Source organism: Ixodes scapularis, unplaced genomic scaffold, assembly GCF_016920785.2.
Source record: "Ixodes scapularis isolate PalLabHiFi unplaced genomic scaffold, ASM1692078v2 PGA_scaffold0__279_contigs__length_252992795, whole genome shotgun sequence".
In the NCBI taxonomy this organism is placed as follows: domain Eukaryota; kingdom Metazoa; phylum Arthropoda; class Arachnida; order Ixodida; family Ixodidae; genus Ixodes; species Ixodes scapularis.
The window spans coordinates 120855802-120917482 of NW_024609835.1; the positions used below are offsets into that span (position 1 = coordinate 120855802).

The following is a 61681-nucleotide window of genomic DNA, read 5'->3' on the forward strand; positions in this document are numbered from 1 at the left end:
CGTTCCAAAGTAATTTGCCTTCTGATCTTTTAAGATTAACTTTGGTATCTATGTAAACACCAGATAACATTACTATGACTGCGACTTAAGCAGAAGGAAAACGGAGAATTCATAAAAAGTGTAACATGACCATATCATGGATAAATCATTCAGATTAAAGAATCTTTGAGAGGTTATTACTAACGAAGCACGTACTTTCTCTTCTGTTTGCTTCAATGTCAAGAACAAATGAAAAGGTAGAGATTTGAGAGTCTGCAAAAGTCCTGGCAAAAAGGTTGCATAATATAAATGACACCGAAATAAATACATATTACTAGATGTTCTTTGTATGTTGAAGTCGTGCTAATTTCTCACGTAGTCAATCACAGTTCAGCTGATATAAAAAAAAATATTGTTAGGCAGGCCGAACAACTTCTTCTTTACCGCCGGAGTCAAGGATGGTCTGGAGAAAGACACTGCATAGGTGGTTGAAAAAATATATGGAAGTTGTTTGCCTATATCGACAGGCCCGTGTTGTTTTAATGGTTCAAACCTGATTATAAAAAAGCATGCTTGCAGTGTATGCGAAAACTTGATTTCGTTAGATTTCTAATTTCTAATATTTTTGTTATTTTTTCAGGAGACCCATCGACCAAAGTGATATGGACCTACAAGAATTCGACCTATCCAAATGACTGAGTTTAAAAAATAAAAAAAACTTGATAATTCAAAACATTTTGCTCATTTTATACTCCAAAACTAATTCATCAAGTCAAAAAGGTCCCAATAGAGGACCGACTGCTTTTGATATTTACTATCTCTTAATGATAGCTTAGTAGGGCGGTGCTGGGGGTAGTTCTTTCACCTCATATACTAATATTGCTACTACTTATTATGGAATATTTTTTATAACTTCACACTGCATTAAGGATTGTTAGATGCGAATTCATGTATCTACAGTCCAACATGTTTGAACAAGGACCCGATTGCTGAGTTTGTAAACTTTCTAACAAAACAATATATTTCATAAATATTAGTGGGTGTCTCAAATAGCGACCAGACTGTTTAAATCGACCGCAAAAATCGGTTTCTTAACCTATTTCGCTATGATTCTGTGCAGCTTTGCCCACAAGTGGTGCATTTTTACTGTGAAATTTTCAAACCGAAGTCATTCTCGCCCCAGCGCTCGATCTTGCTGTTAGGCCGCAATCGACGCCTGCGTCTCTCGCCTTCTTCCATTTTGCTTTGGGCAGAAGTTCGCCATATGATGCGTTTAGATTCTTCAGTTATATGCTGCCTCATCATTTGTCCTTCGTGACAATATTGAGTATTATCTGTCAGCAGTGCTAAAATATTATGCAAAGCTACTTACCGGTCTTGCAACTCCTACAAAGCGAACACATTTTTTAAGAAGTGAGCATATTGAAGTAAGTGATGAAGTTTTGTTTGGCAAAGAGAATTATTTTCACAGATTTTTTTTTCATTGTGTGGCGGCTTTAAATATCCATTAAGAGGCAAACATAAGAGTAATTTTATTCACAACCATGATATCTTGACTTGAATGTATTAAGTAAGATACGAGTTGTTTTAAGCAAATCTTTTATACAGGGTGTTTTGTCATCGACATAGAATAACAAAGAATCCAGAAACCATTAGTTTGCATTTTTTTGTCATCTGCGGCGCACATGGAAATGTGTACCACAGTGCCGCAAATGCCACAAATATCGCAAATAAGGAGCTCGTCCTGTCAATTCCCCCATTGGTCCATGTATTTTTTGCGTGCTGTTACTAGTGGCACACCAGAGTGCAAATTAATAATAATATTACGCAAACTATATACCTAAAATGTTTGTATAACTTTCCTTTTAATATCTGCTTTGTACTTCATATTTAAATTCAAAACAAAATTCCACGCTTTATACCAGAGATGGCCAAACCACTGTTCGCGAGCCGCATGCGACTCCTTGCTGGTCCATGTGCGGCTGGCGGATCACTCGTAAAAGAACCCCCCCCCCCCCTTTCCTCCCCCCCCCCCCACCCTTCCTGCGTTTCCCCAGGAAAGAAGGAAATGATTTCAGAATAAAGTACAGCTTGTAGTTTAGCAGCCTTGTACGCCATGCGTACAATCGAACCGCTTTTCACTCGTAGGTTTCCAGATATCCTGTTTCTTTCATTTTTCGAGAGAGTTTACCGGACCCTAGGGGGATAGGCATCAAGAACAAAGACTGTCAAACCATGCTTGCATTTTGGTTTGGGGTCGAGGGAATGTTCGGTCTCACGGCTTCTGTCACTCGCCGGTGATACTTGTCCCCTTTACATAACGGACGTTCCCTCCTTATCGTTTCTTGTTGAAGCTCCCGGTGGCCCGAGTTGACCGCATTCAAAGCTTCCAGGAGTCACAGTTGTTATGTTTAAGTTCCCAAAGGACCGGGAACACTCTCATTGTTATTTTTACCGGCTTACAGTTGTGACCCTCAAACTGCTTTTTCATGTTTGCGGGGGGAGGGGGGGGGGGGGGTAGCTAGGCAACGGTTATAGTTGGTGACAGGTTAAGAGTGAAGTGGAAGCTCCCCTCACCTGTCTCCGTTTTGGCATAGCGGACGCTGGAGAGGAGGCGACCCCCTCTCCAGCGTTCGCTCTGCTAAAGTGGAAGGAGGTTTTAAGAGCTTCCACTTTACTCTTAACCAGTCACCAACTTATGAAGGCGCTTCTGGAGCGCTTGAAAGGAAGGGCAAAAGGTTTGCTGTACCAAGGTCGTGTTTGGATTGGAAAAGGGGACATGTGCACACGGAATAAAAAAGTACTAAATGACTGTCAGCATTCCTTGAGAGGAGGAGCTGGAGTACCGTCATCACTTCGTCAGCTGCCTCTAGGTATTCTACTTGCCCTGTCGATATAAGAAGTTAATTTTTGCCTACGTCTAACCACCTTCGGCGAAGTTCTGACGAGGTTTTGCGGCCGTCGTCGCATTGAAATCTAACAAGACACGTAGGCACGAAGATGAACATCGGATATTCCTCCCTGCGAGGGAGGAAAAATTCGCTTTCACAGAGAAAAGCGGTCAGCTCCTTTGCCTTATCTGTTATGCCGCAATATCGCTCCACAAGGCAAGTAATGTTCGATGGCATCATGAGACCAATCATAAAACATTTTTTTCGAGACTTCCCAGTTTCATTTAAGTTTAGAAAAGCCAAACTTGGCCAGCTCAAATCGCAACTTCAGAATCAGCAGGCCTTGATGAATGCCTTCAGAAATGAATCTGACGTAGCAGCCGAAGCAAGATTTGCAATCCACTGGAACATTGCTCGTACCAAGCGAGCTTACTCAGAAGGAGAATTTGCGAAGACCACCATCCCCGACGTCGACGCTTTGTTAGATTCAAACAATCAGAATCTTCAAAGCCTAGTCAACCAGTCCCAGTTTCACGACCTTCCGCCGAAAGGCGCATTTCACAGCTAAGCGCCGAAGTTGTCGACAAGCTTCAGGAGGGCCTAAACAGCTGTAAAGCATCCCACTTAGCCCTTGATGAATCTACGGATATACAAGACAAGCCCCAGCTCGCAATCTTCGTTATGTTTCATCCGACGAAAGTGTGAGAGAACAGCTTCTGGAGTGCCCTCAAGGAAACATGGGTGTGAGGACCATGAGTGCCGTGAGGGCCATGAGTGCGTGAGAGGGCCATGAGTGCGTGAGCGCGGTGAGTGCGTGAGGCCCCCTTCAGACGGAGCAACTTTTTCAGTAATATTGTTGTTGATGGCGGGTTGTTCCCTAGCTTTCCCTAGATGGACACGAATTGCTGAGATCGGGTCCGGCTCGAAACAAGCGATGAGCTCGGAGCGATTCGAAGACGCTTGAAGCGGCTGCATCCAACCAGGGACGCGATATTTTCACGTGATACCTCGTGCCGGTGATTATAACAACAAGACTTGATTCTGGTTTGAAATTGGTCGTTTTTGGAAATAAACTGTTTCAGAAAGATGCATTTCATTCTCAACGAGATTTAAATGCATAAAAACACGTTTATAGCGCGTAATTGTGTGTCTAAATAGTGCAAGCAGAATAAAATTTCATGATGATGATTGCAAATTGCAGTAATTGGTTGCTGCGTGTGAACACGGGCGGCCCATGTTGCTGGTGTTGCGACGTCAAGTTTCTGGGCGAAATTGCCCATCTGAAGCGGGCGTGAGGGCCATGAGAGCGTGAGGGCCGTTAGTGCGTGAGGGCCATGAGTAAGTGAGGGCGGTGAGTGGCGTGACGGCCATGAGCGCGTGAGGGCCGTGAGGTTCAGTGATGTTGAGTGAAGGGCTGAAGGTGAGTGTGACTGTGAAGATGAGGGGCTGAAGGCGAGTGCAGCTGTGAGGGTGAGTGAGGGGCTGAAGGTGAGTGTAGCTCTGAGGGTGAGGGTGAGTGAGGGGCTTAGGTGAGTGTGGCTGTGAGGGTGAGTAAGGGCGACCTAAAATGCCGACCTCTGGGACTTGCTCATGCTTTTAGGAGCAGCGAGTACCCTAATAAGACCACGACCAACCCCATTATGGTGCATTCGCGCTGCTAGCGAATGGGGGCTCCCGCAGGGAGATCTCACTGGCTCGGTGACGCGGTTGGGGAAAATGTTCCCCAACACGCCTTGCGGTTGCGCAGATCTGCTTTGCGGTTGCTGCTCCAGCCCTGGCATAAACGCGCCGTTAGTCCTGTCATGGTGAAGCCTGGCACCATGATGGGTCTCCTTTTAGAGAGCAGCTCTTAGGGGCCCGTTTCCGGCTTGAGCGGCGTCGACGTAACCGCGAGGTCACCTGACCCCCGAGGTCACGTGACCCCCTGACGTCACACGACCCCCCGAGGTCACGTGACCCACCCCGAGGTCACGTGACCCCCCTGAGGTCACGTGACCCACTGACGTGACACGACCACCCGAGGTCATGTGACCCACCCTGAGGTCACGTCGCCCACCCTGAGTTCACGTGACCCTACCCCGAGGTGACCCCCCCTGAGGTCACGTGACCTCAAGGAGTTGCCTATCCCTCAGTACCCTTCGATCCTCCTCCTCAAGAGGTGCGCTCTAATCCGGCGTTACAGGGAATTGTAAACGGCTTTCATTTTTTTTTATCCCACTGACATCAATTACGTTTTTTGTTACAACTAATTATGATTTTTTTCGCTTTTTCTTTTAAAAAGAGCAGTTTACAACTAGACTCAAGACGTGAAAATAATTTTTCTTGCAGATCGTTGCAGAGTTTGTTCGTATTAGTACTGGCGTCAATGCAAGGGAGCGATTTATGGATGTTGCCTCAGAAAACCTGCCAACTGTTCTCATGGTAACTGATGGAAAACCAAGACCGGCCATGTTCTGCGAGATCATCGTAAGGCTTCATTGTGCGGAAGATACAGAAAAAAAGATGCACTTTGCCCTTTGTTGTATTACACTTATCTTTTTCAGCACATTTGCAGTAAATGAAGCCGTTGTTTGTATTTTGGTATTATGTTTCTTTGAAAGGCTTAGCTGATGAATTAGCAGAAACTATGGGCTCTCTTAACAAGTATTTCATTACCTGACCCTGCCCTCATGCGCATGAGTATATGCAGAAAGCATGGTCACCAGCAGTATTGCGGAATGGGCACCCCCATTCCATTCCAATTCCATTCCGGGGAATTAGAGTTTTCGATAATTCGATTCCTTTCAATTCCTAGGAATGGAGACACTGGGCCCATTCCCACTCCTGGAATGGCTGAATCGTTCCATTCCATTCCTCTAATTCATAAACGTGAAAATTGGCACTTTACAGCTACATTGTGTTGCCGGATTAAGCAGCATAAAGCTGACATAATCAAATGCAAAGACAGTTGCAAAAAAGAAAAAAAAAGCTAAATTCCTTGAAAAAAGCACTGATTTTAATAAGCGGGCCGCCGGTGGCACAAAGTGTTTATTTACAATGCCCTGCAAGCACCGAGAAAGCCCCTTGATATGTCGATGCTTGTTGAAGACATCGGTCTCGCGACCCACCGTGGCTCGCAACAGCAAAACCTAAAACCACTCATTTTCTTTTCCTTTTTTAACTTTTTTGCATTTGACATTTAGGACATACGCGGCCAGCGTGTTTGTTTGATAAGACCATAAAAATATACGGTTCGTGCGTGGCGCAGGAATAAGCTATATTACTGTATTCTTCAAATACTGCAACACGGCTAGTACACTGCTGAAAGCGACTCCATGCACAGCGGCAAGAACACATCCACTGACAAAATGCAACCTCTGCGGCTCAGCACAAGGGACCGTATACCGTATAGTAGTGGTGTAAAACTATCGATAGCACTATCGATAGTCGACTATAAAAAAACTCTCGATAGCACTATCGATAGTCGACTACCGAAAAATTATAGATAGTCCGCTACTAAAAAACTATAAATAGTACTATCGATAATGGACTATCGAAAAAGTATTGATAGTTGACTATCGATAGTTCTGCGACGCTATTGATAGTTTCGGAAAAACTATCGATAGTTTTGCATCACTACCGTATAGGTCACGAAACCTGTTTTAAAACGCATAAGTTCACGCTTGCTTTACGTATCACATTCAATTCAATTTTTGGCTGGTTCGCCTGCCCTTTTCCACCCTTTGCATACTCATTCTCGTGTTTCCTCTTCAGATGGCGAATAAAGTTCGATGATATACGCCGACTGCATCGTGTATAGTTTCGTTGCACAACTTTCAGCGTGCAGCTTGTTTATTTTCTTCGCGACTAATGTCGAAAAATGTCTTCCACGATGCCCAGACTCGATCTGTCCTCCTCGCGCTGATCGAGAGGCGGCTTTAACCAGCAGGCGGTACCAACCAATTCATTCTTCTACCTCGGTGTCGGTTGTTCGCGTTGTGGCGACGGGTCGCGCAGTCAGCGTCGACAAAGCTAGCTTAACATCAAGATACAATTAACAGGCAGTAATACCGCACCGTTCGAATTGACATTCCCCGTGTTTCCTCATCAACACCGTCCAACTGACTTCTCACCATCTGAAACAGGCTCCAGGACAAGGAGCACGAATGCAGACCGGACAGCCGAGACGCGCGAAAACCTCAGTGGCAGCTAGCACCCAGCTCTCCTTCTCAGTTGCCCTCACAACAACGGTCCCGCCTTCTCTGGCGCGGGACGGTCTTTCGGCATGTAGGTCTAGTCAGTTTGGTTACGCCTAAAGCGGTGACGATAGTCTACTTCACCTTACGATGGACCACCACAGACAGCACGAGAGCCATCGAAACCAATCCAGTACTTTCTGAGTGTCGCGTGACCCTGTAGTCCCGCTCACGGTGCTGGATTGCCGGGGGTGACTCGTAGCGTCCGCAGCGGTCCATCGCAAGGTGAAACGAAGTATGCAGAGACTAAAGTCAAAGGAGAAGAGCGGGAATCCGCTAGCTTGCCTTGTAACTCCAACCCACTAAAACATATAACACAGAAAACAAGCATCGGAACAAAGAACAAGTAATAGGCGGACTTATGCTACAAATGCAGTATAAAAAAACAAGCCCCGGAGCAAAGCGCAAGAGGAGAAGAGGGAAGTGAATCTCGCTTTGTTTTAATGCCGAAGCAAACCCAGATTTCGCACTTCAAAGGAGTGCGCACGAATTAACGTGGAAGGCAGCAGGGTTGGCTGCCTGCTAAACAACGCTCCTCGAACTATAAGAAAACAATACCTGATCATCTTTCGGCGGCGCCCGAGTCAACGAGTTATCAGAGCTCTGCGAGTTAGGAGTCGCTTCCGCTCCCAGATCTCAGTCTGTGCGCGCGCGTGCATTCTAGAAACCGTCGCAACAACAACAACAACAACAACAACAACAACAAAAGCATGACAAGAAGGACGATGAGGAGCTGTGCATGGCGGTTTCTTTGTTTGCCGCTCCCTTTTCTTTTGCTTGGTGCTTGGTTTCTTGTTTCGCTCTCGTGCAACGCCATCGATATATGACGCCTGCGCCATCTTCCCCCTTCCCCCTTTCCCCTTTGGCCTTTGCTTCGACGCTTGTTTTTTGTATTGCATTTCTTTTTTGCGTGTAAGTCTGTTATGTCTCCACGCGGGCTAGCAGTTTCCCGCTCATTTTATTTTTGAACAACCGACTCGCTGATTGGCTCAATTTAGCTAACCGTAAACCCTAAAAAAGAAAAAAAAAAGAATTGTGCCCATTACATTTCCATTCCGTTCCGGGCAAAAGGCACCTAAATCCATTCCCATTCCATTCTTCTCAACGTTGCCGCCATTCCATTCCCATTCCATTCCGGGGTCGTGAAAATGCGGAATGATTACGGAATCATTCCAACTCCGGAGTGGCAACTCCACAACACTGGTCACCAGTTTTATGATCGACAGCTTGCTGGATCTGAGAGCCAGTGTTGCGGAATGGGCACCCCCATTCCATTCCAATTCCATTCCGGGGAATTAGAGTTTTCGATAATTCCATTCCTTTCAACTCCTAGGAATCGGGACACTGGACCCATTCCCACTCCTGGAATGGCTGAATCGTTCCATTCCATTCCTCTAATTCCTAAACATTAAAAGTGTCACTTGACAGCTGCATTACGTTGCAGGGTTGGGCAGAAATATTCAAAAATGTATTTGGAAATACAAATACTGGGATAGATGAAAATAGCTGCCAAGATACTGATACTCAAGTCCCAAATATATCTGTAAAAATGTATCGCGATACATATCGGAAATACATTTTAAAAATAGGCAAAAAGTCTTTGGAAATACACATACAATAATACATTTTAGGGATGGCAGAAATATAAATACTGATAATGCAATACACTTTTCAAATTTCTTTGAGACGCCAACTGAGATGAGGCTTTAAATTCGAAGTGGAAGTTTTTTTTTTTTTTTTTTTTTTTTGTCCCGAAATTACTTTCTCGCAGGCTTGGCACTTCGCCTTGAAGGTAGTGGTTCCGGACGAAGAGTCCTCAATGGGTTTAAAAAACGTTCCATCAAGGATTGACCGCGGTCCCTTCCCTGGCATCCTGTCTGACTGACCAGTGATGCGAAAAGACTTCGACCTCTAAATAAATTCCATCAAAACATCACCACTTCCCTGTCCAATAAGGGCATCCCCTGTCAGCACTGATCACATGACGTCACGGTGGGATGAACTAGTATTCTTGAATCTGTAGGTGTTGCCTTGAACATGAAACTTTACCCACGCTGCTGTATGAAGGACAATACGTATGTTCGTTGTACGTGACCTCGTTGAAGACCATGCAGGTAGTTGCATTTGGAATTTTCGAGAAAAGTAGACCACCTGAAGCATCCTGAAGCACATGTCTCATCTTCTGTTACGGTTGTTGAAAAATCGATACGGTGGCATCCCTGTTGTGACGGTCCTTCCTGCCGACTCTCCGCCTCCAACGCATGAATGGCAGTCTTCAAGTTTCGCCTAGGATCATTCAAACAAAGACCTCGCGGATTGCGACCTGAGATGGCCGGCACAGGTGCGAGCTCTCCGAGAAACAGCGCGCTCAAGATGAGTCGCAGGTGCACAATCTGGGTCCGCACAGCGAGGCCACGTCTGGCCTCCTTCCTGGGTATCGGATCACCAGAGCAGCGGGTCACGTTCACGTCGGCTGATGACGTACCCTTGAGCCGTGTAATATTACAGGCGCAGACGCATTCGGATACGTGTTGAACTTCACTGGTCAAAGGCGCCACCACCGCCCCCCCCCCCCCCCTCCCCCCTGCATTGACCCGTTTTTTGTATTGCATTTTTTTTTGCGTATAAGTTTGTTAGGGCCTTACGCGGGTTCGCAGTTTCCCGCTCATTTTATTTCTGAACAACCAACTCCCTGACAGGCTCGGTATCACTGAACGTAAAAAAAAAATATATATATATATATATATATATATATATAAAATATCTGCCCCATTCCATTCCCATTCCATTCCGGGCAAAAGGCATCGAATTCCATTCCCATTCCATTCCCCTGAACGTTGCCGCCATTCCATTCCCGTTCCATTCCAGGGTCGCGAAAATGCGGAATGATTCCGGAATCATTCCAACTCCGGAGTGGCAACTCCGCAACACTGCTGAGAGCATACCCAATGTGATAACAAGGTTTAAAATGGCACTGCCCTGTCAAACTGTTGGAAGTTTTCAACGGAACAAGAGAGCAAGCACACTGATCTTTGCCCTGTTGCTCAATTCAGCGGGAATTATTCAAGTTCAACATGCTTTAAAAAAAAAATCTCTTCATAGGACAGTTCTTGCTTGCCTTTTTTATACCAGCATTATAAGAAAATACTTGCGTAGAGGGCTAGAAAACCGAGCAAAAAGCTTTATATTTTGAGAGGTTCCTCCTGCTGAGCGAGATTTGGTGCAGCTGAGATGCACCTGATCGAAACTTACCAACCAAAAACACTATGCATTCTGCATTAGTTGGCTTATGTGGAGAATTGGGGTACTTCATAAGTGTTTTTATTTCTTTGTTTATTTGAAAGTAAGCATTAACAGCATTTGTCGAAGCACGGGCAAAAATAAATGTGATCACAAACATAATGAATTGTGCTTGGAACAAATGACTTTCAGAAAACTGATAACAGTACCATAGCCTTATTAGCTGACAAAAGCAAGCACCACGAGTCTTTTTTTTTTATCCCACTGGCATCTTAGCAATTATGATTCTGTCTCTCACAATACAATGGGAATCTTTTTTTCTTGCCTCCTGCTTTTCTACAGGGTAGTTTACAATTTATAGCTTGACTAAAGATAAAATATTTTTATTTCAGATTTTCGCTGAGTTTTATCGCATCAGAAGCATTGATGCCAAGCAACGTTTTTTTGTTTTGTTTTTTTAAATTGCCTCAAAAAACCTGGCAACCGTCCTTTAACTGACAGAGGGCTAGCCAAAGCCGGACATTTTGTACCAGACTGTTGAAAGAATTAATGATGTTAAAGAATCGGAGAACCAAGGTATACTTGCTTTAGAATTTAGCCTTCTTTGACTGCTAGCGGAAGTCCCAATCCAGCCACCTTTTTATTGCAACCAAATTGGTGCTGACTCAGTACATGTGATAGGTGGGTGCAAACTATGAAAATCAAATTTGAGATAGCTAACAGTGAGCTGTAGGACATCTGAAATTACAATTGCTTTTACACATTAATTTTAAATTGTGAGTTACCATCTGGTGATGAGTGACATTAAAAAAATTGGTGAGTGGCTGCAGTTAAAAAGAAATATATAAATTTGCATTACTGATGTGATGCTTAAATACAGCCATCATATTTCGTGTTGAATCCATGACACTTGGCACTGAGCACAATCGGATGGATTAGTCAAAAAGAAATCTACTAACATGGGGGATTAATCTGTTCATTAATTGAGTGCATACGAGAAAACATAATCAGGCCCTTATTTCTCACTTGGTAGGATTTGGCTGCATGGTACTAATGCTTCGCCCTCTGTCCGGATGCAGCGGATGCTAAGAGCAATGCTAGCCAATCGTGCTCTTTGAACATAGGACATAACACGTGTCGCTGCGCGCGCTCTCTAAGGACACATGACACTCGCACGGCTTTCGAATTGCTTTGATGGCTCGTAGCATCCGCTGCGTCCTTAGTAAGGTGAAACGGAGACGGTCGTTGGACATAAAAATCCTGAAGTGTTTCTGCTATGTGGTATGGAAATATTTTAAAGGGATACTTCAACAAAACTTGAAATATACACGTCGTGTTCAGAAATAGGCTGAATATGATCAACAATATCCGTAAATGACAATCTCATGTTTGTATTTCAAGCCTGAAGGCTTAATTTTTTTTTATAAACGAAATACCTTTCCGGCTTCAATGCAAGGCATTAGATGCATCCGTGTTAAGAGCCGTTGCACATACAGCAACCGCATCTAGGAGTTTAAGATATTGCAGTGCTCTCGAAACTTACTGTTGCCCGGAGATGGTCCATCTTTTGCATTGTTTCTACTACTCCTTGGATTACCAGTCCAATTACCTGGTGAAGTTTGGGTACCCGATGATGATCTAGCCTGGAGAATATATTCCAGCCGCTCCAATGACCGATTTAGTTTTGATTTACCAGGAACAATATTTGGGTAACTGGTTTGGGGTGTTAGGCTCAGGGAGTATTACTGTACCTGTTTCAGCTAGTCTATAACCAGTTACCTGCATCTGCTCTAACGGTAGGCCTTTTTTTTTTTAGAAAGACTTCGATTTTATGATTTGTCTTAACTCCCAACCTTTGTCTCTGACGTGCCCCGCAGTCTATTCCATCTCAGTGTGTCCCAGGACATCAACAGAGCACTGCAGTGTGCTTTTTGTAAATCAGGCTTATGAGACAGAGGGCCCTCTGGAAGCTGTGGTGCTTTGTTTCTGTCTGGATGGGTTTTCGAGCTTCAGTACTTAGATAAATATCGTCGCACATTTGCTTGTTTTAAGAGACGTGAAGGTCTCAAACATTCAAAGCTGGGCACAAAGCTGCTGACCAGCTTAAATAAAAAAACCAAAAGAAAAAAAAGTTTTTTTCTCGCATATGTTGTTAAAAGAAACTTTTTCTGTGCTTGTGTAATGCATTGAAGGAATGCATTCGAATTTACGTGAACATCATTTTTTCCTTTTTTGAGCACATATATTCCTGAAGCTCAAAAACCTATGCCAGGTTTTTTGTTCTGTTTTTTTTAAATTTATAAATATAGGGTGACCCAAGTCACCAGGCTCGATCAAAAATTGACCGTAAAAATCGTCGCCTTCACGTCGTAGACCGTGGCAAGCTTTTTGGTCCTATTTTTTACAGAAAGGGAGATACGCTTTGTAATTTAACAAAAAAAAAAACGACCTGTGAAATACACCTTTGACGAAAAGATTAGATCGCTATGTAAAGCGTCAATTTTCACGGTTCATTATAGATCGAGCCTGGTGACTTGAGTCATCCTTTATACTAGTAATTTCTTGAGCACATATATTCATGAAGGTCAAAAACCCATGTCAGGTTTTTCTTCGTTTTTAATGTATAAATATACTAGTAATTTTACTGCCTCATATTCTAACATTGGTAGCTTTTTTACTAGGGTGTTTGATTTTTTATAATCATTTCCATTACAAAAGGAAACAAAGGACATTAAAAAGATCTTGGTAGCCTTTTTTTCCCCCCAAGTTTTCTTATTTTTGAATTGATACATAGGGTGTCTACAATATGTTTTAGGGCTGTGAAATGAGCCGGAAAAATTAGATCCTGCATGTAGAAACCTCAATTAAGATTTAATTAAATGTAAATTTTACTGCAGAACTTTCAAAGCTTAGCTCCCTTCACATGAAAAATAAGACCAACAAACGGGCCAGTGTCAATAGCAGTCATGTCTGCAGATGATGGAGTTAGCGATGGTTGTAACTCCCAATTGGCACAACGAGCAGATGAAAGATCGCCTTTTGCTTGCTGTGCTTAGAACAAAATGACGTCACAGTTTACAAGCATTGCTAACTCTGCAAGCATGTCCAACGTAGGCCCTGGCAAGTTGGTCTCATTTTTTCACAGAAAGGAGGCGAAATGCCTTACAATTTCAACAGGTAACGTGCACATTAAGTGAATGCTTAAACTTTTAATGTGCGGGCACCAATCTTTCGGGCTCGTTCCCCAGCACTGAGAACCCATTGTAGATACCCATATATATGCTAGTCATGTTAAATTTCGGCAAGTCCCGCAGTGCCAAGATAGCAGTATTTTCTTGTATACTTTCTTGTGATGTGCAATTGTTTTTATTTTCCGTGTTGTGTAGTTCTAGAATGAATATATTTCCACAATGAAAGTGCTAATTTTTTTCTACAGATACCTGGTGCAACGTGTTTCGTAAAACGATGTTGGCTGTTAAAGCCTACCTGAAAGTTCTACGAGTGTAGTCCGCAAATCCAGTCTTCGTAGCTTGTTTAACAACAAAGGCTTGCTTTTTCCAAATAAAGGTGTGGGACTTTTCAGATGTTCTGCAATATTTAGCTGTGAATGGGAGTGAAAGGTCTGCGGTATTGAATACCTCCTTGTTCTGAAAAGACACCTTGTGTGACTTTTCAGGAGAGATACTTTTTTAAACAAGTTGCACAATCTGCCTTTTCTGAATTGGAAGCTGTTCAATGCCGCAAACCTTTCACTCCTATTCACAGCTGAATGGTCTCATTAGTAGTAAATTTGTCTCTAAAAGTGTAAAAATTCGTCCACAAAAGAACGAAAGTTGCTCCCTTATTACTATTATAACATTCATCTCTAAAAGGGTCAAAATTGATCCTCAAAGAGACCAAAGTTACTCCCCGTCACTACAAATATCATCCCTTTGAGTGGTCCCTTGAGATCAAAGTTACTCCCCCAATTATGAACACGACGGCGCTCAGCGGATCATAATTAATCCCCTGAAGAATTAAACTTAGTCCCCCATGCCCTGCTGTAGGGATCAAAACACTCCTTTTAACGGATCAAAACTTTGACCTCAGGGGATCAATGAAAAAGGACTAAAAGATAAAGAAGGGACTAAACGGGGGTTTTGTCGTTTTTGACGGATCATTCTCAGTGACACCGATTCAGTCCCCAAAAATGACGAAGTACTACTTCTTTTTTTTAAGAGTGTAATAGGCAACAAGACACAGACGTAGAACAACCTGCAGAAAGTTCAGCTCCTTCTTACGCTGCTTCTCCTCAAGGGCCTCCATCTCGGAAGCAAGCATCTGCTCAAAAGCATCCGTGCGGCCTCCAGTCGTCCTCACTCAAACAGCCACACTTGGCGGCTGAGGAGGCAGAGGCGATCGGGAACCGGTTGGTGGCGCAGCAACCGCAATCTTCGTGATGTTGCACCAGTCCAGCGGCGTTCAGTCACGCGAATCTGGGCAAGCACAACACATGATGCCGGGCGTTACAGGCACGGCGTGTAGACACGGGAGAACTGGTAGAAATTGTCCCAACGACCCCATTACAGGAATGTTAAATGCCAATTGTTGGCAAAAATGGAAGTCTGTTTGAGGGTCCCTGTTCTGCACCACTCTTACTGCTGTGGCAGGTTTACAGTCGCATTACTGCATTATTTTTGTCGTGGAACGCTCGGCCACAATTATGTTTTTCTCAATTAAACGACAAAAAGCCTCGCCACAGTGAATGACACGAACTGAATCAAACAGGTGTAAGAGATTTGAACGCAATCTGGATTCTGTCTTGCGCCTATTGAAATTTGTTTTCACCCATAGCCATGTTTACATGAACGCGACTTAAGCGCATCCACTCAAATTGTTACATTCAATGCAGTCATGTAAACAGCATGATGTGCTAGGGAAGCGCATCGCGTTCAAGCTGGTAGAGGATGTGGATCTTGACGGCGAATGCGCATTCATACAGGCCTCCGTTTACATCCCATGTAAACGGAGGTCGCATCGCATCTCCAAACGAGGAGGATTTTGGGAAGGAGCTTGTAGTAGGCGTGGGGTGAACAGCTAAGAACACAGTGGTTGAAGAAAACGGGCACGGTAGTATATGTTCACCCGCGTTTACTGAACTGCTTGGTGAGGGTGGCCCTTGCCTTGGCCTTGACAATTACGACTTGTGCATCAGAGAGGGTCCCTGGAGACTGGCGCAAGCAGGAACGATGTCGAGATCTCCGAGCAGTGGTACCGCAGAACGAGGAGCTCCTGCGTCAGTGCTGTTCCTGCTTGCGGGAGAACCTCTCGGCCTCACGTTTCAGCTGTGGCTGGCAAAAAGGCGGTGTCCAGCGACCGGTTCTAAACGGTCTTGTTTGCCAGGGCGTGCGAACCTGCGTCGTCTCTGCTCCAGAATGGCCCAGTCCGGAGCCTAAAGCACGGGTGTTTTCATGTTTTTTTGCGTTTTGTAATTTCTCACCGAGCGTCGAGGCAAGCGGGCAGAATCGTTACACTCATTCAAAGGACCTCCGAGCATGGAACACCGACCAGAAAACGTGGTCATTTGGTGAGGCACGTGACGGAAACGCAACTTTAATTTTGAGATCTACAGAGTTGTGATACAGGATCGTGCCACCTTTGAATAGGGCTTGATGTGCGTCCATGTAATTGTTCGCGCGTCAGCTTCATTCCAGGAACAATGGGATTCGATGCTCTCAAGTCTGTGGGAATCACTCGTACTCCGCATCCCTATCTAGGCCTAGCTCAGGCAGGCCGTGGGAGCGTCCCGGATGCGAGGCGAGGCCGGATTCCCTTTTGAACGGCACCCCCTTGCCCCTCTCGCGTCATCTGCCACAGGCACACCTTTTGTGATCTTCATACTTGGACGCGTCCGCCCCTCCGGGGAGCCAACCTACAATCGACCACCATGTGCGCATCTATACCCGCAGGCTATACAAGTCGGCAAAAGTAACAGCCAAGCAGCGACTCTCGCTGGGTGGGGGGGGGGGGGGGGGGGGGGGGGGCTCTGCTCGACAAAGTCTTCCTTCCTTCCTCCCTTCCCTTCCAAGATACTTTCAGTAGCGACAGTAAAAGTCAAAAGCGTAGTCAAAAAAGACAGTGCTGTTATCTCGGACCTTGCTGGCTCTCGGGCAAACGTGTGCGTATTCGTCAATAAACACGAAATTATCCAGACCCAAGGAATTTACTTTGTTTGTACGTGGTACCCCTAAAGGGAAACCCACAAGTCGTATTTAGGAAAACGCGGCTCACTGTCACAGCTGTTAGCGTTCCTACGAGACAGTGTGCCCAAATGGAAATAAAAAATAAGCTGTTTGAGCAAGGACAGGTGTTTTTTTTTTTTTTGTAAATAAGCATTGGAAGCCGTTTGGTCTAGTAGCAACTAACCTTCATGTGAACGTAGCAAATGCAATCTAAAGCCTTTACCTGGCATCATGTCAGTCGCCATGCTTGTTCACTGTGGCTTCGGGAAGGACAGCTGGCAGCATTAAGAGCACCGGCCACACAGCGCGGGCGCTGCCACTGTTGTGCGGGCTCGGCAGCCGCATTGTCATGTGGCACACCAGTGCCCCCCCCCCCCCCCGCCCCCAAGCTGGAGGTACGGGCTCATTGGTTAGCGGGTGCAACACCAGTGCCCCCTCCTGCAACGAGAGGCCGAAGAATATCCTGTGACAGCATCCACGAGTTGAGATGTACAGAGCACAACGCAGAGAAAAAAACAAATATTACTGCAACCGAAGCGATACAATTTGTTGTTCGACACCTGACTGCAAGTATGAAATGCGAAACAAGTGAGGATGTCATACCTGTGCTGTTTTTTATGTGTGTGGAAAACGCTGGAGTAGCCCAATGTGCTCATCGATAAGAGTCATATTGCAAACACATAATTTTTCAAATTAATAACATACTTCAACCCAAATTAAATTTGTGCCGGCTTAATCATGCCGGTACAATGCGCTGGTTAAACTCGCAAATAAATGACAATCGTTGCACAATAACACGCACACTTGAAAAAAGACAGCGGTTAACAACTGTACTCAAGCACGTCTCATGATCACAAAATGGCGTTTCTTATAATGTCAGAATTAAGAAATGAGAGGCTGTAGTCAATTAAACCAGCACACGATTTTTTGTTTCTTCAAAAGATGAGCACGCAAGGAGATGAGTTGCTAGGTCTAACATACATTTTAAACTCCTACTAAGCGTAACTTCTACGTGCACTAGTGTCAGTTTCATGCGTCGCGCTTTACTGATACGCCCAGGTTGCCTCTCTAACCTCCTCAAGAAAGGGACCGCAGCCCCCGGCTAGGGTTGTGTGGCGCAACCAGAATGTTAGCTGCGTAATTTTCATTTGGATAAAGCACAAGAAGCACCAAAGATGTCGGCACAAGAAGCACCAAAGATAGCGTCCATTCACTGTCACTGCTCAGCTACAGACTCGACAGTAGCGTGCCTGACTAGCTCCTGCAGGCGCTGCAGGTGGCCCCAGCGAACTCGCCTGCAGAATTATTTAGTACACACGTCCTGTCATGTAATTTTTCGAACGCATTCCGTTATTCTGCCGGAATATAGAAACTGATTAGACATCTGTTGCGTGGATGTCCCGCTTCTTATCGGAGTCTGTTTTCTCCTACCTAGACTTACCGTTGTCCCAACACTCGTGGGTCAACATTCGGCTGGCGGTTATACTCGGTGCAGTCTCTTCAAGACGTCAGTATTAGCTTCTTTCGGGAAGTTTACTAGTAGTAGCACGAAGAAGCACCACTCCTTCGTGTAAACCACTCACCCCTTCTTTTCACCTTCATTGAACGACATCGCAGTAGGGCAAGGCACTCTAGTAGGACTGTGGAGAAAGAGGAAGGGTGTAGAAGATGCTAGTTCTAGGCGGTGACAGCGATGCATATAGGCGGTGAGACCAGTTGTGACGGCGAAGAACAGGCGGGACGGCGAGACGCAGAGACGACCGCCCGAGACGAAGAAGCGGAGAAGCAGCCGCCACCGTTGCCGGACTGGACAACGCTTGTGGCTGTTTCAATGAAAACCGGCTACTACGCATAAAACTTGCGCGCTGCGAAGCAGAAATCTCGAAGACTCCCAATTCTATGTTAGTCAAATGTGTCCCTTTAAATAAAATGAACTAATATGTTCATAATTCACACCACAATAGTCTTCTTTACTTAACAATTTACGACAACCTCGTAACCAGACGTCTGTCACCTCTTTTCGAGCTTTCTCAAGTGGAGGTAGTTTTCTCGACGAGTTCCTCATCCAAAGGAACGCCGAGGCGCCTCTATAAAGCCCGATGGCTCCTCGAGTGGAGGCGAGCTTCTACTCTCCACTCCAGTGAGGCGAGATGAGATGTCAAGTCAAGGCCCGTTTACGAATACGGCCGTAAGAACATGCATTTTCTATGACCTGAGCGCTTTGCAAATGATTGAGAATATTCTCTCAAAAAGGCTTCATTGTAACATTCAAGATAATATTCCGAACCGCGACGCACGTCGGGTGACGTCTGTAAAGAATAATTAGCAAATCAATTACCTAAACTTTACTTCTTGATTTTCGAAATCTTCGGCTTAATTTCCAGAGTCTGACAGATTTGTGGCCCTCCGACTATATATTCCCTAGGTGCCCCTGAGTGCCAGATAACTGAGTTATGCTTCTTGAAAATCGTTGGAAAGTTCAAACTGTAAGAATAAACAGATACCAACAACAAATGCTGGTTCTGGTATTTACTTTTTAGTGTGACTGACCGTGTCACGACATTGATGGAAGCGCTTGTATTCTAGTTGTGAAAATATTGAACACGGTCTGTGTTTCTATATGCAGAGCACCTTCATCCAATGCTGCAGAGATTATCCGAATACTGGATGATGCATTCGATTTTTTATCAACGTCTACGTCACAGTCATTCCTCAAGATATACTGTATATATATATAGAGAGAGAGTATTTCCAGTCATTGACAAGAAAGGGAATTAAGGCACTTAATTACTGCGAATGCTTTAACAGTGCAATATCGCTGCTAAGCAGCGTTACCTTGAGCGCTGCGAGGTCTTTCAGCATCTGCATAACAATATTGGACGAAAAAGAAAAAAACAACAAAAAACGGCTGTCTCATTAGTTTTGAAGGCGTTTTTACGTTTCTTGTATGAAGGACATATGCGACTCATTAATTGCGACGAACCTCGTTCCCTCCCTCAGCTCTGAGTCCTGGCAGAACCAGACCACATTGCTCCTCTGTCCCTTGACAAGCACTGTTTGTTTTCCGGCGTTTCATTGGCCCACGATCAGTGGGCCAATCAAACACCAGAAAACAGCCGTAGCAGGCCACCGCTCATGGTCAGCGATGTCCTTTTCATATCCTCATGAGCCGCGATGCGGAATTGTTGTACAGAATGTGTGCCTTAGTTTGATGTCTTTTCGAGCACGGAACTTTTATCAGTTCTTTTTGGCACCCTCGTGTAATTTAGACAGCCTATCTTTTTGATTGAATAGAGCGGAGAATGAATCAGTTTTCACAATTGAAATATGAAAATAGGACAAGTGATAATAAAAGCTAGAAATAATGTTAAGTTAACTAGGTTGCGTAATATTGCTTTCAATGTTTACTCTCATGTGCACCATAGTTGAAAAGAGCGTACCAAGAAGTGGTTCTTTTATTTTGTCTTTTTTATTCTTCCCAGTCGATGGTGATACCCGCTATACATTTGATTTGCTTAAAAGAAGTCATGACGACAATACTTTTAGTTAATATAATTTATCTGTCAATACAAATATTTTTGTTTCTCTTTTAATTGTCACTTCATTCAACCTCACAATGAATGCAATATATCAGTGAAACCAATCCAAAGGAAACCAGGAGAAACGTGAGGAATCGTCGCGTACGGCGATCCCCCCCCCCCCCCCAAAAACAAAAATATCAGCGCTTATTTAAATATGCTCACATTAAAATGCATTCCTTTGGTAAAAGTTGAGGAAGCGGTCTTGCCTAATATTTGGGAAATGCTGAAGGTACTACTGAACACCACAAAAGTGATGCTATCAAAAATTGTAACTTTTTGTTAGAAAAACATGTGTTATCCTTTGAGAAAATCGACAAATTTCCAAAGGATGGCTGCTCCAGCTGGTCATACGGAAGACACGTAATTTTGGGCACGCTCAAGTTCAAGAAACACATTGCTCCTTTAGGAAGTTCACGAAATCAGCGATCAAGCACTCGTTCAAACATATGTTGGACAGTGCATCAAACGCAACTGTGCATGAAAAAAAACTTGTTGCAGTTTGCAGATATGAAACAACATTGGATATTAAATTCGAAGTATGATCATATAAGTGCCGAATAGACTGTCCCTAGAACTTCCCGAAAAAGCTACATCGTTACAGAATAGTGTATGTGAAAAAAAGCAGTCGGACCGTCTTTAGGTTTTCATTTAACTTGATAAATTATTTAGGAGTATTGAAGGAGCAAGACGCTTTTGCATGCTTAAGACAACTTTTTTTTTATTCTTGAAACTCATTTGTGTGGATAGGTCGAAGTCTTGTAGGTTTATATTCTGGCTGATGGGTCCCCTGAAAGAGTCACGAAAATATTATGAATTTGAAATGTAACAACACCATGAATTGGCATACGCTGCAAGACTTGATTTTTTAAATATGGCTTTAATCTTTAAATGAACATGGGCCGGCCGAAATAAGCAAACTACTTGTAAATATTCTTTTTAGCCTCTTATGAGTGTCTTTCTCAAGAAGATACTTGACCTCAACGGTAAAGAAGAAATGCGTTAACTTTCATCACAATATTCTTAATGTCATGTGAAAGTGACACACAAACTCTCTCAACTTGAACTTAAAAAAAGTGTAGAAATATTTTTGTTGACATAGTGACGTAGATCTTATACTACGTTTTTGTGTCAACTGCTTTTTGCAGACTCTGCTATCTCATCCTTTTCATCTGTTCTTGGTACGGAACAGACGGCTTCGTTGGTAAAACCATGTCAGACTTATTATTACACTGATTTATTCATGACAAGGCCATGCTACCCTTTCTACGATTTCTTGCATTTCTTGCAAATTTATGTCTCATTCATAATGATGACGAAGAAGCTAACGTCCCCCTTAAATTATCAAAATGCAAATTACTTTTGAACGAGTTATATGACAACATTTTTCCTTAGTCTTCCTCTACGAACGCTGACGTAGACAAAATGTGCATGCATTCATTAGCCGGTTCGTGTAATATTGTAGGCATTGTAGACATGGTTAGGATAAAGCAATGATTTGTTTCTTTCAGACAAGTGAAAAACTTAGTTAGCAACATCTAGTGTAGCATATTAGAAATTGTGCGTGCGGTGATTCGGCATTCTTTGTCGAACTAAATTGATTAATAAAAACTTCAACGGAGATGAAGGCATCATTATGAGTAATCTTTCAATTAAGAAAGGTAAACAGTTGAGATTTATTTATATTTTCGTGAAAACTTCACCAATTTCTCACTGAATAAAGTTAGTGTAGAGGTCCTCCATTGAGAGCGTCATACGAATATTTTATGAAAAGAATTATTTATACCTGTGCAAAAAGCAGTACGGCTCAGAGGAAGAGGTTAGCCGTGAAATCCACCACCGAGTCCTCCGTACTGTCCACCATAGTTTCCGCCGTAGGAACCGCCGTAGTTTCCACCGTAGCTTCCTCCGTAGTTGCCGCCGTATCCATGTCCAAAACCACCACCGAGGCCACCAAGGCCGTAACCGCTACCAAGACCGCCATGTCCAAGGCCACCGTATCCGAAGCCACCGTGACCTCCACCCAGACCGTATCCTCCACCAAAGCCTCCCTGACCCAGGCCGAGACCGCCGTGGTGTAGGCCAGCCGACGCCAGGGCAATGGCGACGCAGAACAAGGCCAGGGAAAACTGTAAGGCAATATAACAAAGCCATCTTAAGACAATGGTTTACAGTAAAGATATGGAAGCACCAAGTTTATTATGGGATTTTTAGTACCATTGATTTGATCAAGGAATATACGTTGCGCGTCGTTGCCCTGTCGGCTTTGGTGGTTCTTTAGTTTTGACTATTCTACAGTTTTTGAAGTATAGCACTTGGATGCGCATTATTATACTAGTCGTGTAAGATGTGAGCTACATTATTCTTGACTGCGATAATTTTGCCCGTTCTTAACTTTTCGCAATTAGTGCTTAACCATAGAACTACTTAAAAACAAACCTAAAATGGCGGAGTGTGATAACTTGATATAACCATAAATAATGGTGTTAAAATTCACATGTCTAACAAACGTTCACCTGTTTTCTACAATTTCACTGCCGGTTTTGTAATTAAGAATACAATTTTTGCTGCATGCTAAAACTGATTTCTGTGAATTGTAGAGATCTTCACCATTAGAACACCAGTAACACGAGTAACATATATAAAATGGAAGATTAGGTGGTTTAAATTATATTGAAAACAACCTTAATTGAAGTTAATTTTGGTAACAAGTACCTCATTTTAGTGTATATTACTTCTTTGAAGAGCTCCGGTGTTGCGGTACTTTTGTTCACGTAATTTGACTTGGTCATTGAGCAAGTATTTGTTTAATACCTCCAAGGATTTACATGATAGTAGCGCAGAAAATGTTGCAGCATTAGACTGATTCACTCTGACGCCTTTGACAGTGATTGATGCACAGCTTACCACAGCCTTCATGGTGATGTGCGTCGGTGAATGCTGCAAACAGTCCTGTTGCACTCTATGATAATCTCAATCAGAACTCCAGTCCTTTTATAGGTATAGATTTCCTTATACGACGTGCGGATTCTTTGGCGTTTGTTAATAAAGCCCTAACTCGTTTCTAAGCGCGTTCAACCACTATTTTTTTGTCTTTGATGATAGGGAATCTCACGGCTCCTGAGAACTATAAAATATATATCGTCTCGCCAAGTTTTATTATTTATTTTTCTACTTCAAAGTTCACTGCTCTACAAACCAGAGTGCGAGTGAGATAATATATGCAAACGTATTTCTAGCGATTCTTTTTTTGTCTAGTTTCAATTGGCAGCTTCGTTAAGCTTACCTACAGAGTTCACATTTGAGCCAGTCGTCAAAGTATCAACGTAAGCTGTAATAGCATACGTATTCAGAATTAGTATGGTACTATAGCATACTAAATGGCTCATGTTATCAACGAAGTCTGGCGCTCTAAGTTGTTGTGAAATACGCAAAGGGGTGGAAGACGAGACAGAGGTCAGGTAGAAAAATTACTAAGGCACAATTTAATATATGTATGTATGTTTTTTGTAACTCCCTCAGTATGCTCAGTTAATGAGGCAATTTACCATGGTATGTTGACCTTTAGATGGACACGAAAGGAGCAATAATATGGTCCATAAGATGAAGAAGTCAGGGCAATATTTTTTTCTGTTAACGGTATACGAGTGAAATTACAGATAAAGGTTGAGTATTTAAGAGAAAAATATATCCCTATATTATGTTTGTACCGATTAGGAAACAAAATATGTTAATATGAAATTAAAAGTTTATGTTAGAAGAACTCAGGTTGTATAGTACCTGCAGTTGGCAGTATTTCTGGTACAAGTACCTGAAAAGTAGCATTGCAATTATCTCAAGTGTACAAGGTATAAAAAATACTATTGCCAGAACTTCCAAGGGGAAAAAAGGCCTGGGATAAACTCTGTGCAACCATGAAGTTGTTCAGTGCAACACGTGCAGGACACTTCCCCAATTGAGCACATCGCAGCCTGAGAAGATGTTCACGTTAAAGATTATGAACTACGTTTAAGTGTATTTCACACGTTAGTTTGCATTTAAATTTTTTATTTAGATATTTTTTAATACATTCGCTGGTGGTTTTGCCTTTTGAACCTTTCGAATGCGAAACCTGTAATTTGGCCATCAGAAACAGGTTTCCCCCAGGGCGGTTGTTCATGGAAAACTAATTCATTATATAACATCAATCAGTCGGGACTCATAAAGCAATACCTAAATAATGGGACATAGCTATTAAAGCTATGGGACGTTTTCGCAGTCTGGATGCAACGTAGAGCAAAAATAACTAACAATGACGCTTAGTAGTTGGGTATGATATTCATTTAGGATACCTTTATTGCAATGTGCAGATATTAAAAGCCGAGGATTCGAATTTTGTTGCCCTGACATTTTCTTTAGAAGGTCATTAGGTTTCTTTTAGGGTTTTAATTTGGACCGTGCTGGCCGTTTTTGAGATTAGTGCAGCCACGCCTAAATATATCAAACCGGCAAATTGCTGTTGCATATGACAGTTGTGGAGATTGTATGTTTCCAACAAATTGCCTCCAAATAAATTGATATTGTAGGCGAGTTCTCGTCTAACTGTATATTCGCTCACGTCATGGTCATGTCCGGTACCGTGGTAGTTCAGCCGGGGTCCGGTTTCGCAGGACTATTTCCTCGTCCCCGTGGTTGGGTGGCTTGGAGCGATCACGGCCAACGGTCGACAGCGCCAGCAACCACGGAGGCGGCACAGTGGCGACAAATCCGTGGGTCCGATTGAGCAGCCAGGTACACTCGTCCTCGTTATCACATCGCTACCCTTGTTCGCAGCGCCTTCCTTGCACAAGTGATTCTTTTCTTTGGAGATAAACCAGCCCAATCTCGGGAACTAGGTTATGTGACGTCGGGCGGCGCGGAGAGAAGAAACCACGGGGGAGGAGTAATACGGGACGCGACTGGGAACACCGCAAAATGTCCCCACACAGTGCCATTTCCCAAGAAGTACGCGATAACCACGCTGGTGATTTCACCTGATTCAAACGGCCTTTCAACTCGAAAAGCATAATTGCTTGATGCCTTTCGATGATGCATGATGATGCAAAAAGGATCATCATGAAATACATCGGCTTTAGGAGATAATCTAGTAGACAAGAGAGGGCGAGTTTTTCTAGTGAAAGATAAAGTTTCGTTGCGCCCCACTCTATTTCTCCTTTGACCTTTCCTCTTTGCTACTACATACAACTTTTCCCGTGACCATCGCAGAGGAAACAGCACATTCAAAATCAGACTTTAGGCGTCCTTATACAACACCGGTTTCTGTCGTGTGTCGAATTCCACTTCCGGACGCAATAGCGAACGGACGTGTCATCCTGTACTCCGTCGGAGCGGTATCAGCGGCCCAAGGCCGCGGTAACAGGAACACGGAATTTGATGCCCAGGAGTATCAAGCAATTTTTCCGCAACTTCCTACAGGTACGAAAGTTTTGAATACCGTTTTCTTTTTTTCTTTTTTTACACGCCGACGTGAGAGGAATGTCCTATCGCCTGGAACATTTCCGGGACGCCCTGGTTGGTTTGGGGGTATTCTCCGGGGTGATTGCCTTGGGGGCGTAGCAATACAACCATGTGTGGGCGGTAACCTTCAAGAGTGTGGAAGGGAAAAAGAAGCCGCTCGCCGCGAGCGAGCTCCGGGTCAAGGGGGGCCGGTGCATCGTTGTCGACCCGAGCAACCAAGATAGACGACTGAAGCTCCACGTGCTGCTTCACTTCGTTCCTGAGGACGAAGTGCATTTATTTGGCTCTGGCGTCCTATGGAAAGGTCAAAGATGTCGCCATGGACCGGTGGCGCGCCCAAGGGTGTGCCGGCGGGTCGTCGACGACACGGTAGGTGTCTCTAAGGCTCAAGGCAGAAGTCACGGCGGACGCCCTCCCTCACCAAATGCGGGTCGCTGGGGACCTGACTCTTGTGGTTGTTCCGGGCCTGGCACCGTTTTCTCTACGGTGCCGTGGGAAAGGCCATATACGGCGTGAGTGTCGCGTGCCGCGCTGAGCACTTTGTCTCGGCTTCGGCGACGAGGAAAGCCAGCACGTCAATAGTTACGCGACCGTTGTGGGGCCCGTGGAGAATGAGGACGCGTCCAAGCACCTGATGAACGCGACCGAGCCCGAAGGCGCTGCTGACGGAGCAGGGGGACCGCCACTCTCAAAGGCAATGCCGCCTCAGGGCGCCGAAGACAGGAATGGCAGCCGGGGCGAGGACGAGAACAGTCTGCTATCCGAAGCACAGGCTGCGGGTGACGTGTCTGCAGCGGAAGGCGTTTTTAAGACCCACAGCTCGGTGCTGTGGCGACGCCCAACAAGGAGCCGGAGGACTGGAGCGTTGACGAGGCACGATCCAGCGGCGCAGTCGCCAAGCGGGCCCGCGAGGAAGCCGTTTTCGAAGGACTGAATGCCAGCACGGCTCTCCACGAGGAGCCGCCTCCAAAAGCGGCTTCGGTGCTACGAGTAAGCTTCAAGTCCAAACCCAACATTCCAACAGAGCGACGTCAAATGGCGACATCAGCATAATAGCTGTGATGGCCCGTGCTCCGTTCGGCAACTCTTTCCGAGCTGAAGACGGACGTTACTACGAGAGGGCGAGGGCCCCGCGTTTGTTCGTCGATGACCTGGCAGACGCGGTCGATGGGTTCTTTCGGCTAACCTGACTGCCGGCGAGGCATCCGGTTTATTAGTACATCGTCTTTGCAGTGAAACCGAGGTAGGTACCATGCGGCCCGTTTGATCTAACGATTACATTGCAGCAAGTTTTGAAACCGCTCTTCGTGTAGCCACGCCCAACGTGCGAGGTCTGTCAGCAAGGCGCCGACAGTATCAACTCAGCCGCCTTCTCCTGGAAGACAACCTGGGCGTAGTTGATATTCAAGAAACAAAGATGGAAAGCCAAGCAAGAGCAAACGAACCGAATGGGGCAACATTTCGAAGCTCGCTACAATCTATATGTATGCCACGCGGTTGATCTGGGGGTTACGCTCTTTTTCTCTATAATTCTTTAGATATTGTAGTAGAAACCGTAGTTGTTTGCGATACTGGAGGTTTGTTTGTGATTTTTTTTTTTGGCTACCAGTAGCGGGTAGACTGCGTGTACGCGCCAAATTTAAAAGGGTGATAGAAGAGTTTTTTTTTTTTTTTTTTTATCGCGTTGCTTCTTACTTACATTGTGAAAGAATTGTTACATTGTTGGGGGATTTGTATCTGTTTCCTCTGCAGCGCATACACGGTTAAAATATTTAACCGTGTATGCGCTGCAGAAGATACAGTACGTAATTTGCTTGAGCGGGATCAAAGCACCCTTTTATTGAACTTTTTAGTGCAAGAGTATAATATGGAGGACTTTGGCTGTTTTTTGTGTAATTCTTTAGTTCCACAATTTACGCATTTTCAACGAGAGATTCACGCGCGATTAGATAGATCGTATGTTTCAGCGGGCCTGGTTCCGCTGTGTCAGAACTACGAGGTTAAACACGTATCTTTTAGTGACCACAGTTTAGTCACTTTCACAATTGGAAGAAAAGAAACAAAATCGCGGTTTAACTAGGAACTGTGGAAATTCAATGACAAGTTGCTGAAAGATGAAACTTTTGTTGGCGGAGTAGAGGAGAGCCTTAGAAACCAGCTTTCTGTGGAGTCGAGAAGTTTTGTCAAACTTTGGAAGCATTTATAGGCTGAAGTCAAAATGAAGGAGATTGAAAGATTATGTACATTACGTCGTCTAGAAAAAGAAAATGATATTGAACTGTTGTGTCAGCTGGATTTTCTGGTAAGCGATGAAAGTGCGCGACCCCGTGCGTTTATTAACGAAATAAAATAAGTAAACAGTAAAATAGAGCTTATCGATATCAAAAGATACAGAGGGGCTGCGATAAGGGCCCGCGCTGAATGCCTCTTTCTAGGTGAAGCGCCGTCCAAGCCCTCGCTTGGGGAAGAAATGAGGTTTGCGACGCAAAACGCAATAAACGAGATAAAGTACGGGACCACGGGTACTCGGGGCCGAAAGATAACCGAGCGTGTTTCGGTAGATTACTATTGGAACCTCGTGGGGCGTCGGAGGCACAGAGACAGAATTTGATGACGTTTTCTTAAACCTCATGCCAAAGTTAGATGGCGACATTAAAGATCGCCTGGAGGCACCGACCAGTGTTAGGGAAATGGAAAGGGCAATTGACGAGCTAGGTTCGGGGAAATCACCTGGTCCTGATGGCTTAGGTGCAGCATTCTACAAAGCTTTCAAAGGCGATGTGGCCGAGGTCCTGCACCGCGTGATAATGAAAGCATACGAAAGAAAAGTAATGCCCCCATCTTTTCGCCAAACGCATATCGTATTCATTCCAAACAGAGATGACCCCGCCAAACTGCTATCCGTTAAGTCCTATCGACCAATAAGCCTCACGAATGTAGACTATAAAATCTTTATGAAAGTCTTAGCGAGAATAGTGCAAGGCGTAATAACCGCCATCGTTGGGAGTCATCAAACATGTGGCATTAAAAGGAGAACGATTGTCATAAACAGGCACGTTGCAAGAAGCTTCTTAGAAGGTTGCGACATCTTTGAAAGACACGTGGCTATTATGCAGCTTGACTTTGACAAAGCATTTGATAGGGTTGTACACGATGTTCTTTTTCGTATTTTAGCACATGTGAACGTTGGTTGTGTATTCTTGCAAAGAGTTAAAATGTCCTACGCGGGGTGTTTCGCGAGCATTATTGTCAACAAGCGCGTTAGTAAAAGCTTTCAAGTTATCTCCTCTCTCAGGCAAGGGTGTCCTTTATCACCCTTGTTGTTCGCTCTTTATCTGGAACCCTGGCGCTTAAAGCTTTTATTCAACGAGAAAATCCGCGGTTTTCGGCTGTTGAATAGCGAGGTGAAGGTCCTTTCCTACGCAGATGATATCGCTGCTTTCTGCGACGATAAAGAAAGCATAAATGAGCTGGTGAAGGGTAAGTTTTCCGGGAGTCTCATCAATTGGGACAAATGTGCGGGCTTCTGCCACGGTAGTTGGGATAGCACACCTGCTAGTTTCGAAGGAATGCAGCGGACTTGTTTGCCGGTTAAGTACCTCAAAGTACCTCTTCAGCATTACAGAGATACCGCTGAGTATTGGAGAGAAGAAGTTGAGTAGGTTCGCGATAAAACTCTTAGGGGGGAGGATTGAATCTCTCAAAGTTTGCCCGTTGCTGTGTGTAACTTGTTCATTGTGGCTAAAGTGTGGTATGTTCTCCATGCACTGCGGGCCAATATTCAAATGTTGCATAGAGTTTTCGCGACTTTTGCGTGGGGTTAGGGATGGGAGTCAACCTGTCGCACAATCTTATTTCGCTCCGTGAAAAGAGCGGGTCTGCGTTTAGTTCACTTGTTTCTTAGGCAGGTTGTGTCTCGATTTATTTTTCTACGGGACCAGAGCAATGAAAATTTTTTTGCGAAATACGTTACAAGTTGATTGCGTGATAAGTTTTCTGAAATCGTTATCTCAGCGAGCAACATTAGGTGCCGGATGGCACGAGGTTTTTTGCTCGAAGTTATTAGATCTTTTCAGCTTCTGAAGTTGCGCTTCTCGCTTGAGTATCTGAGCAAGGTCACAAAGAAGCGCTTGTATAAAGATCTTGTCTATAGTGTTTTGCCTGTGCCCTAGTACCGTTCAACCTACTGTGAGGGCTACGGCCAAGATGTACTCGAAAGGGTTAAAAAGATGCCGTACGTCCAGCCGGTGAAATCCTTCTTTTTTCAACTTCATAGTGGGACACTACCCGCTAAGACCTGACTTCAAGGAAGAGGTATATTTGTGCCGTGGTCGGTCGATTTTCTTTTGTGCAGGGAGCCCGAAAGTGAAGAATATATTTATTTTCCTAGACTGCTGGGATGCAGTGTTTCACTGGGATATCACGCCGCGTACTTTAAAATAGGAGCCTCCCAGTGTCGGCGTATGGCATCCGGTTTCTTTGTGTTGAATGGGACGAGGACGTGCCTTATGACATGCTAATGGTCTTGGCCCTGCATAGTATGTGAAAATCGAGGATGGCCGTTCGCCATGCTGAAGTGGACGCTCGTCCAGTTCGAGATTACTTTATTGAGACAAATGTTAATTTGCGGGAAGTGTACAGAGCGCAGGGCGAGCAGCCTGACTGGTTGCCGGTTCTGGACGGATTGGTCGCACTGAGGGCTTTTTAACCTTATCACGCCGGACAGTGCCTGCCGGACGCTTTTAATCATTAATCCGTGTCCACTATTGTATATTTTTCTGCCAAGCCGGTAATAAAGAAAAAAAAAGTTTTTGTTTTATCGCGGTTATCACGTGCGCCTCACACGTGAAAGGTCCCCGGTTTGATCCCGGACGCAAATATCACTTGTTTTAGCACTCTAGTTGAAAGGCTTGGCTGTAGCTTTGCCGAACACGACTTTATAATCTAAAGTCTAAAACAAGACATGTAGCGTTTTGGGGTTTTAAAAACAATTTTGTAATATGTTTTTTTCTTTATATACTAAGAATATTTTCCCCAGGCGGACTATGAACACCTTGTATGCAGTACAGGCATTTCCTATGTACTGTGCGTTTTACCAACGATTGAGACCATTGTTTAACAAAAAGGCTTCGACGCCAAATCCAAGATAAGATTGCGAAACGCGGCGCACGAAAGAGGATGTGTGTGAGGGAATAATTCGCCGATCAATTACCCATATTATACTTCTTGATATTGGAAAGATTCAACTTGATGGCCACAATCTCATCGATTTGTTGCCTTCCGTCTATATATTCTCTAGGTTCCCCAGGGTGTCTTTAAACTGAGTTCTGCTCCTTGAAAATTTTGTGAAAGTTCAACCTGTAGGGATAAAGAGATACAGTACTAACTAGAAATGCTGGTTCTGGTATAGTTTTTAATGTGGTTGACTGTGTCGCGACATCATTGAAAGCGCTTGTATTCTAGTTTTAAAAATATTGAACACGGTAGTTGCTGCTCTATGCAGAGCAGCTTCATCCAATCCTGCTGAGATTATCCAAGTACTTTATGATATATTAGGTTTTCTTGGATCACCCCCTACATCATAATTATTTTTTAAGATATACTATATATTTATATACAGAGCATTTCCAATCATTCACAAGAAATAAAATTAGGAACTCGATGGAAAGATGGTGGCATTTCTTTTACCTCGTATGCTTCTAGTAGCACACGGTGTAGAACCTTAGCCATAGGTTCTTTAAAAGCCTTGTAAAAAGCTGCCCCCAAGCCATCGGGTCCGGGAGTATTTCCTATGCTTACATCATCGATTGCTTTTTTTTTATTTCTTTTTTTTTTTTTTTTTTTGTAGTACACTTGCCGGCATTTCGAGGACTGACGTAATTTAATTTTGGCATTAATGGTGAAAATTCTTTTTCGAAACCTTCCTCAACACGTATCTTGTGCCCCAAAAGATCTCGATAATATTCAAAAAAACACGTTCCATAATTTTTTTTTTATCAAGGGTGATTTTGTTGCCGTATATTTTTTTTATTTCGTTTTTATTGCATTTTTTTTTCGTCACTCTGTGAGCGCTTAGTCGGCGTTTCTCCTGCCCACAATCGTTCGGCTCGAGCTCTTATGACCGCTCCTCGGTATTTATCTGTATTGATAAGCTCGACTTTGCTCTTGACTTCTCTGATCTATTTCGTAAACTGTCCCGGTTGAGCGCTCTCCATATATAGAAAAACTAAAGCTGACATTGCAGTTTTTTTCCCTCTCTCGCCTTTTAAAAATCTCGCCCTTTCTATCGCATTAATTTTTACTTCTTCCTTAATTCGCTCCCATACTGCGCCAAAACTTCCAGTCTCAGCCTTCAGCAGCTTCTTTATGCTTTCTTTCACTCCGCTCATGAAAGCCCCATCTTTCAAAGCTTATTATTAAATTTCCATAGATCCCAGTTAAAGGCAGTTTTATTTTGTTCAGTTCCTAGCGTGAAAATTACCAAGCTGTGATCACTGAAAAATACATCTTAAACGTGATAGTTTTGGCAGAGTGGGGCAAGTTCTGCTGATATATAAGCCCTATCAAGCCTGGCGTGGCTTGCGCGTTGGTGATGAGTGAACTGGTGTACATTACATTTCGACAAAACCCAAACAACGTCCTCTAAGTTACATTCTTGCACTAAAGTATTCACTGACATCGCACTCTTATCACGTACCGGCAGCTGTTGTATTCTATCTTCTGCAATGCCCACGCAGTTAAAATCTCCCAGGAAGATAATAAGTTTGAGAGACTCCGAACGACTGACTGCCCCATGGGCTGGCCGGCCATTTTCGCCAGCCGAAAGGTCCAAGGCGCTACCAAAGGTCTCCTTCTCGGCCAAGTCGTGTTTACGTCCCTCTAACATTCCGAGTGCCTTGCAGAACGCGAGCCATCACCACTGCGAGGCCCTCGTCACTGTCGGAATTCGGTCCGGTGGTATGTTGGGCTTGGGTCTCAGGCTTGACCGACGCGTCAGAGGCGCCTTTTTTTGGCGGCTCATAGGGGGCAGCAGCTCCGGAGTTCTGACTGGCTTGTTCACTAAGCTCATGGGACCGCTTGGAAACCGGGGCCGTGGTGACCTCGGTCTCTACGTCCTTAGATTCAGCCTCGTCAGCATGCGGCGTCTCGATAACTGAAAAATACGCCGTGCCGGCGATTTCCGCACTCGGTGCACCACCTGCCGACGTCCCCGCAGGTAGCCTACCGCGGTCACCGTCGCTTTGTCTTTCGTCCCTGCTCCTCAAAGGTCCAAGGGGTGCCTCTGCCTGCTCTGGTAGCTGACTCGCTCCTCCGCTGGCAGCTTCATCGGCGTAAGCCACGTCCATGAGGTGCTCCGAAGTGTCGTCGCTCCTCGCGGGCCCGGCGACGCTCGCGTAAGTGCGAACGCACTGGCTGTCACTGTGGCCGAAGCGTCTGCAGTGCGCGCAACGTGGTACTCTGCACTCCCGGCGTATATGTTCCTTGCCCTTGCACCGAAGGCAAAGCGGCGCCCTGCCTGGCACCACCATTAACACTAGGTCACCAGCGATGTGCACCTGGTGGGGGATGTTCTCCACCGTGACGCCTGCTGCCAGCTTCAGGGTTACAAAGCGCGTCGTCGACCCCATGTCCATGCAGCCTGGGACGTGCCGCTTGTCTCTGGTAACCCCTGTCCCCCAACCCGATGGGTGCCAGGGCCACACGCACCTCTTTATCTTGGACGTGGGGAAGCAGCCAGTGGAGCTTGAGCCGCGTGTCCTGGTTGTTCGGGTCCTCCACAACGCAGAGGCCTTCCTTAACTGTGAAACCGTCGGCGGCAAGCAACGTTTTCTTGCCCTCGGCACTCCTGAAGGCAACAGCACACACGTGGTTGTATTGGTACGCCCACAAGGCGAGCACCTCTGGGAGAAGTGAACGCACGGGCCAAAGCGTTTCGAAAATGTTCCAGGCGGTTGGGCCGGGCTCGCACGTCGGCAGGTAAAAAAAACTGGGCTCTGGACAGACGAACCAGACGGCAGCGTAGGAAGTATCACTTCGTAGTCCTGCGATGCGGAGTCAGCATTCCGGTTTCCGCGGCCAGAAAGGGCCGCTGATACCGCTCCAATGAAGCTCATGATAAGCACGTCCGATCTGCTCGACAGCCGGAAGTCCTACACCACGGAAACCGGTGTTGTATGAGGGCATGTAAAGCCGGATTTTCAATGTGGTGTTTCCTCTGCAACGATAGTCACGGGGAAAAGTTGTATGTAGTGGCAAACAGGAAATGCCAAAGGAGGAATAAAGTGGGGTGCAACGAAACCTTTTCTATCACTTGAAAAACTCGCACACTATTTTCTACTAAATAACCGCTCAATGCGATGGATTTCGTGATGATTCTTTTCTCATCATAATGCATCATCGAAAGGCATAAAGCAATTATGGTTTTCTAGTTGAAAGGCGGTTAAAATCAGTTGCACTCCCCACGGCGGTTGTCGCGTGCTTCTTGGGACATGTCATTGTGACGCTTTGCGGTGTTCCCAGTCGCGTCACGTATTCCTAATGTGGCGATGCAGGCGAGTTGGTTATGCATGTTGAAAGTAGTGAAAGCGCACAATAAAGACGAATACGAAGACGGAGAGGCAAACAGGACGAGCGCTGACTATCAACTGAATTTTTTATTGGAAAAAATAGAAACAGCAAAATAAAACCAGAAAAAGCCACAAATACTACAAATGTGACTTGTCATCAATGACTCGGCCACCACACGTGTCAATAAAGTCCACTTCCTTTTTGTGAAGGAAAAGTGAGGGTTGACTGATACACTTATCAGGACATTCCTTCTTTATCATATAAGCCTCCAGTACCTCCCTCGCCACCTTTTCTTTACCTCTCCCAACGATTGTAGTGCCTTGGAAGTTGGGAATGCAGCGGCAATCTCTGCAATGTATGTGTAAATGGGCTCCTGTTGTTGAACGCAGTGATAAACCATGTTCACGCAACCGTTCATTCAAGCACCTTCCGGTCTGGCCTGTATAAACCTTGCCGCAGCCCAATGAAATTTTATAGACCACGCCCACCGCACATTCCACGTATTTGTTTACGTGCTTCACTGTGCATTGCCGTTTATCTTTGCCTTTTTCTTTTATCCTCGGACATAGTTGAGCCAGTTTACGTGGTGCTCAGAATGCCAGAGGTAGTACCTCTGGCATTCTTTAGGAAAGAGCGGAACGAAGGCGACACTTACGCCTTCTCCACCTTTCTCCTCAATGGCCAGCGACTCGAGGATGTCCCTTCTTAGCTGTTTCTGGTGTCGTGCGACGACAGTGATGTTTGTGAAGTCTGAAGCACATTTGCAGTCCCGACAATGTGCCGAAAGCTGGCCAGCCGACGTTAGTGCGGCCACATAGCTGCATGTTCTCTGGTGCGGTCTTTTATCCACCTCCCTGTTTGCCCTATGTAGTATTTGCCACACGACATCATACCTTGGCGTTCTCACTTATGACTGCGATCACTCACGATCACTCACGCTCACCGTCAGATTTGAGGCGATCGTGAGTGAGACTGCTAGTCTCGAAAAATTGTGAGTGTGAGTGTGATCGTGAGTTATGTAAACTCATGAGTGTGAGTGTGAGTGTGATCGTGAGTTATGTGAACTCATGAGTGTGAGTGTGAGTGTGAGTCCTGAGAACTCATGAGCGTGAGTTTGATCGTGAGTGTGATCGTGAGTTCTGAAAACCATTCAGTGTGAGCTTGAGTCCTGAGAACTCATGAGTTTGACTGTGAGTTCTGAAAACTGATGAGCGTGAGTTCTTAGGGCTCATGAGTGTGAGTGTGAGCTTGAGCCCTAAGTGAAGTACTCATGAGCGTGAGTTTTGAGATCTCTTGAGTGTGATTGTGAGTTTCAAGGCTCATGAGCATGAGCCTGGATCAAGACGTGATTCTTAGTGTAGATATGAGTCCGGTGATTGCACTAGTCTGCCTGATGACGTGAGTGTGAGGGCCATGGCCATGATGGGTCGCCGTGAGCGCTGGTATTAGCTGGGTTGGTCACGTGAGCTTCCCGGTCATCTTAGCGGGCGAGGAGACTCCGGCTTCGCAACTATTGCGTGGGGCTCAAGGTTGGTTTCGGTGTCGGTTCGCCAGCTCCTCCGCCATGTAGGCGCGCTGGGTCCTGTGGAGGGTGGAGGAGGAAGGGGGGGGTGCTTGCTCTTCCGGGCTCCTCCACGCCACCGCCCTCTCCAATGTCTCAACCAGCTGTGGAGGGCAGAGGGAGTTTGGGGAGGGGGGGGTAGCTTTCGTCTCTCCTCGGCGTTCGCTCTTCGCTTCCCGGCAGACGGCGAGACGCCAACGGACTGATGGCGCGTCGAGGCGGCGCGGTAACGTCGGAGTTGGGGAAGCGCTCCAAACGGTTAGCGCTCATCTCTCTGTGGCATAGAAAGGCTCGTGTGGATTTCGGCTCCTGTTGCCAAGTTGGTGCCGGTGGGTATAGAATATTATGATTGCGTCAACTATAACGTTCGCACGGCTGCGACAAAATTATGTGACTCGCATGACCCTCATCAGCACCCAGTCGAACCAACAAATTTATCTTTTCGCGCACCCCACCGTACCTTTCGCATATAAGTCATCACTCAAAAGGTGCAACGAAGGCGGTGTCATGATAAATCGAAGCTTCGAGTGAGATGCTTTTATGTGTCGTTCGGGGCAAGATAGCGCAAGCTCATGATAGCAAGCCGGCAATGGCCAGGCAGAGCCACGGGAGTGCTGCATTCAGCTCCAAGAACGGAAATCTCTCTGTTAACGGGGCAGCCAGTCTGCCCGTCGGGCCGAAGCGAGCGGCGGCGACTCCAATTTCATCAGTCCCCATGTGCACGTGCGCACCATGTCTCCGTTATTTTATGCGTTTTTTTTTCAGACCATCGGAGCCTTGATAAATCGAAGTGTTCAGAGCATATTCTAGAGTTTTCATTGGAACACAAGTTTAAGTTGTCTTCACCACTTATGGGGTCGCTCTCTAATAATCGCCGCCCGATCGGCCTGTCTTCGCTCGCCTCCCAGGAAGTGATACAACATAATGAGAAGGCAGCGAATGGGTTTACTGCACTTCCCGGTTGCCCGTCTTCGAGAGCCGGCAGTCCGGACCCGCCGACCCTAGTTGCTGCCCGTCGTTCATAGCTCACAGTCGGAGTCCGTGTCAAGGCCTGCGGATCGTCCTTCCCACGCCAGCGCTGCGTAGGCTAGCTGTTCCGGGCTATCACAGTCAGAGTCTCTCTGCGGAACCACTCCTGGATCGTCATGGCCTAGGACGGTATGGCCAGGGCTCGCCGTTTCCGCCAGTCCTGACCCGAACCTCGCTGGTGGAATGCACCGGGGACCGACATGGGCCGGACCAGCCAGAACGGCTCTATCGTTCCTGCCCGGCCCCAGCCTCGTGCAGCACGCTCTTCCTCTTTCCTCGCCGGCTGGCCCCCGCTCACGCCTCGCTCGACCATCCTCTTCTTCTCCATACGTCCCCACGAAACTAGAATAAAATGTGGGCAATTAGAACCAAACTCTGCATGCTAGAGAACAGTGCACAAGCCTGGTTTAAAAAGGTGACAGGCAACAAAGTGCACGAGTGAGAAGGATGTTTACGCTTCGCATGAGCTTTTATCAAGAAAAAAACTTTTGCATCCTATTTTTCGCACGCCCTCACATTGGTTACCAGACTGAGGATTAAATTTGGTAGCCGAAACGAACAAAACGTTTTTTGTACGAAAAGCTACTGTATGAATACTCGCAGCTTTCAAAGGTTTTGGTTGCGACCGCGCGTGCCGAACGGCTCGCGCGATCGCAAGCAAATGCACGCCTCCAACCAGGAGTACCGGAACGGGGCGACGGGCATATCGCTTAAATACCTAATCGCCTGATCCTCGATGTCACAGCGAAGCAACAATCGGCCCGATTTTTCCTATCGTATTTCTTTATGTGGCTGTCTCAGAGACTCGTAAAAGAACTTGTATAAATATGTTATTTTGCCCGGTAGTCTGCAAAACGAGTTTGTCAGACACTTTCCAAACCTGCACATGTATTTTCGTTCACTTCAACAATTAATGTAAAATTCACTTACTTGATGCACCGCACTCCAGTAATCCACTTTGTCGCCGTGTCGCTTCCTAAGATCTCAAAGGGAAGCGGTGAAGCCTGACGCTTGAGTCACCTTCGCGACTGTGGCAGTCTTTCACGCAGCAGTAGCGACGTTTAGTTTTTGCGGAAACTCTAGGAGTAGGGCAAGATGTCACAGGAACCCGGTGAGGTCAGAGCGACGTGAAGTTGATGCTTACTTTTACGAAAGATAGTTCCAAAAAGGCTCACGCCGATGCGAAATGCCACGTTCACACGTGGTTTCTAAATGCGTCCGCCTGCAGTCCCCGCGCCACCCGGGTCGCACTGGCCTACCCACGTGTCTCACTCTAATGAATTTCCTGGCTCCACAGGATTCGTAGAATTCGCTGTGTGCCGTGTGCCTGCTTACACTGGGAAGTAGATGACGGCGGCGCGCGGCGTCGTAACGTCGCGGCGCCTGCCCCACGGCCACGGCTGGGTTGCCGGCGCTCCCGCTGGACGCGACACCGAGGCGCCACTTGCCCGGGCTTCTCGGGCTTCGTGCATGACGCTGTGCTTCCCTTGCCCGTTCTTTACTCATGTTGCGTTTTTACGTTATTATGGTTGAAGTACATGGGTACTCAGAGGGTGGTAAGAATTTCTTGTAAAACAAAAAGAATATATTTGAAAATCAACTTTTTACAGTTAAATTCTAAAACACTTCTTATCGCTTGAAGGCCTATGACACATATCGCGAAGATTCAAGTCCGCAATGAATTTTTACAATGGTGTAGCACCGGGCAAGATTGATCAGCGGGTTGTTTATGTAGGCTACTGCGTTGAAGGAAGGCTTGTTAACCGAGCGACAGAGAACCTGTCTGGAACCGATGGTTACAGAAACGACGTGGGTTTGATAATTATGTAACATAAATTATAATATTTCTTGTAAATGTGCAACTAAATTACTAGAGAAACCGTTGGTCATGGTTTCTGCCAGGTATGAAAAAAAATGCCATTCAACTTCAACTTCCCGAATGGGCTGCTAAATTCCGGAAACTAAATGCGCGAAATAATGCTAAATATTGTATTTCAAAACACCGCCCAGTTCAATTTTGATATGGGCGGACATTGTGCCCGCGTAAGGTGTTGTGGTCACAAAGTTGTGACACTTCATGTCATGCAAGCACGCACACGGAAGACACCTTCGATATTTGATTTTCAAATTGGAATAGACTTCAGGAAATGTTGACGAAGTCATAACTAGGGATGCCGCGAACCACCCTAGGTTCGAAATCGAAAGGTTCGACATTTTCGAACCGAATTGAGGTTCGAATTGAAAATATTTCGATATTTTCGATCGTACCAAGGTTCGAATACGAAAAGTTCGCAACTTTCAAACACCTTGGAGTTTCGAAATCGGAAAGGTCGAAGCTTTTACGGTTTCTAAAAATTCGGAATCGTTTATTTCCAATATTTATTCACTTGAGGTTCGAGGAATTCGAAGATTTCGGACTTTCCTAACTTGAAATTCGAGAGATCTGAAAATTTGAAGCATCTTGGGATCTAAAGTTCGAAAGTTTCGAACCTTTCGACTTTCTTCGAATCTAAAGTTCGAAATGCGAAGATTTCGAATTTCTTTGGATCTGAATTTCAAAATTTCGAACGTTTCGAATTGTTATTAACATAAAGTTTGATCAATTCGAAGATTTTGAATTCATTTCTACATAAAGTTCGAAAAGTTCGAAGGTTTCGATTTTCTTTTAGGGCTAAACTCGAGAAAAAACTTGGAAGGTTTCGAATTTCTTTAATGTCCAAGTGCGCAAAGTTCGAAGTCCGGTTTTCATGTTCCTTCACAGTTTCAGTTTCTAATAACGTTTTCACGTTTTCACGAAATCAGGTTTAGAAAAGTTCGGGTGTGATATTTAGACTGCGCGAAGTTGGTCAGGCAATGTAATGAGACGACGAGTGTCCCGGAGGTACTGGAATATTTGCCAGTGCAGAGTGACATGTGACCATAGATCAGGAATTGTGACCGCCAGGCCGGGGAGGTCATTAACCTGCATTACGAAGTAGTGATCAGACGAATATACTGTTTAACGAGATACTTATCCAGTTCGAAACGGCAAGGGGTAGGCAGGTGGTTGAGGCTCAAAAAAACCTTGAAGCGATCTGGCAAACTGCCTCCCCCCTTACAAAAATTTTTAATTAATTTCTTTTGAAGGTTTATGGAGTCTACTCATTGTGTCTTTTCGAGCCTCAATAGAAATGCAAATGAGTTTTGTAACGAATCCGTAAGGAGTTTACGAAAACTATTGGCCACCGCGTTCCAATTGATGTTTCGACAAAGCTACCGCATAAAGTTTCTAATGTATTTCATATGAATATAATTTGAAAGTCTATTGACACCGTTTCGAGTCTGTGTGGAAAAACAATTAATTTTTTGTAACGAGTCCCTAAGGAGTTTACGAAAACTATTGGCCACCGCGTTTCAATTGAGGTTCAGCCGTGCCACCTCATAAGAATTTCTAATAGATTTCAATTGAAAGTCTAGATACACTGCTTTGAGCCTCTGTTGAAAATAAATGTTTTTTTCTACCACGTTGTACTTGAGGTTTTGACGTGCCATCTCATTAGGTATATTCCGACGAGTCGGAATATACTTAATGAGATGGCCCATCAAAACCTGAATCGAACGCAGTAGAAAATAACATTTGATTTTCAACAGAGACTCAAAGCAGTGTATCTAGACTTTAAAATGAAATGTATTAGAATCTATACTCCTAACGTGGGTTTCTAGATAGACGGCTCTGAGAGGGAAGACGGCAATAGGTTGCATGACATGTGGTCCGGATCTAACCGTTGTTTTGAGGGAAGGGGAAAGTGAGTGCAAGTGTCACTTTTATGTATGCCTATATACGCATGCAGTGTTCGGAAAATGCCTGCATAAAACCGTGTGAAGGAGTAATAACTGGTTTATTAAAAATGCAAAATTCGAGTATACGGTACACTGCTTCGTGTCCATGGGGGACCTTGTACAGCCTTCGTATCCATGGGAGACCTTGTACTGCCTTCATGTCCATGGGAGACCCTGTACTGGTAGCCTATAAAGAAAAAAGATGCACAGTTACACGTTGATCTGCTTATCCAAACTTCAATGTCCGCGCAAGGCATCCTGTTCACAGCGCAGCACTACCTCAGCGCTGAATCAGTATTACAAATCGGGACATCAGTCCTTTAGGAAAGGAGGACCCTCAGAACACACGATACAAGCCATGGAAGTAGCAGTGACTCGTTGCCTTAACAGGACTGAGTTAGCGCTGCACTGTACGTGTGAACCAGCACTAAATGCGGAAAGTCACATTCGAAATTCCTACATTTTTGCTCACCCAGGCACTTAATTTACAAACTACCTTGATAGTTTAATGAGTGGCACTAATAGCATTGTCAGGGGCACCATAATGCAAAAGTATATTTTGCCCCCGAGTCTGCGAGAATCAATCGCTCACTGTTTTTGCCGCTGCATTGCACTCTTTTACTTCGGCTTTTGAAAAGGTCTACCAAAGATAAGCGAGCAGATGTTATCGCTTATGAAGTTTACCAAATTTGAACATAGAGAAGCTAAGGCTTATAGGCATCTCGCAGAATTAACATGGCAATTTGGGCCAACTGATCCATGATCGTAGACAAGCGCCGCAAAAAACACATGGACAATAAGTGGTGGTAAACACTGGCGCCTGTGTTTTATGTCTACTTGTTGTCCCTGTGTATTTTTATTTAATTTTTTTGTTTGTTTACTATCTTGAACAAGTATTTTTAATCACAACGGACAGGAAGGAAACGGTAATAGGGTTCTATGCGGATCATAAAGCCATGCTCCGAATGGGTGAGTATCAACTGCAGGTTTCACAACAGTGGCGGATCCAGGGGGGGGGGGGGGACCCCCCTCCCTCCCCCCCTTCTCGGAGGGCAATGGGACATGAGTGGACCCCCCTTGCACAAGAAAGAATGGGAGAATAGTATCCTTTAAAGTTTTCCGCCCACCCCAAAACAAACAAAGGTCTGGATCCGCCACACTAAGTTTCAATTATTGGGAGGATCGAGACATCAGAGGCCGAGTTCAAAAAGCTAACTTACGATACCCGAGAAGAAATCCGTATTAACAAAACAAAATTTGTCGCACCTTTTGAGTGACTTACAACGAAATATTACGACATTATCCAAAATGTCTCACAAACTTTTTAGGGCAAACATGGCCGCACATCACTTGGCTGTTTCGCCGCGACCAGCAATGAATATAGAAGCGTGGGCAAGAGGCATGTGTTTTGCGCACTGTTCAAACGCATCCCTACTTGAAGCAGTATAAGGGCAACGCTAAACTACACACGGAGGATTCAGCCGACGAGTCTGCCGAGCTGTCCATCCTGCCCGTTAGAGCTAACAAGGTGCAGGACTGCGATCAACGGCGAGATGCGCCAATGAATCAACGAAAGCAAATGCCACACAAATCTTCAGTGCATGCAAAAGGATCCTTCACCTATGAATGGCGTGAACCTGATTTGGTGATCATTAGCGCCCCCTCGTACTTCAGTAGTGATTTTCAAAGTGGTGAGCAGCTGTACGACCCTACCACACGAAAAGGCACATTCCTGACTGGATGTGCCTTTTTAATGCCAAAGCATTATATGTCCATGGAGCGAAAAATCCGAGTTGTACCAAACGTTAACAGAGGAATAAAATAAAAAAATAAAATGTGCTTTCACGGCTGAGATTTGAACCCGTAGCTGCTGTGTGAGAGCCGGGCATGCTAGCTGCTGTGCTATCTCAGCCGCTTCGGAATGCGACATTACTCTCCCCTCAAAAAGAAGCTTGTCCCATTACAGCAAAAGATGGCATGTCTTTACCCGTTTTTTGTCCCTGTTTATCTGAGGCTGTTTTTTCATCATGTTTGACGGCATCGGCGTTGATGTGCCCGAAAGATGGTCATAAAAATATGTCCTCGGTTCGATGACATCACACTTCACGTGACGACATGACGTACTATCGGGGAAAAATGAAATGCGAACAGAGGAGCGCGTGGCTCGCGGTACAGGCTGCGCCGCCTGGAAGTGAACCTAGGGGCGAGGGTGCGTGGCCTACTTCGATGTGTTCACGCCCCTCTATTGGCGCTCCCGCAGCTTCGGCAGTGCGCCTCTCAGTGCGCTGAAAGCTGCCACCGCTATCTTTGCCTACTCGGCGAGTGCGGCGAGCTTCTTTGCACCGCACGCGCTGAGCCAGCAAAGATAGCGGTGATAGCTTTCAGCGCACTAAGAGGCGCACTGCCGAAGCTTGGGAGCGGAGAGGGACAGGCGTGAACATGTCGGAGTAGGCCACGCACCCTCGCTTCTAGGCTCACTTCCAGGCGGCGCAGCCTGTACCGCGAGCCACGCGCTCCTCTGTTCGCATTTCATTTTTCCCCGATAGTACCATGATGTGTGACGCCGTATTATGTAACGTAATACAAATATTAGAGGGGCACTTAGTTATACATACGTGGATTGAATGTGAAAGCATTGCCATTCCTAACAATAGAGGAAAAAAAAGGAAGTGTAGTTAGGAATGGCAATGCTTTCGCATTCAATCCACAAAGGGATACCTAAGTGCCCCTGTAATATTTTGAGTGAAGTAGAGCTCAAATAAACGCCGTACGGTGCAGCATATCCATGATTAAGTTGCTGCTAGTCGTGAGGCTTACTGTTTTGCACCAACAATACCATAGTTTTTCCTCGGTTACGACGAAGAGCCACTGCGCTACGAACTTGCTAGAAATTTCTGCATATGTGACCACTTTCTTCTGCAAACCTATGGTGACCTGCCACTCACTTTTGGCCAAAGAACAGTGAAAATACCAGATGTGAAAACAGCCATAACAAGCATTAAAGAAATCAAGATGGGGGTCATAGCATTAGCTTCCCAACGTGGCGAGACTAGCACAGGATTTCTGTTACTCGCCGTTTAAGACAGGAGTCGACTTTTTCCGGTCTGATCTTGAAAACAAAGTTTGGTTCCGTTAATTTTGTAGCAGAAAGCCCGTGCTTTCCCGTTTGTGGGGTCATTTTCTCGGTTCAAAATATGATGCAGAGTCCTTCCCATAAAAATGCATGGGTGCCCGCTAGGACTATTCGAAATGGTTAAATTAACTGAGGTCATTATACTCTGTTGCCACTCTAGAATAGAAGAAGGCCCTCCCACAAAGTCCTGCACTCTTTTTAATAAGCAAACACTAGAGAGGAGGAGAGCCCAGAGGACACCGCCAATCATGGCGAGCAAAGGGAATTGTGGGAGGGGCTTGTGCTATTCTATAGTTGCAACGGACTATAACAAACGTTTACAGTACTATGAAAACAAAAAGACCAAGTATGCACAGAAATTCGCAGGAAGTGTAGCAGGGATAAAATAGAAAAAACTGCAGCTGCAATATTTACCCTTTAAATTTCCCTCGACAGCACAGCAGAGATGACATGCTGGTCGTCAGCGCCTGGAAGGCCACCCCCTTGTACTGGGAGCACATGTAGTCTGAAACGAACAACAAACAAAAAATTAAATGCATGAACAATCCGCACAGGCTGTTATTTCGCTTCATTGGCCGCTTCAGAGAAAGCAAGCATGCACACCGTTGTCCAACCATGTCAACTGCTAGCCGGAACTTTCTGCCACCAGGAGTAAGATATTGCTTGCGCTATAAAAAAAACATTTACACACTACCCAGCTATCACGCTGAAAGTTCAAACATTGAAGAAACTACAACATAAAACTTCAATGCAAGAGCTACACCTCGTGGACAATACACAAAAGTATGTTCAGTGTAAACCTTGGTGCACCGCAAGGCTGATTTACCTCAGCCAGTTTGGAACATCTGCAGTTCCCTTCTTTTCAAGATATTATGCCTGAAAATTTGTGACAAATTAACTGGGTTAAAATTTTTTAATCGACACCCGGCCCAAATATTTAGGAAGTATACTAGTGGGTTAATTTCTAACTTACCATAATTATTTTCGGCATCCTGAAGGCGTCACTTCAGGGTCTTTTCATAGTGGATTTACCTCGCCCACACAGGTGCAACCACACTGAAATGTTTGCAAAGTTTCAGGCAGGGTAATTAAACGTCTGCAGTTTCTCTCGAACACCGCTGTCACAAATTTTGTCTTTTTTGTCATTTTGGTCTGTTTATAGGTGGTTTGGGGGCAGGGTCAATTACAATCCTCGCACATGTTTACCTGAGCGTCAAAGGCTTGAGCTCGGATGAGACTATACTCCTTTTCATACTTAAGGTGCAACGCTGTCAAAGCTACTGACGCAAGCGTGGGGCTTGGTCTTGTTGATCATTTGCACGCCTTCTCGCACAAACAAAACCGTAGATGAAGCCACGCACTCGCGCCAGTAGCTTTGACAGCGTTGCACGCTAAGTATGAAAAAGTATAATGCCGGCCGAGCTTCAAACCAATGGGAAGAGGAAGACAAGCGTTTCGGGTTGACCAACCACGAACCTGTGACAACCGCATAGGTCATTCAACAGACGTTTCATACCACTTAAACACTGTGTCGAACTGCATTTTGAAGTCAGTCCCAATTCCAACGGTGTATGAACAGGGGCATTCATTTCGTGGCATGCCTTGAAATGAATCGAAGTGACGCAAGCTGGGAACACACTGCTGCTGCTTCATTTGGGGAATAACTGCGGCCCTCGGCTAGATCACATCACAATTGCAAAATGAAAGAGAAAAAAAAGAGGCAAAAGGAACAACTGCTTTATCAAAAGTTCTAACCGACAAATGTAAACCCAGTTCAATTCTAGAAAGCCAGGGGACCGAAGTTTGTCCTAACAGTACAATTTAGTCCACTTCCATAACTTCAAAACAAAAGATGGATATCCTCTTCAACCATTTTGACTGAAAAGGAATATTGTCTCTGCATGAACCGAATCCCAAGGAAGTCTAACTTCGGAAATGAAATGAAGTATTATCAATGTAATCAATTTATAGTTGAAAGACATCAGTACACTGCTAGACCAACAAGACATTTCCTAAAGCAACGGACCGGAAGTAGCATTAAGAATTCAATACGTGCTCTGTTGACATGAGCTACACTTTCTCGGACCATACACAGAATGAGTGGCAACTTTTCATTACGCTACACATAGATCCAAACATTAGGACAGATAAAGCAAACCCAACTAGTTATTAAAAAAAAAAACATTCTAGCTTAACGAGAAAATAGGGAGTTTTAGAATATCGGGCGCTACGGACGGCAAAATAGCGAGGATTCCGGCGAAGAGTTTTAGAATAGCGTTTCTCTGAAGGGGACCCCCCCAAACGCAAGCATCTCGCGCTTAAAACGCCTCCAAGATGTCGCGGCAGCTTTTATTTGAAACTTAGAACGTTTTATCTTGAAAATTAAACAAGCTTTTTGTCCAGAGTAACATTTTTGTAGTTTTTTTACACTCAATGCCGCATGTTTTGTTTTTGTCGCTGCCAAGCTGCTCTTTTGTACTTACGAAGCCCAGACGATCCACTACCAAGGCATGCTTACATGTCTGCCGCGATCGTAAGTGCACGCGCCTCGATAGCTTTGAGCTGTGAATCCAGCGATCCGTGGCGTTTTCAATACGCGTCGACCATACCGACCGCGGTCGCCGAGTGCGACTCACGCAGTTCCCGAGCGGGCGACGGCGTCGAAGACGCATTCAACGGAGATGTCGTGGGCGCCGCCTTTTGCGGTACTCCGCCTTTTGCGGTACCCACGCTATTACCGAAAAATAACGGGCCCCAAAGCTCGAGTCCGAAGCTTGTTTTGGGTCTGCGCATGCACAGCAGCCACGAGATTATTCTAAAACTCCATAATGTTCACTTCTCGTTCAACGCGTACAATGCAAACAAAGAAGTACACTTACCAACTGCGTTGAGTTGCTCGTTCTGTTGCGTCGTCGGCCTTCCGCGCTCTTCTTGAACATAATCATCACAAGAGAAAACTTCACAGATAGATAAACTTGATTAAACTAGCACATTTCCGTTTCTAAAGACATTTCCATACCGCGAAACGGCGAAACACCTAACGGTCGCAAGAATGGCGAAACCATGCCGGAAAAAGAAAAATACAAAGAACTGGTGTCGCTACCGATGGGGCGTCGAAGACGCGATCCTTAAGATATGAAAACGAAACCAGTAAAAGTTACAATACTGAAACCGAAACTGACCAAATCGCAATAGAGGGGCGCCGTAAATAGATCTGTTCACATGATGTATCTTGTTGGCGAATCTTGTGTCGCGAAACTAGGTTTCGGGAAACAGATTCCCCGTCTGAACGCAACCGAAAAAGTGGCGCGCCTCCGAAAAAAGTGGCGCGTGTTTTCGCTTCCGGAGCAATTTTTCGCTGAAACCTCACCGACGCCCGTCAATCTCCCGAAGGAGAAACGCGGACGCTGCCAATGGCCGCTCGACTTCGCTTTGACGTCTGACCTTCGAGGAGGAGCGAGCTTTTGGAGGAGTCTGATCTTTGGCCGATTCCGTATACGAGCCGAAGCCGAAAGAAAACAAAACAAACATGTCGAGCGACATACGGGCGACGAGTCTTGGTCCTGCTCGGTTGCAGGTGTGTTAGCGACGCCTACAGTGCGGATTGGGGGCGCGGTGCAGATTCGTCAACAGTCGTGGCGGGTGCAAGCACTGTATATAAACATGGTGACTGGGGATAACGTTCTTTATTAGTGGTGCAAAAATGTCCGAAATGCTTCGAGATCATCTCGCTGTTTTTCCCGGGTTTGGCAGAACTAGTAAACCCGTTGAGCCGAATCTGACGAAATTCATTGAGTGGCATTAATAAAACAGGCTGTCTCTTCACACTCTGCGTACTTCATATAATTTTGATGCGAGACGCTTAATATTCCCGGTGCAGACAAGGTTTGGTGAAATGCTCGTGAGTCAATACGTCACAGGTTTCGCGCGTCAAACTCCACGTGTGAGCAGGCCGATTTCGCGAAATCTTGGTTTCGCTAAACTGTGGCGCGTTGAAGACATACATCGTTTGAATAAGCCTTTAAAAGTAAAAGAGGGTGAATACAGTTATTATTTTAAGCACAGGACATAAATCTGTATATCAGAACTAGCACCGACGCGCTATTTACTTCGGGTGCAATGCAGTAGGGAGTAGATTCATTGATTTTTTTTTATAACACTCATTTCAATGTGTAATGAGTAAACACAAAAGAATCGCTATTGATTGGGTAATGATAAACCTCGCTTGAATTTGTAATGAGCAAATTCAAAAGAATAGATATGGAGTGGGTAATGATAAAACTCATTTAACGATGAATATTTTTAATGAGTTTCATTTGACTCTATAAAAACACATTAGAAGCTCAATTGAAACTCATTGTTCATTTTTGTAAGGGCCTACCCCCATACACGCTGGTAGTGACGCTGGCATATAATACGTTTAGTTTGTACATGATGAAAAATCCTGAGACTGGGAATGAAATTTGAAAGAAAAAGTGTAAGAAGGCAGAAAAAAGTGGACAGGACAACGTCTCAAACTCAGCTGAGGGCAACGTCTCAAACTCAACTCAGCTGAAAACTCAGCTCAGGACAACGTCTCCAACTCAACTCAGCTGAGTTTAAGACGTTGACTTGTCCCCTTTTTTTCTTTCTTCTTACACTGTTTCTTGCGAATTGCATTCAGAGTCTCTCGGGATTTTGCATCATGATCAACATACACCAGCTCGCCTGCACCTTGAGAATTTTTTGGTTGGCAATTGCTCTGGAGGTTTATCTTCCGGGACGAAAGAAACGCCGAGCAAAAATTACAGAAGATGACACAACTCGAGGTCGAGGAGCGTTCTACCATACCAGTGGCGTCGGAAAAGAAAAAAGTGGAGACAAAAAAAAAAAAAAAAACAAAGGCGGGAAGGGGGGGGGGGGGGGGGTATTTCGGACTGTTAAAGTAAACAATACGGGGAAAGAGGGCGTGGTCGAGCTTATTTTAATCTGAAATTATTTATGCATATATATAGCTACTAATGCTCTTCACAGCATAAAACATCGCGTAGATGGTCATTGTTAGAAACTCGTTGTCAGAAGGCACTAATCATCACATACTTAGTGGTTCGGAAGTTCAATGATATGTCTTTGCGACCTAAATAGCTGTGCCATTAATTTAAAAAAAAATGAAACATAACAATAAATGCAAAAATAAAAAGCTGGCGAGGTAAAAGAAACTATCAAGAATCCACCGGAAGTGTTGTATTCTTGCAGATTCAGAGGCCCAGAGCTTAAAAACAAGTTTTTCCTACCAAAATGTACAGGCTAAAAGAAACACATCCCAAAAACGTAAAACGAAAAAAAAAAAACTAAAAATGATTTTTTTTAATGACGTGCTGAACTTGAACAATATTAGAAATCTTCCCCCATGAGTTAATTTATTCCTCAAAGTGAAGAAAACAATAAATACTTTATTTTGTATTCTGCAGATGGCAATAATATGTACTGTCGGTGGTGTTAATTTAAATGCGACACCTCAAAGTATTTCGACGAAACCAATTACCAAGTTTAGGGCATAATAGCCCGTAGATACATGTTGGACATCTCTTTAAAAATCCATTTTGTACAGAAATATTCTTATCTTAAGATGACAGTTACCTAGCCTCTACACAGATATGTCTTAAGAAGTTTAACATCTCTACCATAAATAGCTTCGGCTATAGCGCGCTTCAAATATGGCACAAACGACTATTGTCAAAAACCCGTCGTCCTTGCTTGCTCCTTCGGGAATTTATTTCTTTAAAACTAAGCATGCCAGAACATTAAAATAAATGGCATTGTTTTTCGCAAGGAATGCGGCACCCCATGTAAAAATTCGGAAAAGAAATTATGAATGTACATTACGGCTTCAATCCAAATGGAACCGCCTGCCCGTTTTTCGAAGTTCGACGAACTTCGAAAGTTTACCATAAAGGTTTGAAGTTCTTTTTGAGCCTTTTGACTTTTCAAGATACGCAAGTTCGAAAATATTTGATTTCTTTAGATAAATAACTTCTAATATTAAAAAATGATCGAATTTCTTAGCGTAGGGAGTTCGAAAGTTCGAAAAGCTTCGGACATTTTAGTGGAAGAAAATGGGAAGTTCGAAAATCATCAATTTTTTTGTCTATCAAGGTCGAAAGTTCGACAAGCATCGAATTTCGCAGCGTAATAAGTTCGAAGGGATCAAGCTTTTTAGCGTAATAAGTTCGAAGGTTCAAAAAACGTTGCGTTTCTGAACGTGTAAAGTTCAAACGAAAAGCGTCGAACTTGTTAATATAACAAGGTCGAAAATTCGACTTCCGTCGAATTTCTCAATATGAAAAGTTCAAATATTCTAAAATTTTCGAACCTTTCGATTCGCTTAATTCGATCACCGAACCTTCGGTTCGAAAGAAGTTCGCGGCATCCCTAGCCATAACCTGTACTGACGGTTGTGTGCCGCACAAATCACTTAAATAGGCCCCGCTAGTATTCGTACCCGTGGCGACGCCTCGAAAAGGCGGGAAGACCGATTTTCCGTGACGTTCAAGCGTAACATCAGAGTAGGCTCGTAAAGGCCGGTTCGCACATCTGCGTTCCGAGCTACAGGAACGACAGAAACGACACGAACGACATGACACCGGGACAACCGTGACACATGATTACTTGATAAAGCTACTATTTGCATTATCTGTCACGCCCTGTAATGCGAACAGAATCGTCCCGGTGTCATATCGTTCGTGTTGTTTCTGTCGCTCGGAACGCAGATGTATGAACCGGGCTTGAGGTAATAGACCGACCCACCGCCAGTTTCGCTAAGCGTCCTCTGGCGCAATGCATTGTGGGTACTGTAGTCTTTCTGCACGAGGGTCGGTCAACGCCGCTGAAGGCTTGCGCGTGTCGATCACAAGCCGTCTCGTGCACTACCGCTGCCTCCTGGCTGCGTCCCACACGCTCCAGGTGGTTGGTGAGGCGGAGGGGGGGTTGTATAAAACGGGAAAAGGGGTTTAATGCCTATGCAGATTGTTATCGTCCAGGAAGGGGAAAGACTCGCATAGGCAACGGGGAAGGGGGAAAGAAAGATGTGAGAGGGGTTTGTTAAAAATAATTGGCCGCAAATATGCGGGAGGGTACCAATAAATCAACGTATGTGAGGGAATAGTTGGAGAGGAAATGTAGAGCCTTGGCAGATCATAGCTCATGGGATCTTGTGAATAAGTCACATGTTGCGAAACAGCGACGCGTGCAGTCTAGCTGGTAGTTGGGTTACTTTCAGATTCACATGACTCACACAGGTCAGTCGCATCGCCGCGAAGCGGTGGCGCGATTAAGTTCGCGCTTCACGGCTACCACAATTGTCATTGTGGTAGCCGTGAAAGTATGAGATAGGTCTATTGGTCAAAGCGAACGGAGAGCTCTGGCTTTCATTCTTTGTCGGGAGGTGTTTAAAGATATTCCGTTTTCCTGGTTGATAACAACAAACTATTGATATGTCGGGCCCGAAATGTTCACTACAGTACACACGGATGAACACTGCTGAATACTGTATAAATAGGATTACGCTCCCAGCGAGAGCTCGAGCACGTGGAATCGGTCAGCTGTCCATTGGCAAAGAAGACGACGTAGCCGATAGATCTCCGCGAGCTCCGACTCTGCAAGCTTCAAAAATGTAAACACCTCGTTCATCGACTCTCAAAGACTACCGAAACCGACTGGTTAACCTCTACGTCACTACCTTCTTCGGAACACTTGCAAGACGAGAATGCAAAACATCAGTTTCGGTATTTCGTGTGCATTACTGGGCACAAAATAAGCCTCACATGATTCTACAAAACAATGAGCGTTATACGAGGCCACCACCGCGTCGAGAAACATCCCCTTAGAAAATATTTGGAACGATTATGCATCTCGCGAGCTTTGAGTGTGCACGCAGCCAAAAGCACGAGAGAAAGTAACAATTATGTCCGGCCGTCTGGCTGCTGAGCGCCGAGCCTCAGCTTCATAGGGCACGCTCCTTACATAAAAATAAAATATCCGCTAGGCAGGCCGAGCACGCGCCCGTACGGCCAAAACGTAATCAAAAGGCCGCCACGCCCCACGCACCACTCCAGCAAAGTAAGCGCACAGCGCACTGCGTACAAAGAGTGAGGAGCATTTGCGCTTGACTCACCTGTGCCCTGTCCACACCGCCGTGCGCTGCGAACACGCGAAGAACGCGAGACGTCAAGAAGCCAACGCCGCGTCGATGAAAGAGAGAGAAAGAGAAATGTCGTCTAGACGTCAGAGCAAAGCAAAAACAAAAACAAAAACAACAAAAAAAAAAAACATGTCGACGAAATGGAGCAAACTCTGGCGAGCATCGAATGTCGAAGAAACGATCTGCCAATGAAACATCGCAGTGTCGATGAAACGATCTGTCTATGAAACCTTGTTCGATGAACTGCGCGCCAAGAATGACGCGGCTTGCCACATGAAAATTAACGTACCCTACGTGATCGAGAGCGCGACAAAGAGACACACGCAGACGACCCCAAACCCCCAATCCACTCCAAACCAAATTAAGCAAAGCCATGCCAAGCCAATTCAAATGAAACCACTCCAAGGACGGCTGCACGTATCAAGATAATAAATGCTGGCAGTATTTTATAATGGGCGAGATGACTGAAAAACAATGCCGGCTGATGATTCCTTAAATCGCAGCTTACTCCGGCAAGCACGGTCGATCAACAAAAGCAGAAACCACTCGAGTGGGAAGGAAAACTCGGCCTCCAACAGTCTCTGCTCATAGAATAGCATACAACTGACGGACACCACTGCCAACAGTGATTATGGTGAGATTTCAAACCAGAGGTACGTCACCCTACCTAATATTACCGCCCCCCCCCCCCCCCCCCCCAAAAAAAAGAAAGAGAAAAAAAATTTCGTCGATGCATATGTTTATTGTGTATATATGCTGCATAAACTTCCGTAGAAGTACGTGTCGGGGGCACAAAAAAAAAAGAAACGGGGGTAATATATCTATTAATCGTTTATTTGTGTACAAATGAGCGTGGTATGCACAGCGAGGCGATGCTCTAATCACTGCGACGTTGTCTGTGTAACCTGCCGGTAGGCGCGTTTGTGTTCTACCGCTGCCCTTGTCAGCAGGCGAAAGTTCAACACGCCCAATTTCGTCAGCTTGCATTTAGTTTTTTTCGTAATTAATCCAGGTGAACGAAATTTGGTAGAAATGTGCGGAGCCTAAACATAAACATCGTACATTTCTTTCAAATTGGATAAGCGGTTCAGTAGATCACTGTTTTGGAGTAGTTTCCCCGCCGCACGAGTCACGCGAAGACAAACCACCGGCTTGCGAGGAACAAAAGAAAAACGAAGAAAGCAACCTGTAACCGTGATGACCTGAGTGCGAGGACCTGTGAGTAAGATGAGCGTGAAGACCTGTGTGAGGTGAGGACCGTGAGGACCTGTGAGTGTGAGGACCGTAAGGAGCTGTGAGTGTGAGGACCTCTGAGTGCGAGGACCGTGATGACCTGTGAGTGTGAGGACCGTGAGGACCTGTGTGAGTGTGAGGACCGTGAGGACCTGTGAGTGTGAGGATCGTGAGGAGCTCTGAGTGTGAGGACCTGTGAGTGCGAGGATTATGATGACCTGTGAGTGTGAGGACCGTGAGGGCCTGTGTGAGTGTGAGGACCGACAGTACCTGTGAGTGTGAGCACCGTAAAGAGCTGCGAGCGTGAGGACCTGTGTGCGTGAGGACCGTGATGACCTGTGAGTGGGAGGACCGTGAGGGTGATGACCTGTGAGTCTGATGATTCGTGATGACCTGTGAGCGTGATGAGCGTGATGATATGTGAGCGTGACGACCGTGATGATGACGGCGAGTGAGTTGTGGTTTTGTGTTGAACCGTGAGGGTGAGTCCTGGTGAGCACCCGATTTTGAATAAATCGTGATCGTGACTGGGCGTGAGTCCTGATCTAGGAAACAATGATGATCGTGAGTTTGAGTGAGGACAGCTTAAAATGCCGAACTATGCATGACATCGGGATATTGTAGACAACTCTTTTTTCGCATGGGCCGTAGGTGTTCGATGTGCAGTGCCGCGGGTCGTCGTCACGTTCTGGTTGGTGTCCCGGTTCACCCAACAGCACATGGCGTACGCCTTGTTGGGGGCTGAGCACACGAAATGGATGCCTCGTCGGCCAGCGATCTTTTTTAGACAATGAGTGGTCCCGTGTATATATGGTACCACTACGAAAGGCTTTGAGGGTTTCTTTTTCGTTGGTTTATTTTTCTCTGGATTATGTCGCCCTTGCTTGCAGAGCTTCTCACTTATCGATAAGTGGAGGGTACTCGAGCAACCGGTTTCCTGGAGTCTACAAATCTGTCTTTGAAAGCTGCGCCCCACCTTATGAGGGCAGGATTTCTGTATAGTGCCGAGACGAGAGCTATGGTGGCCAGTTTCCGTTTTACATTCATGGAATGCTCTGAGTTACTCGGAAGAAACCCTTTACATGAACGGGGTTTATACATCGAGTATACGTGAGAAGTTTGAAACTCCAATGAGAGATTCAGAAAACGTATAGATTTGTTTACGGGAAGTTTATGGGTAAAATACAGTCCATGGCAGCTTTGTTCGAAGCTGCACATGACCACTTCTAAGCACCCGTTACTCGCCTCGTCTGCATCACAGTTGCATAGTATGAAGAAGTCGTCAACATCAAAAGATGGCCTCGATGCTTTGATCTTTTAAGTGGTCTTGAATGTTCTTCTCGCATGCTGCTAGGTACAAGTCACTCAAGTATGGGGCGACTCAAGAACCTATGCAGACCCCGCTTTTTTGTAAGCAGTGTTGTTCCTGGTGTGACACCACCGTCGCAGAAAGGTAAGCCGTCAGAAGCTCCAAGAAGCTGTGGAGGGTCATTCCTGTCAAATTTTTGAAGCTTTGAAGGCCTTGCTCCTCGATGGTTTCTCGGAGGATCTTGAGGAGAGCCGCCTGGGAATTGAATATTAAAGTTCTCGGATATCGAAGGAAAAACCTGACACGATATCATATCCCTTTTCCTGGAGAAGGCAAATAACTGGTTCAGAGTTCGGTATCGTTTACTTTAACCTGTGATAGAAATTTCGCCAAAAAAAGTGACACCTGCCCTTGCCAAGTCTGTCTCTCTGAGAGAATGGAACAAAGAGGGACCCCTTCCTTATCTGTTTTTGCCGAGAAAAAACACATAGGTCCCCTCGTTGTAATTTTCTAATTTTTGTGACAAGGCCACCGCATTGTTTTGTTTTTCCCAAGTATTCTGAGGATGGCTCGTTTTTCTGGTTGAACTTGCCATGGATTCACTTGCTTGAAACTCTTCGCTAAGGTTCGTCTTGCTCTTTCCCCAAACGACCCAGAGTCCAGAACTACAAACCCTCCCTCCTTTTCCGAGAGGCAAACTCTAAGGTCTTTGTGACGTAATTCCTCCACCGTTGAGGCAAATCTCATATTTAGAGTGCCCGAGCTTTGTAAACCTGCCCAACACTCGAGGCCTTCATTGATGATTTGTGAGGTTCCCCCATGAGGCGCCTTGGTTGCGATTGCTCGTACCATTCGGACCTTATAAATGGAGCTCAGCCTTGGTGGAAGGGCGAACTTAGGACCTTGATCGAGCATCCGTTGGGCTGATGCCGAAAGGGAAACATTCCCGATGATCTGGAGTGGCGTGCTTTTGGGTTCTGTCCTAACTCTTCGTGTGAGATGTTGTTTCCAAATTGGGAAAAATCACATTTTCCAAAGGGGCTCCGCGGAGGATCTTGCTACGTTCATGTGGTAAAAAAAAGCGTTATAGCTGATGCACTTCACCCTCAGAAAATCAGTCAGAATGCGAACTTGCCGCCAGGCCTCGGACTTCAAAATCTTCGAAACTTTCTGAGCATGACCCGCTGATGGTGCAATGAAGCCGAAGAAAAACCTATCTCGTCAAGAAGAATCCTCTTTCTAATGCTGCGGGCGAGCAGCCTTGCTCGGCAGATATGGGAGATATTGGTTGCAATGAGATGACAAAGTTCTTGCGGGTCAAGGAGGTGAAAATAAAGAAAAGATGTGCTCAGAGAACTAGAAAGGTAAGTTGTGACGGCCTGGAGCTGCCTGCCGTTGGCTGTGCTCGCTGCAAGTCACCCAACCATAGGGACGAGGAAAGAGGTCCTGCGAAGCCAGACCCCGGCTGAACTACCACCGACCGAGGCCTTTACATGACCATTACGTGAGCGAATAAACAGTCAGACGAGGGCTCGCTTACGATGTGAATTTCTCCGGAGGCAATTGATCGACAACATAGAAAACTGTACAACTGTCATTAGCAACAGCAATTTGCCAGTTCGGTATATTTAGGCGTGGCTGCACTGCTCTCAAAGACGGCCAGCACGGCCAAAATTAAAACCTAAAACGAACCTAATGACCTTCTAGACAAACGATCAATTGCAGGGCAACAAATTTTGAATACTGGGATTTTAATATTTGCATATTGCAATAAACGTATCGGAGATCATTTCATAGCAAACTACTTAGCGTCATTGTGAGCAATTCTTGTTCTAATTTGGATCCACATTGCGAAAACGCTCCATATCTTAAATAGCTATGTCCCATTATTTTGGTATAGCTTTATGAGTCCCGACTGATTGCTGTTAAAGAATGAATTAGTTTTCCTCGAACAACCGCCCCCTGAGGGAAACCTGTTTCTCATATCTAAAATATAGGTTTCGCAATCGAAAGGGCCAAGGCAAAACCACCAGCGAATGTATTCAAAAATATATCAAAAGTAAAAAAAAAAAAAATACAAACCAGCGCGTGAAGTACACTTGGACGTAGTTCATAATCCTTAACGTGAACATCTTCTCAGGCTTCGATGTGCTCAATCGTGGAAGTATCCTGAACCTGATGCACTGAACAAGGTCACAGTTCGACAGAGTTTATCCCAGGACATTTTGTTTCCCTTGAAAGTTTGTGAAAGAATTTTTTTATACCTTGTACACTTCAGATAAATACAATACTACTTTTCAGATATTTGTACCAAAAATACTACCAACTACAGGTACTATACAATATATTTGTTCTTGTGTTCTTCTAAATTTTTTTATTTTATATTAACATATTTTGCTTCTAAATCAGTACGCCCGGATTATAGGGACATATTTCTCTCTTAAATATTCAACCGTATATATCTGTGATTTCACTCATTTACCATGAACGCGAAAAATAATACCCTGACTTCTTCATCTTACGGACCAAATTATTGCTCCTTCCATGATTATCTAAAGGTCAGGAAAAACCATGGTAATGGTTTTTAGGGAACCACAAACTTAAGCAACCACAAGAACATAGACATATTAAAGTGTACCTTAGTTAATTGTTTCTATCTGTCCTCTGTCGGGCCTTGCATCTCTTTGCGTAATTAACAACTAACATGGAGCGCCAAACTTCGCTGTTAACATAAGCCATTTATTATGTTAAAACGCCACACTAGTTATGGATACAATTGCTATTGTAGCTTACGTTAACACTTTGACTACTGGCTCGAACGTGAACTCTGGAGATAAACTTAACAAAGCTGCCAATTGAAACTAGACAAAAAAATCGCTAGGAATACGTTTGCATATATTATCTCACTCGCAATCTGGTTTGTGGAGCAGTGAACTTTGAAGTAGTAAAATAAATTTAAAAAAACTTGGCGAGACGTAACGCAGTTAATAGTTCTCAGGGGCCTTGAGATGCCCCATCATCAAAGACAAAAATAGCGGTTGAACGCGCTTAGAAACGAGTTAGGTATTTATTAACAAAAGCCTGAAAATCCGCACGTCCTATAAGGAAATCTCTACCTATAAAAGGACTGGAGTTCTGATTGAGATTATCACACAGTGCAGCAGGATTGTTTGCAGTATTCACCGTCCCACTTCACCATGAAGGCTGTGGTAAGCTGTACATCATTCATTATCAAATGCGGGAGAGTGAATCAGTTTTTTCCTCCAACATTTTCTGCGATACTACTATGTAAATCCTTGGACGAATTAAACAAATACCTTCTCACTGACCAAGTGCACTTACGTGAACAAAAGTACCACAACACCAGAGCCCCATATAAAATATTATACACTAACACAACGTAGTTGCTTTACAAGGTTAACTTCAATCAATATTGTTTTTAATATAATTGAAACAACCATATCTGTCTTTTTATTCATGTTACCCTGTTACTCGCGTTTTGATGGTGAAGGTCGCTGCTATTCACGAGAATCAGTTTTAACGTGCCGCAACAATTTTGTTCTTAATTACAAAACCGGCACTGAAATTGTGGAAAAAAAGTGAACGTTTGTTGGACATGTAATTCCTCATACCATTATTTAGGGACATATCAAGTTATTACACCTCGCCATTTTCCCTTTTTTTAAGTAGTTCTACGGTTAAGCACTAAATGCGCAGAGTTAGGTATGGGAAGAATTATTCAAGGCAAGGTTAATGTAGTATACATTTGACATGACCAGTAAAATAGAGCGCACCCAATTGCTGTATATTCGAAACACTGTAGAATAGTCGAAACTAAAGAACCACCAAAGTCGACGGGGCAACGACGCGTAAAGCATATTCACAGATCAATTCAATGGTACTAAAAATGGCATAATGCATTAGGTGTGTCCATATGTGTACTCTAAAGCATTGTCTTAAGTTATCGCTTTGTTATTTCGCCTTACAGCTTTCCCTGGCCTTGTTCTGCGTCGCCATTGCTCTGGCGTCTGCTGGCCTGCACCACGGCGGTCTCGGCCTTGGTCGCGGAGGCTTTGGCGGAGGATACGGTCTGGGTGGTGGTAACGGTGGCTTTGGATACGGTGGCCTTGGACATGGCGGCCTTGGTGGTGGCTACGGCCTCGGTGGCCTCGGAGGTGGATTCGGGCATGGCTACGGTGGCAACTACGGAGGAAGCTACGGTGGAAGCTACGGCGGCTCCTACGGCGGTAACTACGGTGGACAGTACGGAGGACACGGCGGTGGATTTTACGGCTAACCTCTTCCTCTGAGCACTTCTGCACTTTACACAGGTAGGGAGGGTTCTTTTCATAAGCTATTCGTATGACACTCTCAATGAGTGACCTCTACACTAACTTTATCCAGTGGAAAAATTTGTGAAGTTCCCTCGAAAATATATATATATTTCAAACACTCACCATGCTTAATTGAAAGATTATATCAGCGTTGAAGATATTATTAATAAATTTAGTTGGATAAAGAATGCCCAATCACCACACGAACTATTTCCAACATGCTAGATTACGTGCTGCTAACTAAGTCTTTCACATATTTGAAAGATAAAAATCCTTGCTTTATCCTAACCGTGTCTACAATGCCAAATATTACACGAAACGGCTAATAAAGCATGCATATTTTGTCTACCTAAGCGTTCATCCAGATAGACAAATTAAAGATGTTGTCATATCAATCGTTCAAAAGTAATTTGCATTTTGATACTTTAAGGTTGATGTTGGCTTCTTTGTCTTCATCGTGAATGAGAAATTAATTTGCAAGGAAGGCAAGAAATCGAAAGAAAGGTTGCATGGCCTTGTCATGGGTAAATGAATGTAATAAAAGGTCTTCAACGCGGTGTTAGTAAAGGAGCCCTCTATTCCGTATCAAGAACAAATTAAATGGATAAGATGTCAGAGCCTGCAAGATCACTTGACACAAAAAAGTAGTATAGCATCTACTTTAATATGCAAAATATTATATTTCTATTTGTTTGTTATTAAGTTGAATTTGAGAATATTTTTGACGGCGCAGATCACTTTCACCGTTGAGGTGATGGATCTTCTTGAGAAAGACACTCGTAAGAGGCTGAAAAGAATATTTACAAGTCGTTTGCTTATTTCGGCCGGCCCATGTTCATTTAATGCGTGAAGCCAGATTAAAACATAAGGCTTCCGGCGAATGCCTAGACTTAGAGTTGTTACATTTCAAATTATCATATTTTCTCACTCTTTCAGGAAACCCATCAGCCAGAATGATATGACCGTACAAGACTTCGACCTATCCGAACAAATTAGTTTCAAGAATAAAAAAAAAAATGTCTTAATCCCGCAAAAATGTCTTGTGTCCTTTTAGACAACAAAAATCATTTATCAAGTTAAATGGAGGACCTAAAGACGGTCCCACTGCTTTCTTTTTTTTAAATTCACTATTATGTAATGATATAGCTTTTTCCGGAAGTTCTAGGGGCAATTTATTTGGCATTCGAATTTAGTATGCAATATTGTTTCAGAAATGCACACTGCAACAAGCTTTATTTGATACACATTTACGCATACACCGTCCAACATATGTTTGAACGAGTGCTTAATCACTGACTTCGTAAGCTTCCTAAAAGAACAATGCCTTCCTTGAATTTGAGCGTGCCCAAAATTACGTGCCTTCCGTGTGACCAGCTGAATCAGCCATCTTTTAGAATGTTGTCGCTTTTCTTCAAAGGAAAACACTTGCTTTTCCAACAAAAAGTGAAAAAAGTTTAAGGATCACTTTTGCCGGGTTCAGTAGTGTCTGTCAGTACTGCCAAAACATTACAAAAGACCGCTTACTGAAGTTTTACGAAAATAGTACATTTTTAATCTGAGCATATTTAAATAAGCAGTTACATTTTTGCGCAATTCGCCGTCCTCGGCGATCCCCGTACGTTTCTCCTGGTTTCCTTTTTATTGTTTTCACTGATATATTGCATTCATTGTGAGGTTGCTTGAAGTGACAATTAAAAGAGAAACATAAAAAAATATTTGTATTGACAAATAAATTATATTAACTAAATCTATTCTCGTCATGACGTCTTTTAAGCAAATCCAATGTATAGCAGGTATCACCATCGACTGGAAGAATAAAAAAAAGACAAAATAAAGGAAACACTTCTTGGTATGCTCGTTTCAACTGTGGTGCACATGAGAGTAAACATTAAAAGCAATATTACGCAATCTAGTTAACTAAACATTATTTCTAGCTTTTAATATTATTTGTCATGTATTTCATAATTCAATTGAGAAAACTGTATTCTTCTCCACTCTATTCAATCGCAAATTTAGGCCATCTAAAGTACACGAGTGTGACAAAAATAAGAAACGGATACAAGTAGCGTGCTCGAGGACACGTCCAACTATGGCATACATTTTGTACAACAATGCAGTATTGCGACTCAGGAGCATACTGAAAAGGACATCACTGGACAAGAGCGGTGGCCCACTGAGGCTCAGTGTCATCGTGGGCCAAGGAAACGCCGGAAAACCAACAGTGATTGGCTAGGGACGGAAAAACAATGTATTCTGGTTCCGCTAGGACCGAGAGCTGAGGGGGGGGGGGGGGGGGGGGACAAGGTTCGCCATAATTTAATGGGTCACAAATGTCCTTCATAGAAGAACGTAAAAGTGCTACCGGAACTAAAGAGACATTCGTTTTTTTTTTTTTCATCTAGTTTTGTTATGCAGATGCTGAAATACGTCGCAGTGCTCAAAATAACGCTGCTTGGCAGACATACTGCACTGATAAAGTCGTTCGCAGTAATCAAGACCCTAAATTCCCTTTCTTGTGAATATTGGTAATGCTGTATATATGTATATATATATATATATATATATTGTGACGAAGAAAAGCGGCACGAGTCTTCGGGGACGCGCCGTCCTGGGAGAAGAGGAGGAGGAAGGACAGACTGGGAGCGAGCGGCAATATATACCGGAAGGTCATCTTGAGTTCTATCTCCAATACCCGTGTAAATAGTAAACCCCCATCACTGAATCTGACTTCTGCTACAATTGGTGGAGAGTGCGAACTTCCCCAACTCGGACCTCACTCTCAAGTATAATTCCCAACCCTGGAACTCCGCAATCGGCGGCTAACATCAGCAATGACAGGCGAAGGAACCTCGGATGCTTCAAGATTGGCTACCTCC

General features: G+C 44.8%; 3 protein-coding genes, 1 long non-coding RNA gene and 1 pseudogene across 4 annotated transcripts in view; 2 read left to right on the plus strand and 3 right to left on the minus strand.

Moving 5' to 3' along the window:
- LOC115323412 (acanthoscurrin-1-like) overlaps positions 1-712 on the plus strand; it is a 2275-nt gene extending 1563 nt beyond the window's left edge. Inside the window, exon 3 of the mRNA XM_029983791.2 lies at positions 620-712. The gene's annotated coding sequence lies outside the window, so the exon portion shown is untranslated. The remainder of the gene's footprint in view (positions 1-619) is intronic.
- Positions 713-20838: 20126 nt separating this feature from the next.
- On the minus strand, positions 20839-23108 carry LOC8039633 (acanthoscurrin-1-like). The gene is made up of 3 exons (XM_029983792.2): positions 23052-23108; positions 21931-22273; positions 20839-20934 (listed from the first exon to the last, which is right to left on the minus strand). The coding sequence occupies exons 1-2, from the start codon at positions 23061-23063 to the stop codon at positions 21965-21967; spliced, it is 321 nt and encodes a 106-aa protein (XP_029839652.2). The 5' UTR covers positions 23064-23108; the 3' UTR covers positions 20839-20934; positions 21931-21964.
- Positions 23109-32491: 9383 nt separating this feature from the next.
- Positions 32492-33202, minus strand: LOC115323409 (annotated as a pseudogene).
- An 11020-nt stretch (positions 33203-44222) lies between these two features.
- Positions 44223-46670, minus strand: LOC120845963. The gene is made up of 3 exons (XR_005716932.1): positions 46630-46670; positions 44724-44806; positions 44223-44255 (listed from the first exon to the last, which is right to left on the minus strand). It is a non-coding gene; the product is annotated as an uncharacterized LOC120845963 (long non-coding RNA).
- Positions 46671-57623: 10953 nt separating this feature from the next.
- On the plus strand, positions 57624-59841 carry LOC115323413 (acanthoscurrin-1-like). The gene is made up of 3 exons (XM_029983793.2): positions 57624-57680; positions 58460-58802; positions 59742-59841. The coding sequence occupies exons 1-2, from the start codon at positions 57669-57671 to the stop codon at positions 58766-58768; spliced, it is 321 nt and encodes a 106-aa protein (XP_029839653.2). The 5' UTR covers positions 57624-57668; the 3' UTR covers positions 58769-58802; positions 59742-59841.
- Positions 59842-61681: the final 1840 nt, after the last annotated feature.